Here is a 71,813-nt window from a genome sequence, read left to right on the forward strand (position 1 = left end):
GGTGCAAAGGAGCAACATAAATAAAATAAATACAGTAGGGGATGGGGTAGTTGTTTGTGCTATTTATAGACGGGCTATGTACAGGTGCAGTTGTCTGTGAGCTGCTCTGACAGCTGGTGCTTAAAGCTAGTGAGGGAGATAAGTGTCTCCAGTTTCAGAGATTTTTGTAGTTCGTTCCAGTCATTGGCAGCAGAGAACTGGAAGGAGAGGCGGCCAAAGAAGGAATTGGCTATGGGGATGACCAGTGAGATATACCTGCTGGAGCGCCTGCTACAGGTGAGTGCTGCTATGGTGACCAGCGAGCTGAAATAAGGCGGGACTTTACCTAGCAGGGTCTTGTAGATGACCTGGAGCCAGTGGGTTTGGCGACGAGTATGAAGTGAGGGCCAGCCAACGAGAGCGTACAGGTCGCAGTGGTGAGTAGTATATGGGGCTTTGGTGACAAAATGGATGGCACTGCGATAGACTGCATCCAATTTGTTGAGTAGGGTGTTGGAGGCTATTTTGTAAATGACATCGCCGAAGTCGAGGATCGGTAGGATGGTCAGTTTTACGAGGGTACGTTTGGCAGCATGAGTGTAGGATTCTTTGTTGCGAAATAGGAAGCCAATTCTAGATTTAACTTTGGATTGGAGATGTTTGATGTGTGTCTGGAAAGAGAGTTTACAGTCTAACCAGACACCTAGGTATTTGTAGTTGTCCACATATTCTAAGTCAGAACCGTCCAGAGTAGTGATGCTGGACGGGCGGGCAGGTGCAGGCAGCAATCGGTTGAAGAGCATGCATTTAGTTTTACTTGTATTTAAGAGCAGTTGGAGGCCACGGAAGGAGAGTTGTATGGCATTGAAGCTCGTCTGGAGGGTAGTTAACACAGTGTCCAAAGAAGGGCCAGAAGTATACAGAATGGTGTCATCTGCGTAGAGGTGGATCAGAGACTCACCAGCAGCAAGAGCGACATCATTGATGAATACAGAGAAGAGAGTCGGCCCAAGAATTGAACCCTGTGGCACCCCCATAGAGACTGCCAGAGGCCCGGACTACAGGAAGCCGATTTTACACACTGAACTCTATCGGAGAAGTAGTTGATGAACCAGGCGAGGCAATCATTTGAGAAACCAAGGCTGTTGAGTCTGTCGATAAGGATGTGGTGATTGACAGAGTCGAAAGCCTTGGCCAGGTCAATGAATACGGCTGCACAGTATTGTTTAGGACCTTGAGTGTGGCTGAGGTGCAACCATGACCATGATAGAGCATGACGCTTGCAACGCCAGGGTAGTGGGTTCGATTCCCGTCACCACCCATACATAAACGACAGCAGGTTTTATTGTAAGTCGCTTTGGATAAAAGCGTCTGATGAATGACATATATTATTTTTACATGTTCACTTACTTGTTATACAATGTAGAGAGAAAAAGGGTCAATTCAAGAGGGAGCTACGAAATTCATGTCCAAATGTCATTAGAAATTTTGCCTGATGTCATTAGAAATTACATAGAATGAATCATTAGCTTGTTTGTTACGTTCCCCAGTTTCTGTGTTGTAGTTTGTATTTGAGAGTGTGTTTTTCAGGAGATGGCTTCCTGAATTCTCCCCAAGCAGCTGATTGGTCGACTCCATGGCTAATTGGAGCTGGCCCCGCCCCCTCATCAAGACGCAGCTGTATCCAATTAGACTCCTGAAGCTATATAAAAGCCAGTGTTCTGTTCAGGAGAAAAAAGAGGAATGAATGCAGAGGGAGATTGATTGTGAAAAGAGATTTTTATTGAGAGAGGAGGCCAATGGCTGTGAGTAATTAACTGAGTTAGTTGTTGCTGAGGGAGCTGATTGATTATGTCTGTGTGTCAATAGGACGCACTGTTTTGATTATTGAAATTGTTTGTTATCCTGTTTCATTTGTTCCCAGGGGGGGAAGGGGAAGGCACCTAGGGAGTGCTTAGGCAAGAGGCCCGCGGGCATACATAGTAGTATATTCACTGTCTAGGCACACTAGGTAAGACCTGGGCGGACCACTCCCTGTATTTTGGTTAGCGCACCAGGTGGTGCTAAGTTAGGTACGTAGTGGGTAGGCAGGTTAGATAGGAGAGGGGGGCTTTGACATTTACTTTCTTTGCTTTGGTTCCGTCCAGCCCCTTTTCCCCATATTACCGTGTAAGGAATAAAATCCTCGTAAACCGTCAATTCTGCCTTTTGTTGTCCTTTCTCACACCTACAGTCCATACCTCTTTCACTTCACGGGGAGTTGAGTTGTAGCAGGGTGTTGCGTTCCCTCTTCACAGAGGCGTGCGTAACATTGTTCTCTACAATATTATAACATTCATATACTTGTACTTGACAGTGTTGATGAAATAATAACGATAATTTGCTGTGACCATTACTAGTTTAGACTGCACCGCACTTGGTTGTATGTGTTCCATATTTGGTGTTGTGAGGTTAAATTCTCTGAGTAAATCGTCGGTAACTTTTCAACCATATATGGTAGAGACATTGGGTTGAGACTATTGTTTTCTGACAATGTTCTATTGATTGAGCATATTTGTAAACCTTGAATTAATTCATAATTTTATGTTTTTGGTTATTTTGCCACCAGATGCTTTCCTATATCGTTGGCATAATATAAAATACAAATACCAAATATTGTGTTTTATAAAGTCACTAGCTAGATTGGAAGAATGAGACAAACAAGGTGATTTTTTGTGTGTTTAACTCCTGAAAGTATAGTCTTTGCCACAGTGGGCTATAAAGTCTTTTGGAGGACATATTGACCAAATTCAGACAAGGGGGGCCACAGCCCATGGGAAAAAAGCACTGAAGGCTCTACACTACCGGTCAAATGTTTTAGGACACCTACTCATTCAAGGGTTTTTCTTTATTTTAACTATTTTCTACATTGAAGAAAAATAATGAAGACATCAAAACGATGAAATAACGCACATGGAATCATGTAGTAACCAAAAAAAGTGTTAAACAAATCCAAATATATTTTAGATTCTTCAAAGTAGCCACCCTTTGCCTTTGACAGCTTTGCACACTCTTGGCATTCTCTCAACCAGCTTCATGAGAAAGTCACCTGGAATGCATTTCAATTAACAGGTGTGCCTTCTTAAAAGTGGAATTTCTTTCCTTTTTAATGCGTTTCACACAATCAATTGTGTTTTGACAAGGTGGGGGGTGGGGGTATACAGAAGATAGCCCTATTTGGTAAAATACCAAGTCCATGTTATGGCAAGAACAGCTCAAATAAGCAAAGAGAAACGACAGTCCATCATTACTTTATGACATGAAGGTCAGTCAATACGGAATATTTGAAGTGTAGTTGCAACAACAATCAAGCGCTATGATGAAACTGGCTCTCATGAGGACCACCCCAGCAATGGAAGACCCAGAGTTACCTCTGCTGCAGAGGATAAGTTCATTAGAGTTACCAGCCTCAGATATTGCTGCCCAAATAAATGCTTCACAGAGTTCAAGTAACTGACACATCTCAACATCAACTGTTCAGAGGAGACTGTGTGAATCAGGCCTTTATAGTTGAATTGCTGCAAAGAAACCACTATTAAAAGGACACCAATAATAAGAAGATACTTACTTGGGCCATGAAACACAATCAATTTGTCCTTTGGTCTGGAGCCCAAATTTGAGATTTTTGGTTCCAACTGCCATGTCTTTGTGAGATGCGGTGTGGGTGAACAGATGATCTCTGCATGTGTATTTCCTACCATAAAGTATGGAGGAGGTGTTATGGTGTGGGGATGCTTTGCTGTTGACACTGTCTGTGATTTATTTAGAATTCACACTTAACCAGCATGGCTACAACAGCATTCTGCAGCTATACGTCATCCCATCTGGTTTGGGCTTAGTGGGACTATCATTTGTTTTAATAAATTATTATAAAAAAATAAAAACTATTGTTTGTTACTTTTACACCTTTTTCGTGGTATCCAATTGGTAGTTACAGTCTTGTCTCATCGCTGCAACTCCCGTACGACTCGGGAGAGGCGAAGGTCGAGAGCCGCGCGTCCTCCAAAACACAAGCCAGCCAAGCCGCACTGCTTCTTGACACAATGCCTTCTTAACCCGGAAGCCAGGCGCACCAATGGGTCGGAGGAAACACCATACACCTGGCAACCCTGTCAGTGTGCATTGTGCCCAGCTCGCCACAGGAGTCGCTAGAGCTCGATGGGAAAAGAACATCCCTGCCGGCCAAACCCTTCCCTAACCCGGACGACGCTGGGCCAATTGTGTGCCGTCCCATGGGTCTCCCGGTCGCGGCCGGCTGCAACAGAGCCTGGACTCCAACCAGGATCTCTAACTGCACAGCTTGCCTTAGAACACTGCGCCACTCAGGAGAATCCATTTGTTTTTCAACAGAACAATGACCCAACACACCTCCAGGCGGTGTAAGGGCTATTTTACCAAGAAGGAGAGTGACGGAGTGCTGCATTAGATAACCTGGCCTCCACAATCCCCTGACCCCAACCAAATTGAGATGTTTTGAGATGAGTAGGACCGCAGAGTAAAGGAAAAACAGCCAACAAGTGCTCAGCATATGTGTGAACTCCTTCAAGACTGTTGGAAAAGCATTCCAGGTGAAGTTGGTTAAGAGAATGCCAAGAGTGTGCAAAGCTGTCATCAAGGCAAAGGGTGGCTATTTGAAGAATCTCAAATATATTATATGTTTTGATATGTTTCACACTTTTTTGGTTACTACATGATTCCATTTGTGTTATTTCATAGTTTTGATGTCTTCACTATTACTCAACAATGTAGAAAATAGCATTTTCTTCTATGACGCACCTTATGTCTAAACTTCTTTACAGTGAAATGATCTTGATTGGTGATCTCAACTGGTGTTGGTTAAAGCCGGTGTCTGATGATTTAAAAATGTTTTGTAATTCTATGAATCTTACCCAGTTGATTAAGTCACACACTCGCCCAAATCTTAAATGCTCAGATAAATCTACCCTGATTGATTTGATATTAACAAATGTTCCACATAAATATTCTGCGGTTGGTGTTTTTTGTAATGATTTAAGTGACCATTGTGCTGTTGTTGATGTTAGAAATACTAAGGATCCTAAGACAAACCCACGTTTTATTCGTAAGAGAAATTTGAAGTGTTTTAATGAGCAGGCTTTCTTTCATGGTTTGTTTTATTTTGAATGGAGCAAGATTGAGTTTATCCCTGATGTGGAAACTGCCTGGATATTCTTTCATGATGGTCTTTTCCAAATAGTAAACAAACATGCCCCATAACGCAGGTTCAGGGTTAAAGGGCGGGATAATCCATGGTTTTCTTCTGAGCTGTCTTGTATTATTCACGACCGTAATCTAGCCTGGGCTAAAGCAAGGAAATCATGTTCTGATGCTGATTGGCTTATTTTTAGGCAGTTACGAAACAAGTGTTCTTTTCTTCTCAGGAAGGCCAAGTCTGAATATTTTATATCTGTTACCACTGATAACCTGAATGACCCTAGAAAGTTTTGGAAGGCTATTAAGTCTATGTCTGGTAACAGTAATGTTAATGAATTACCGTCATGTGTTTTGAAGGACTCTGTATATGCTGTATATGACAAAACTGAAATGCTGAATTGTTTCAATGAGCACTTTGTATCATCTGGTAGGCTGTTTGATTCAGTGTCCTCTGTCTCTGTACAACCCTGTGTGGATGAACCAGTGAGAGCTGGTCAAACTTTTAGCTTTTTGCCATTCTCAGTGCAGGTGGTACATGAAGCTCTGAAATCCTTAGATCAGAGAAAGCCTGCAGGTCCTGATCTTTTGGATCCCTGCTTTTTAAATCTGGCAGCTGATTTCATAGCTGAACCACTTACATATCTGTTCAATCTAACCCTGGAATGTAATGAAATTCTGGAAATCAGCATTTGTACTACCACTTTAAAATAATTATAGGCCAATCTCAAAGCTGTCACCCCTGGTGAAAATACTTGAAACCCTTGTGAGGGAACAGCTAAAAGAGTTTTAATTTACTAACTCTATTTTATCAATGTACCAATCGGGCTTCAGGAAGAAGCATAGCACAATTACAGCAGCCATGAAGGTTTTAAATTATATCACTGAAGCCCTTGACAAAAAACAGCACTGTGTCTCACTTTTTATTGATCTCTCTAAGGCTTTTGATACAGTTTATCATGCTATACTAAGGCAGAGCTTGTCGAGTGTAGGTCTTTCAGAGCATGCAGTTGCATGGTTTGCTAACTATCTGTCTGATAGAACTCAGTGCACTCAATTTAATGGGCTTAAGTCTGTTAAATTGTCTGTCTTTAATGGTGTGCCCCAAGGCTCTGGACTTGGTCCTCTCTTATTCACTATTTATATAAATGATTTAGACAAAAATGTCCAAAATGCGCAACTTCATTTTTATGCTGATGATACTGTTATTTACTGTTGTGCCTCGTCTCTTACAAAAGCTTTCCAGAACTTGCAAATGGCTTTTTATACTGTTCAACATACACACAGTGTCAATTGAAGCTTATCCTCAATACTGACAAAACTAAACTAATGGTGTTTTCTAAAGCAAGAAATAGACCTCTGAACCTTTCACCTATTACTACCTTTCAGGGCAAGGAGATTGAGGTTGTAACCTCATATAAATATCTTGGAATTTTAATTGATGACGGCCTCTCTTTTAAAATTGCATATTCAACAACTTACAAAAAAAATTGAAGCTGAAATTGGGATTTTATTTTAGGAATAAGGCCTGTTTTTCTTTTGAAGCCAGAAGGAGGCTAGTATCAGCTACATTTTTGCCTTTACTAGACTATGGGGATATTTTATATATGAATGCTTCCGCTCAGTGTTTGAGATCAATTGACACCCTTTACCATGGTACTTTGAGATTTATTTTAAACTGCAAAACTCTTACGCACCACTGCACTTTGTATACCAGGGTTGGCTGGCCTTCTCTAGTCACTTGTAGGCTCAGTCACTGGTATACTTTGATTTATAAAGCCATTTTGGGTTTACTACCTTTTTATTTGGGCATTTTTATTGTTCAGAAATGTGGTGGGAACTCTTTTCGTTCGCTGGACTTTATCCTGCCAACTGTTCCAAATGTCCGAACTGAATTTGGTAAAAGAGCTTTTATGTACTCTGCGCCATCATCTTGGAACGCCTTACAAAATACTTTTAAACTGGAAGAACTTGTCCCGATTGGTATTTTTAAATCACTGATGAATGATCTTGAGACTGATTCCCTGACCTGTCAATGTTTTTAATTTGCTGTTTTTGATTTTTGTTATACTCTTGTGAATTCAATGGTTTCTACTAGATTACATGTAGTTTTTCATGTTGTTTGTCTGTAATTTTTGTAATGACTTGGTGCTGCCTATCTTGGCCAGGACGCTCTTGAAAAATAGATTTTAAATCTCAATGAGCCCCTCCTGGTTAAATAAATAAAATAAATAGTAAAAATAAAGAAAAACCCTTGAATGAGTAGGTGTTCTAATAGCAATAAGGCACCTCTGATGTTTGTGGTATATGGCCAATATACCACCCCTCCTTGGGCCTTATTGCTTAAATAACCCATATCTCTTATAACAGGATATTATCATTGACTATATGAAAGTGCATGTATGAATGAGTCTGATTTACCGTTTTCAATGGCAGGTTCACCTTCTGAAGCCAGATGAGGTTCCCAAAGCGTGCTGCGCACCCACCAAGCTCAGTTCCATCTCTGTACTCTTCTATGCTGACAACAACAACGTGATCCTAAAGAAGCATCGCAACATGGTGGTCAAGACCTGTGATGCCTGTGACACCAGTGGTAGCCCATCTATCTATTCTACTTAATTTTAATCAACTTAATTGCCATTGTTCCAAAAGATACAAACAGGGTAAAATAACTTGCAACCAGCAGTTGATAGCAATAATCTGTCAATATGCTGATAAATAGTATGTATCTAATATATTGATTTTGAGTCTGAGTTGTATATGAACACCCATTGGACCTATAACCATACTTCACTTTTGATTAACTATTCAAATCTACAGTAATTCAGATAATTACATCACCCCTTCATGTCATATATTCTGTGACCAATCAAAGCTGTAAAGTACTGTATCATAAGTATATCAATGCTAAAATTCTACCCTTTGATGACTATAATATCTTGTTGGACCATGAATTTGTCATTGTCTCTTTCAGATATACTAAACATGGTTTGCAAAACATACACGTTTTTTCTTCTTCTTTAATCATACTTTTAACCAGTACAAGTTAGTAACAATGGAAAATAGCAACAAACAAAAAACAAATTGGCCATTTTTTATGTACAGAGTAACAAATACACAGTGATGTCCTTGTCAACAGATATCTGGAGGACTGTAACGGCTATATTTGTAATAAACTATACTGAACAAAAAAACGCAACATGTAAAAGGTTGGTCCCATGTTTCATGAGCTGAAATGAAAGATCCCGGAAATGTTCTGTACTCCCCAAAAAAATTTTTTTGAGAATTTCTCCATTGCCAAGATAATCCATCCACATTGAAATGTGCACCATATCAAGAAACTGATTAAACAGCATGATCATTACACAGGTGCACCTTTTGCTGGGGACAAAAGGCCACTAAAATGTGCATATTTGTCACAACACAATGCCACAGATGTCTGAAGTTCTGAGGGATTGTGCAATTTGTATGCGGACTGCAGGAATTTCCACCAGAGCTGCTGCCAGAGAATTGAATGTTCATTTTTCTACCATAAGTTGCCTCCAACGTCATTTTAGAAAATTTGGCAGTACATCCAACCGACAATTTTCCTGTCCTTGTCACGCCCTGACCATAGAGAGCCTTTTATTCTCTATGTTGGTTAGGTCTGGGTGTGACTAGGGTGGGTTATCTAAGTTGTTGTATGTCTATGTTGGCCTGGTATGGTTCACATTTAGAGGCAGCTGTTTATCGTTGTCTCTGAATGGGGATCATATTTAGGCTGCCATTTCCCCACTGTGTTTTGTGGTATCTTGTTTCGAGTTTGTGCGTTTGCACCTCTGATGTTATGGTTTGTTGTTTGTTTCTTTTTGTTCACACCAGAGCTTCCGGCGACGGTCCCAAGTCCAGAGCTTCCGGCGACGCTCCCCAGTCCAGAGCTTCCGGCGACGGTCCCCAGTCCAGAGCTTCCGGCGACGGTTCACAGTCCAGAGCTTCCTGCGACAGTCCACAGTCCGGAACCTCCTGCGACGGTCCACAGTCCGGAACCTCCTGCGACGGTCCACAGTCCGGAACCTCCTGCGACGGTCCACAGTCCGGAACCTCCTGCGACGGTCCACAGTCCTGAACCTCCTGCGACGGTCAACGTTCCGGAGCCTCCAGCGGAGGTCAACGGTCCGGAGCTTCCAGGCACGGCGTCCAGTCCCGCTCCAAGGCCGGAGCCTTCCTCTGCGCCGATGCCCAGTCCAGGCACAGTGTCCAACTCAGCTCCAAGGCCAGAGCCTTCCCCTGCGCCGATGCCCAGTCCTAGCATGGTGTCCAGTCCAGCTCCAAGGCCAGAGTCTTCTTCTGCGCCGGTGTCTAGCCCAGGCACGGCGGCCAATCCCGCTCCATGGCAGAAGCCTTCCTCTGCGCCGGTGCCCAGTCCAGGCATGGCGTCCAGTCCCGCTCCAAGGCCGGAGCCTTCCTCGGCGCCGGTGCCCAGTCCGAGTGCGGCGTTCAACCCAGCTCCATGGCCGGGGCCCTCCTCTGCGCCGAGGCCCAGTCTGGGCACGGCGTTCTACCCAGCTCCATGGCCTGACCCGTGGTCTGGGCGGGGGCAAAGACCCGCACCAGAGCCGCCACCGTTGCTGGCGGATCTGCAAGTGTAGTGGGTACTTCGCCACGCACCGGAGCCGCCCCCGACGTTAGATGCACACCCGGACCCTCCCCTGTAGAGTCAGGTTTTGCGGCCGGAGTCCGCACCTTTGGGGGGGGGGTACTGTCACGCCCTGACCATAGAGAGCCATTTATTCTCTATGTTGGTTAGGTCGGGGTGTGACTAGGGGGGGATATCTAGGTTGTTGTATGTCTATGTTGGCCTGGTATGGTTCCCAATCAGAGGCAGCTGTTTATCATTGTCTCTGAATGGGGATCATATTTAGGCAGACATTTCCCCACTGTGTTTTGTGGGATCTTGTTTTGACTTAATGCGTGTGCACCTCTGATGTTACGGTTTGTTGTTTGTTTCTTTTTGTTTTGTAAGTTTCACATCAAGAAAGATGTGGAACTCAGAGCACGCTGCGCCTTGGTCCATCTCTACACACAGCCGTGACAGTCCTGCTAGCCATTCATAATGTAACGATTAATTTTGGGTGTCAGGGAAAATGTATGGAGTAAAAAGTACATTATTTTCCTTAGAAATGTAGTAAAGTAAAAGTTGTCAAAACTATAAATAGTAAAGTAGGGATAGAGGGCAGCATTTTCACTTTTGGATGAATAGCGTGCCCAAACTGAACTGCCTCCTACTTTGTCCCAGATGCTAATATATGCATATTATTATTAGTATTGGATAGAAAACACTCGGAGGTTTCTAAAACTGTTTGAATGATGTCTGTGAGTATAACATAACTCATATGGCAGACAAAAACCTGAGAAGAAATCCAAACAGGAAGTGAGAAATCGATTTTCAAAACAGTGCCTATTGAAGTCCCTGTTAGTTATGGATGTGCATGCACTTCCTAGGGCTTCCACTAGATGTCACCGTCTTTAGATACTGGTTTTAGGATTCTACTATAAACGAGGGGCTCATAGGAGCTCTTTTAGTGAGTGGTCTGGCAGAGAGCCTCGGTTTCATGATGCGCGGTCACGAGAGAGTATGCTCTCGTTCCAATCCTTTTCTTCAGACAATGAAATTCTCCAATTGGAACCTTATTGATGATTAATGTTAAGAACATCCTAAATATGTTTTGCATACATCATTTGACTTGTTTCTACGACCTGTAACGGAACTTTTTGAGTTTTTGTCTGGAGGAAGTGCTCGTGCCTCATGAAGATGGATTACTGGGCTGAACATGCTAACAACAAGTGGCTAAATGATGGACTTTATGGAACTTCATGTAACAAATCAGTCATTTATTGTCGAACTGGGATTCCTGGAAGTGCCTTCTGATGAAGATCATCAAAGGTAAGTGAATATTTATAGTGTTTTTTTGTAGCTTCTGTTGACGCCAAATGGCGGCTAATTCTTTGGTTGTTTTGGGTTCTGAGCGCCGTTCTCAGATTATTATTTTTCCGTAAAGTTTTTTTGAAATCTGACACAGCGGTTGCATAGAGGATAAGTCTATCTTTAATTATGTGAATAACACTTCCATCTTTTATCAATGTTTATTATGAGTATTTCTGCAAAATCACCGGATGTTTTGGAATCAAAACGTTACTGCACGTAACGCGCCAATGTAAACTGAGATCTTTGGATATTGTGTATTGTGTAACATGAAGTCCTATGAGTGTCATCTGATGAAGATCATCAAAAAGCCTTTTTGAAATCAGACACTGTGGCTGGATTTACAACAAGTGTATCTTTAAAATTGTGTAAAATACTTGTATGTTTGAGGAATTTTAACTATGGGATTTCTGTTGTTTTGATTTTGGCGCCCTGCAGTTTCACTGGCTGTTTACCAGGTAGCTAGCGTCCCACATACCCTAGTGAGGTTAAGAACTATCCACATTAAGTAACGTTAGCCTAGGCTTCTGTTTCAAATTGACTCCGCTATAATGTTTATAGGCCTATATTATTGTGATAAAAATAGACACTATTTGAGAATGACGAAGATGCGCATTACACTATACATAGCAACAACAAAAGCAATGGCATCTGGTCGAACTGTCACCTCACTATACCTTTCAGATATATTCTCATTAATTTGTATATTTTTCATTTTCCGTAGCCTGCTAGCGTCCACATAACGTTTCTTCATTGTATGGCTTCTATTCCCTGTACCCTCATAAACCGCAATTAAGTGGCAATCAATGTAGGAAAAAAATAATATGGATGGCCTTATTTTACAACAACAACCTCATATTTTGAGGCTGTGTATGAATGAAACTCCACCGCAGATGCTACTGTATTTCTACGTCTTCAGAGCACGATGGTGTAAAGGCGTTCCTCCTCCTCTTCATCCGAAGAGGAGGAGCAGGGATTGAACCAAACTGCAGCGTTGTATTTAGACATAATGAATTTATTTAAGTGTAGACGAAAAACACGAACTTCACTTGAATACTTACAAAACAACAAAACGAATGTAGACAAACCTGAACATACGAACTTACATATAACACGAATGTAGACAAACCTGAACATACGAACTTACATATAACACGAAGAACGCACGAACAGGAAAATGACTACATAAAACGATGAACAAACGAAACAGTCCCGTATGGTGCAAACAGACACAGACACGGAAGACAACCACCCACGACAAACAATGTGACAACACCTACCTTAATATGATTCTCAATCAGAGGAGATGAAAACCACCTGCCTCTAATTGAGAACCATATTAGGTACCCATTAACCTTTATAGAGTCACAAACCCGGATCCGGGATCCCCCCCATCAAAAAAGCTGACTAGCATAGCCTAGCCTAAAGCGACAGGGATATCATATAATCAAATGTTCATGAAATCACAAGTCCAAGACACCAAATGAAAGATACAGATCTTGTGAATCCAGCCATCATTTCCGATTTTTTAAATGTTTTACAGGGAAGACAAAATATGTATTTCTATTAGCTAACCACCATAGCAAAAGACACAACTTTTTTTTGTCCACCATTTTTTTCCTGCATCAGTAGCTATCACTAATTCGACTAAATAAAGATATATATAGCCACTAACCAAGAAACAACTTCATAAGATGACAGTCTGATAACATATTTATGGTATAGGATATGTTTTTTTTTTTTAAATGTGCATTTTTCAGGTATAAATCACAGTTGTACATTGCAGCTGCAATCTGAAATAGCGTTGGAAGCAGCCGGAATAATTACAGAGACCGACGTCAATTACCAAAATACTCATCCTAAAACATTTCTGAAAAATACACAGCCTACAGCAATCGAAAGACACAGATCTTGTGAATCCAGACAATATTTCATTTTCTAAGTGTTTTACAGGGAAGACACAATATGTAAATCTATTAGCTAACCACGATAGCAAAAGACACAACTTTTTTTCTCCATTTTTTTCCTGCATCAGTAGCTATCACTAATTCGACTAAATAAAGATATATATAGCCACTAACCAAGAAACAACTTCATAAGATGACAGTCTGATAACATATTTATGGTATAGGATATGTTCTTTTAGAAAAATGTGCATTTTTCAGGTATAAATCACAGTTGTACATTGCAGCTGCAATCTGAAATAGTGTTGGAAGCAGCCGGAATAATTACAGAGACCGACGTCAATTACCAAAATACTCATCCTAAAACATTTCTGAAAAATACACAGCCTACAGCAATCGAAAGACACAGATCTTGTGAATCCAGACAATATTTCAGATTTTCTAAGTGTTTTACAGCGAAAACACAATATATCGTTATATTAGCATACCACATGAGCTAACATCCCCCCCGCATTAAATCAAGGCAAAGGGGGCGATAACGTTATCGCCACCAAAATATATAAATTTTTTCACTAACCTTCTCAGAATTCTTCAGATGACAGTCCTGTAACATCATATTACACAATGCATATAGAGTTTGTTCGAAAATGTGCATATTTAGCCACAAAAATCGTGGTTATACAATGAGAAAAGTAGCTAAACTGGGCAGAAAATCGGGCGCCATCTTGGAGAGTGACTTAGTCTAATCATTAAATAATCATAAACTTGACTAAAAAATACAGCGTGGACAGCATTTGAAAGACAAATTAGTTCTTAATGCAATCGCTGAATTACATTTTTAAAATTAACCTTACTGCGCAATACAAGTTGCGCCAAAGCGAAGCTACCCCCCAAAAAATGGCAGCTTATGCGTTTAACATTTTTCAACAGAACAACGATTTATCAGCATAAATAGTTCTTACTATTAGCTGAGCTTCCATCAGAATCTTGGGCAATGTGTCCTTTCTCCGGTCTAATCGTCTTTTGGTCGAAAGATGTCCTCTTGTCCTGTCGAAATGGCCACTAACGTTCGGCATGTACAGGGAAAGTGTCCAACTCTTGAAAGTGCGTCACAAAGAAATGCCAGAAAATCGCAATAAACTGAAATAATTCGGTTCAAAATAACAAGATTATGATGTCTTTAAAGCTTATATCGAATAAAAACATGACCGGAATTATCTAAGGAGCTAAAACCAGAGCTTCCACAACGATACGCAAAGCTCCTCTTTGCGCCCGAGCGAAGATCCAAAAGAATTGCCACCGTGATTCCAATTCAATTTATAACCTTTGGGGACTACGCAGAGAGTCCATTTCAAGTCTCCCTATTCGCTGACACCCAGGGGAAGGCGTATGCAGTGCATCTCAACCAATAGAGGACAGGCAAATTAATACACAGGTCTCAGAACAGCCAGTACAATTCTGAATTCTGACATACACATAGGACAATTGCTCTAAGTCGAGTTCTGTTTCACCCACAGACATAATTCAAACGGTTTTAGAAACTAGAGAGTGTTTTCTATCCAATAGTAATAATAATATGCATAATGTACAAGCAAGAATTGAGTACGAGGCAGTTTCATTTGGAGACGAATTTGGACTATGTCGAAATGGCACCCCCCTAGTGGCAAGAAGATTTATTAACCAACATAGAAACAGAAAACATAGACTGCCCACCCAAACTCACGTCCTGACCAACTAACACATACAAAAACTAACAGAAAACAGGTCAGGAACGTGACAGATGGAGACAGCACGCACAGGAGCGTAGGCCTTGCTGTGGCTACCCGCTATAGCTCTGAGGGGAGAATTATGGGGTATAGAGGGTGATATATGCCACAATTAAGCATAGGCAACGTACCACCGTGTGGCTGTCGCCTACCATTGAATGTCTGACTGACATCAGAGCATCCTGACCGGTTGCATCACCGCAGAGGTATGGCAACTGCTCTGCATCTGACCATAAGGCGCTACAGAGGGTAGTGCGGTACTGCCCAGTACATCACTGGGGCCAAGCTTCCTGCCATCCAGGACCTATATAATAGGCGGTGTCAGAGGAAAGCCCAAAAAATGGTTAGAATCCAGTCACCCAAGTCAGACTGTTTTCTCTGCTGTCGCATGGCAAGCGGTACCGGAGCGTCAAATCTTGGACCAAAGGCCTCCTTAACAGCTTCTACCCCCAAGCCATAAAACTGCTGAACAATTAATATCAAATGGCCACCAGACTATTTACCCCTACCCATTTGTTTTGTACACTTCTGCTACATGCTGTTTATTATCTATGCATAGTCCCTTCCCCCCTACCTACATGTACAAATTTCCTCGACTAACCTGTACCCCGTACATTGACTCGGTACCGGTACCCGGTATGTAATTTTTTACTTTTGTTTATTTGGTAAATATTTTCTTAACTCTTCTTGAACTGTTTGTTAAGTGCTTGTAAGTACGTATTTCACAGTAAGGTCTACACTTGTTGTATTCGGCGCGTGTGACAAATAAAGTTTGATTCGATTTTTGATTTGACATGGCATGATACCAACGCCTTACTAACGTCTGCGTGACGCCTGCGTGTTAATGAAAGTCATAAGGTGCATAGTTTATAGGAATTAAATCTCAACCATAAATGTTAGAAACTTACCATTTTCCCTGTGCAAGCTGACATTCCAAAGTAACCACCTTAAGCTATAGTGTAGCCTACGGCTTGTGCATTTCCTGTTATCGCTAATTGCCTAGAAAATATTATGTCCAATCTATAGGTAATCTGTTGTACCCTCAACACCTCATGGCATGTTATCTTATCTCGCTGTATACAGCTCTAAATGTTGTTAGCCAATTAGACTGTGTTGTTAATGGTTCCCAGTAGCCTACATCAGAAAACCAATAAGAGTTGTGTCTATGGCTTTCAGTCAAATAGAATAGATCACAGGCTTTCCCAGAGGGTCTGTGCTATTCGGAATACTTGGGAAGTCAAATCAAATCAAATTTTATTGGTCACATACAGGTGTTTAGCAGATGTTATTGCGGGTGTAGCGAAATGCTTGTGTTTCTATTTCCGGGAGTGCAGTAATATCTAATAAGTAATATCTGACAATTTCACAACATATACCCAATACACACAAATCTAAGTAAAGGAATGGAATTAAGAATATATACATATGGATGAGCAATGCCAGAGCAGCATAGACTAAGATACAGTAGAAAAGTATAGAATACAGTATATACAGTTGAAATTGGAAGTTTACACACACCTTAGTCAAATACATTTAAACTCAGTTTTTCACAACTCCTGACATTTAATTCTCGTAAATATTCACTGTCTTAGGTCAGTTAGGATCACCACTTTATTTTATTTTGCCACAACTTTGGAAGTATGCATGGGGTCAATGTGCATTCGGAAGACCCATTTGCGACCAAGCTATAACTTCCTGACTAATGTCTTGAGATGTTGCTTCAATATATCCACATCATTTTCCTTCTCATGTTGCCATCTATTTTGTGAAGTGCACCAGTCCCTCCTGCAGCAAAGCACCCCCACAACATGATGCTGCCACCCCGTGCTTCACGGTTGGGATGGTGTTCTTCGGCTTGCAAGCTTCCCCCTTTTTCCTCCAAACATAACAATGTTTGTATTCTGCCATATTCCCAGTCACCTGCCATGGTTAAATCCACGGTTTCTGGTTAGGTTAGGGTTAAATAGTCACAGTGGGTACAACATCTCCTATACACTTCCTGATAAACTCAGTTACCGTATCAGTATATTCGTCGATATTATTCTCGGAAGCTACCCGGAACATATCCCAGTCCGTGTAATCAAAACAATCTTGAAGCGTGGATTCCGATTGGTCAGACCAGCGTTGAATAGTTCTCATCACGGGTACTTCCTGTTTGAGTTTCTACCTATAGGAAGGGAGGAGTAAAATGGTGTCATGTTCAGATTTGCCAAAGGAAGGGCAGGGGAGGCCCTTGTAGGCATCCCGGAAGTTGGAGTAGCAGTGGTCAAGTGTTTTAGCAGCATAAGAACTACAGTTGATATGTTGATAGAACTTCGGCAGCCTTTTCCTCAAATTTGCTTTGTTAAAATCCCCAGCTACAATAAATGCTGCCTCAGTATATGTGGTTTCCAGTTTGCATAAAGTCCATTGAAGTTCTTTGAGGGCTGTCGTGGTATCAGCTTGAGGGGGGATATACATGGCAGTGACTATAACCAAAGAAAATTCTCTTGGGAGATAATACGGTCGGCATTTGATTGAGAGGCATTCTATGTCGGGTGAACAAAAGGACTTGAGTTCCTGTATGTTATCACAATTACACCATGAGTTGTTAATCATGTATCGCCCTTCTTCTTCCCTGAGAGATATTTATTCCTGTCTGCGCAATGAACTGAGATCCCAACTGGATCCCAACCGACTCAGATAGTGTCACGCCCTGGCCTTAGTATTCTTTGTTTCCTTTATTATTTTAGTTAGGTCAGGGTGTGACATGGGGAATGTATGTGTTTTTGTATTGTCTAGGGTGGTTGTATGGTTTAGAGGGTTAAGTAGAGTAGATGGGTTTGTGTTTAGTGTAGGTGTCTAGCTGTGTCTATGGTTGCCTGAATGGTTCTCAATCAGAGACAGATGTCATTAATTGTCTCTGATTGGGAGCCATATTTAAGACAGCCATAGGCACTAGGTTAATGTGGGTAATTGTCTATGTTGTACGTTTGTAGCTTGTGTGTGCACTTACGTCTTTAGCTTCACGATCGTTTGTTGTTTTTGGTTTCAGTTTGTTAAAGTGTTCGTTGTGTGTTTTTCCTTTTCTCTAAAATAAAAGAGAATGTATTTTGCACGCACTGCGCCTTGGTCCACTCTCTCTCAGCAAGACGATCGTGACAGAATTACCCACCAAAGGACCAAGCAGCGTGTGAAACAGCAACAGGACCCACCTACACAGGATTCATGGACATGGGAGGAGATATTAGATGGAAAGGGACCTTGGGCACAACCGGGAGAATATCGCCTCCCTCGTGAAGAGCTGGAGGCAGCTAAAGCCGAGAGGAGGCGATATGAGGAGGCAGCACGGAAGCAAGGCTGGAAGCCCGTGAGTACAACCCAAACATTTCTTGGAGGGGGACTGAAAGGGAGTGTGGCGAAGTCAGGTAGGAGACCTGCGCATACTCCCTGTACTTACCGTGGAGAGCGAGAGTACGGGCAGACACCGTGTTACGCAGTAGAGCACATGGTGTCTCCTGTACGTGTTCATAGCCCGGTGCGGGTTATTCCACCTCCCCGCACTGGTAGGGCTAGATTGAGGATTGAGCCGGATGTCATGAAGCCGGCCCAACGCATCTGGCCACCAGTGCATCTCCTCGGGCCGGCTTACATGGCACCAGCCTTACGCATGGTGTCCCCGGTTCGCCTACATAGCCCGGTGCGGGTTATTCCACCTCCCCGCACTGGTCGGGCGGCGGGGAGCATACAACCAAGTAAGGTTGGGCAGGCTCAGTGCTCAAGGGAGCCAGTACGCCTGCACGGTCCGGTATTTCCGGCCCCACCTCCCCGCCCCAGCCCAGTTCCACCAGTGCCTACACCACGCACCAGGCTTCCAGTGCGTCTCCAGAGCCCTGTTCCTCCTCCACGCACTAGCCCTGTGGTGCGTGTCTCCAGCCCATTACCACCTGTGCCTACGCCACGCACCAAGCCTCCTGTGTGTTCCCAGAGTCCTGTGCGTCCTGTTGCTGCTCCCAGCACTAGCCCTGAGATGCGTGTCTTCAGCCCGGTACCACCAGTGCCGGCACCACGCACTAGGTCTAATGTGCGTATCCAGGGTCCAGTATGCCCTGTTCCTTCTCCCCGCACTAGCCTGAAGGTGCGTGTCCTTAGCCCGGTACCTCCAGTTCCGGTACCACGCACCAGGCCTACAGTGCGCCTCAGCCGGCCAGAGTCTGCCGTCTGCCCAGCGCCATCTGAGCTATCCATCTGCCCAGCGCCATCAGAGCCATCCGTCTGCCCAGCGCCATCAGAGCCATCTGTCTGCCCAGCGCCATCAGAGCCATCCGTCTGCCCAGCGCCATCTGAGCCATCTGTCTGCCCAGCGCCATCTGAGTCATCCGTCTGCCCAACGCCATCTGAGCCATCCGTCTGTCCCGGGCCATTAGAGCCGCCCGTCAGTCAGGAGCCGCTAGAGCCGCCTGTCAGCCAGGATCCGCCAGAGCCGCCCGTCAGCCAGGATCCGCCAGAGCCGCCCGTCAGCCAGGATCCGCCAGAGCCGCCCGTCAGCCAGGATCCGCCAGAGCCGCCAGTCAGCCAGGATCCGCCAGAGCCGGCAGTCAGCCAGGATCCGCCAGAGCCGCCAGTCAGCCAGGATCCGCCAGAGCCGGCAGTCAGCCAGGATCCGCCAGAGCCGGCAGTCAGCCAGGATCCGCCAGAGCCGGCAGTCAGCCAGGATCCGCCAGAGCCGGCAGTCAGCCAGGATCCGCCAGAGCCGGCAGTCAGCCAGGATCCGCCAGAGCCGGCAGTCAGCCAGGATCCGCCAGAGCCGGCAGCCAGCCAGGATCCGCCAGAGCCGCCAGCCAGCCAGGATCCGCCAGAGCCGGCAGCCAGCCATGAGCAGCCAGATCCGCCAGCCAGCCATGAGCAGCCAGATCCGCCAGCCAGCCATGAGCAGCCAGATCCGTCAGCCAGCCATGAGCAGCCAGATCCGTCAGCCAGCCATGAGCAGCCAGATCCGTCAGCCAGCCATGAGCAGCCAGATCCGTCAGCCAGCCATGAGCAGCCAGATCCGTCAGCCAGCCATGAGCAGCCAGATCCGTCAGCCAGCCATGAGCATCCAGATCCGTCAGCCAGCCATGAGCAGCCAGATCCGTCAGCCAGCCATGAGCAGCCAGATCCGTCAGCCAGCCATGAGCAGCCAGATCCGTCAGCTAGCCATGAGCAGCCAGATCCGTCAGCTAGCCATGAGCAGCCGTCAGCTAGCCATGAGCAGCCGTCAGCTAGCCATGAGTAGCCGTCTCTCAGTCCGGAGCTGCCGTCCCTCAGTCCGGAGCTGCCGTCCCTCAGTCCGGAGCTGCCGTCCCTCAGTCCGGAGCTGCCGTCTCTCAGTCCGGAGCTGCCGTCCCTCAGTCCGGAGCTGCCGTCCCTCAGTCCGGAGCTGCCCTCCAGTCATGAGCTGCCCTCCAGTCATGAGCTGCCCTTCAGTCATGAGCTGCCCTTCAGTCATGAGCTGCCCTTCAGTCATGAGCTGCCCTCCAGTCATGAGCTGCCCTCCAGTCCGGAGCTGCCCCTCAGTCCGGAGCTGCCCCTCAGTCCGGAGCTGCCCCTCAGTCCGGAGCTGCCCCTCAGTCCGGAGCTACCCCTCAGTCCGGAGCTACCCCTCAGTCCGGAGCTACCCCTCAGTCCGGAGCTACCCCTCAGTCCGGAGCTACCCCTCAGTCCGGAGCTACCCATCCGTCCGGTGGCGCCCTCTGGGATCGTCTTCAGTCCGGGACTTGCTACAAGGGTCGCCGCTCCAGAGGCGCCACCAAAGTGGGTATTGACAATGGTGGAGTGGGGGCCTCGTCCCGCGCCCGAGCCGCCGCCATGATGGGGGCCACCCCGGACCCTCCCCTTCTGTTTCAGGTTCTGCGGCCGGAGTCCGCACCTTTGGGGGGGTGTACTGTCACGCCCTGGCCTTAGTATTCTTTGTTTCCTTTATTATTTTAGTTAGGTCAGGGTGTGACATGGGGAATGTATGTGTTTTTGTATTGTCTAGGGTGGTTGTATGGTTTAGGGGGTCCCAGTCACCTGCCATGGTTAAATCCACGGTTTCTGGTTAGGTTAGGGTTAAATAGTCACAGTGGGTACAACATCTCCTATACACTTCCTGATAAACTCAGTTACCGTATCAGTATATTCGTCGATATTATTCTCGGAAGCTACCCGGAACATATCCCAGTCCGTGTAATCAAAACAATCTTGAAGCGTGGATTCCGATTGGTCAGACCAGCGTTGAATAGTTCTCATCACGGGTACTTCCTGTTTGAGTTTCTACCTATAGGAAGGGAGGAGTAAAATGGTGTCATGTTCAGATTTGCCAAAGGAAGGGCAGGGGAGGCCCTTGTAGGCATCCCGGAAGTTGGAGTAGCAGTGGTCAAGTGTTTTAGCAGCATAAGAACTACAGTTGATATGTTGATAGAACTTCGGCAGCCTTTTCCTCAAATTTGCTTTGTTAAAATCCCCAGCTACAATAAATGCTGCCTCAGTATATGTGGTTTCCAGTTTGCATAAAGTCCATTGAAGTTCTTTGAGGGCTGTCGTGGTATCAGCTTGAGGGGGGATATACATGGCAGTGACTATAACCAAAGAAAATTCTCTTGGGAGATAATACGGTCGGCATTTGATTGAGAGGCATTCTATGTCGGGTGAACAAAAGGACTTGAGTTCCTGTATGTTATCACAATTACACCATGAGTTGTTAATCATGTATCGCCCTTCTTCTTCCCTGGGAGATATTTATTCCTGTCTGCGCAATGAACTGAGATCCCAACTGGATCCCAACCGACTCAGATAGTGTCACGCCCTGGCCTTAGTATTCTTTGTTTCCTTTATTATTTTAGTTAGGTCAGGGTGTGACATGGGGAATGTATGTGTTTTTGTATTGTCTAGGGTGGTTGTATGGTTTAGGGGGTTAAGTAGAGTAGATGGGTTTGTGTTTAGTGTAGGTGTCTAGCTGTGTCTATGGTTGCCTGAATGGTTCTCAATCAGAGACAGATGTCATTAATTGTCTCTGATTGGGAGCCATATTTAAGACAGCCATAGGCACTAGGTTAATGTGGGTAATTGTCTATGTTGTACGTTTGTAGCTTGGGTGTGCACTTACGTCTTTAGCTTCACGATCGTTTGTTGTTTTTGGTTTCAGTTTGTTAAAGTGTTCGTTGTGTGTTTTTCCTTTTCTCTAAAATAAAAGAGAATGTATTTTGCACGCGCTGCGCCTTGGTCCACTCTCTCTCAGCAAGACGATCGTGACAGATAGTATATCCCAAGAGAGCCATGTTTTCGTGAAACAGAGTATGTTACAATCCCTGATGTCTCTCTGGAAAGAAACCCTCGCCCTGAGCTCATCAACTTTATTATCCAGAGACTGGATTTTAGCAAGTAATATACTCGGAAGCAGTGGGTGGTATGCGTGCCTCCTAAGTCGGACTAGAAGACCACTTTGAGTACCTCTCCTCTGCCGGGATTGTTTTGGGTCGGCCTCTGGAATCAGTTCAATTGCCCTGGTGGGTGCGAACAAAGGATCCGATTTGGGAAAGTCGTATTCCTGTTCGTAATGCTGGTAGTGCTGGTGAGTTACTGCCACTCTGATATCCAATAGTTCTTCCCGGCTGTATGTAATAACAACTTTCTGGGCTAATAATGTAAGTAATAATACATAAAAAAGTTAAATACTGCAAAGTTTCCTAAGAGCTAGAAGCAAAGCAGCCCTCTCTGTCAGCGCCATTTTCCCAATCTCAATCAAGTATAAATGTAAAATGGTTAAGATTAGTGTTAGTTAAGGATTATAGTTTAGGGTTTAGAGTAGGGACGTCCCAAGGAATCCGGATAGCAGTGGCCGTTCATGTGAGTGAGAGACGGGCACAGTATTTAAGAGCTCGGCGGCGACACAGACATTCATTTATTTTTATTTTTTTACAAGTAATTATTTTCAAATAAACCAAATTTGCCTTATCAACATGGTAGGCCTAAATATTTCTTAACGACATGACAACTTAAATATAGCCTATACTCTCAAATCGCATCTGCCCCAGATAGTTTCCTTAGAGACGATGACAATAACTGCCAAAATGTCCTTGATCTGATTGAGGAGTAAGTAGGCTATATTGAAGTTGTGATATCATTAGGAAATATTTAGGCCTACCGGGTTGATAAGGCAAATTTGGGTCATTTTAAAATAATTACTTTTTGTTGATAACGAGTTGATAACGTATTGTAGAAAGCACGTAGACAATATTATTTACTGTGTCGATAGGGAGTAGGCTAATGTACAATAATAACTTAATTTGGTGTGCTAGTATTATTTATTTCATGGATTAATTAAATTGTAACAGAAAATATACACAAGTGGTGCTTTAGGATATATACATATTTTACATTGTAATACACTATCCCTACATGCCATTGTGTGCTGGAGCTATGGGTTTATTTTTCCACCGTCACTAGGCCTACACATTCACACTCAAACTGAATTGAATGGGGGATGCATAACTCCTTTTCACTGAAGAAGGGAACGAGATACGACATACAACTTCGATCGAAGACCTTAACATCATGGCTGACAAGACCAATGAAATCATAACGGTATCCTAATATAGTGTGGATACAGGAGTAGCCTTTTCTACAAGAATGCAGCTGTATATGCTTGTATTATTTATCTAATTGATGATATTGGTTGACTGAAATTGTTAGTGGATGGGTACGCTACTTCATTCAATGATTACGGTATTGTACATGGTAGATACAGAAGTAGCCTATAGTCTACAATAATAATGTCATTGAATGTGCTATAGTATAATTTATTTCATTGATGAATGAAATTGTAAATGGGGAGGGGTAGGGTACTTCATTCATTGAATACTAAATGTCTCGCTATCTCTGTGCGTATGTTAATGAAGGCTTTTGAGCTGTTGGGCTATGTATGGCAAGGTCAAACTAATTTCGAAATCAATTTTTCTTTTAGTCAAAAATTGATGAGCCAGAGCAACCAATCAGCGTCACTGTAGCTATTTTACCCACCACCCACACTGCTCTCCCTTCACAAGCAACCACATCCTCTTCTCCTGCTCAATTAATTTGCCGCAACACTGAAAACGACTGTACATACAAACAACAATATACTACAGTAGTGTGTGTGTGGAGTTCCAAGAAAAGACATGAGAAGATGGTGAAGGATATAGTGATGAGAGTAAGAGCATATAAACTCGGCAAAAAAAGAAACTTCCCTTTTTCAGGACCCTGTCTTTCGAAGATAATTCGTACAAATCCAAATATCTTCATTGTAAAGGGTTCTCACTGTTTCCCATGTTTGTTCAATGAACCATAAACAATTAACAAACATTCCCCTGTGGAACGGTCATTAAGACACTAACAGCTTACAGACAGTAGGCAATTAAGGTCACAGTTATGAAAACGTAGGACACTAAAGAGGCCTTTCTACTGACTCTGAAAAACATCAAAAGAAAGCTGCCCAGTGTCCCTGCTCATCTGCGTGAACATGCCTTAGGCATGCTGCAAGAAGGCATAAAATGTCTAGTGTTGATTCAGGAGTTAAATTAACTTAACATTCAGTAATAACCAGAGTTTATTTTTTAACCAGAATTTTTACCCTGTAGAGTAACTCTAAACCATGCCCTTCATCATTTTCCCAGCATGCTCTATTGCAGGTTCATTTTCAGAATTGTTTGTTTCAATATCTGTTTTTGCATGTACCTTGATTGGCTGATTTTTAAAAGTATGCTACACAAAGATACATTTATATACACTGCTCAAAAAAATAAAGGGAACACTAACATAACACATCCTAGATCTGAATGAATGAAATATTCTTATTAAATACTTTTTTCTTTACATAGTTGAATGTGCTGACAACAAAATCACACAAAAATTATCAATGGAAATCAAATTTATCAACCCATGGAGGTCTGGATTTGGAGTCACACTCAAAATTAAAGTGGAAAACCACACTACAGGCTGATCCAACTTTGATGTAATGTCCTTAAAACAAGTCCAAATGAGGCTCAGTAGTGTGTGTGGCCTCCACGTGCCTGTATGACCTCCCTACAACGCCTGGGCATGCTCCTGATGAGGAGGCGGATGGTCTCCTGAGGGATCTCCTCCCAGACCTGGACTAAAGCATCCGCCAACTCCTGGACAGTCTGTGGTGCAATGTGGCGTTGGTGGATGGCGCGAGACATGATGTCCCAGATGTGCTCAATTGGATTCAGGTCTGGGGAACGGGCGGGCCAGTCCATAGCATCAATGCCTTCCTCTTGCAGGAACTGCTGACACACTCTAGCCACATGAGGTCTAGCATTGTCTTGCATTAGGAGGAACCCAGGGCCAACCGCACCAGCATATGGTCTCACAAGGGGTCTGAGGATCTCATCTCGGTACCTAATGGCAGTCAGGCTACCTCTGGCGAGCACATGGAGGGCTGTGCGGCCCCCCAAAGAAATGCCACCCCACACCATGACTGACCCACCACCAAACCGGTCATGCTAGAGGATGTTGCAGGCAGCAGAACGTTCTCCAGACTCTGTCACGTCTGTCACATGTGCGTGTGAACCTGCTTTCATCTGTGAAGAGCACAGGGCGCCAGTGGCGAATTTGCCAATCTTGGTGTTCTCTGGCAAATGCCAAACGTCCTGCACGGTGTTGGGCTGTAAGCACAACCCCCACCTGTGGACGTCGGGCCCTCATACCACCCTCATGGAGTCTGTTTCCGACCGTTTGAGCAGACACATGCACATTTGTGGCCTGCTGGAGGTCATTTTGCAGGGCTCTGGTAGTGCTCCTCCTGCTCCTCCTTGCACAAAGGCAGAGGTAGCGGTCCTGCTGCTGGGTTGTTGCCCTCCTACGGCCTCCTCCACGTCTCCTGATGTACTGGCCTGTCTCCTGGTAGCGTCTCCATGCTCTGGACACTACGCTGACAGACACAGCAAACCTTCTTGCCACAGCTCGCATTGATGTGCCATCCTGGATGAGCTGCACTACCTGAGCCACTTGTGTGGGTTGTAGACTCCGTCTCATGCTACCACTAGAGTGAAAGCACCGCCAGCATTCAAAAGTGACCAAAACATCAGCCAGGAAGCATAGGAACTGAGAAGTGGTCTGTGGTCACCACCTGCAGAACCACTCCTTTATTGGGGGTGTCTTGCTAATTGCCTATAATTTCCACCTTTTGTCTATTCCATTTGCACAACAGCATGTGAAATTTATTGTCAATCAGTGTTGCTTCCTAAGTGGACAGTTTGATTTCATAGAAGTGTGATTGACTTGGAGTTACATTGTGTTGTTTAAGTGTTCCCTTTATTTTTTTGAGCAGTGTATAAAAATCCAATCAGTTAGCAGTTGGACTCTGTGAATGAGATTGTTCCAGTTTAGATTTAGGTCAGGGTTCCCCAACTGTCAGCCAGCGGGTTATATTATTTTGGACATAAGACTGTAAACACCAGCCTACAAATTGTTTGTAATTAAGTAATGTCCCCCTGACCATTCTTTCCAGAAAAAAATTGGCTTGTGGATCCCCTGGTATATACAGTACCAGTCAAAAGTTTGGACACCTACTCATTCAAGATATATATATTTTTTCTATTTTCTACATTGTATAATAGTGAAGAAATCAAAACTATGAAAGAACTCATGAATCATGTAATAACCAAAAGTGTTAAACAAATAAAAATATATTTGAAATTCTTCAAATAGCCACCCTTTGCCTTCATGACAGCTTTGCACACTCCTGGCATTCTCTCAACCAGCTTCATGAGGTGGAATGCATTTCCTTTTACAGGTGTGCCTTGTTAAAAGTTAATTTGTGGAATTTCTTTAAGTCTTAATGCGTTTGAGCCAATCAGTTGTGTTGTGACAAGGTAGGGGTGTATACAGAAGATCAGCTCAAATAAGCAAAGAGAAATGACCGTCCATTACTTTAAGACACGAAGGTCAGTCAATCCGGAACATTTCAAGAACTTTGAAAGTTTCTTCAAGTGCAGTCACAAAAAAACCTCAAGCACTATGATGAAACTGGCTCTCATGAGGACCGCCACAGGAAAAGAAGACCCAGAGTTACCTCTGCTGCAACAGTAAAATTAAAGAAACCCGCGAATGAGTAGGTGTGTCCAAACTTTTGACTGGTACTGTATATACAGAAAATATTTAAAGTCAGTTCCAATACCATATTTACATGTGCAGGCCTGATGTGGCCTGTAAACCAGGAGTTTTCTAACACCACCGTGTTAGGGTTTAACTAAGCCCTCAGAAATAAAATACTTTTGACATGTAATGTATTGTCAGAGGTTAATTTTAAAGGCTTCTAGGAAAAACCCTTCAAGGATAAAGGTGTTCTTTTGTAGAACTGTTCATAGAAGGTTGTGTCCAGAACCCTTCAAAGATAAGAGTTCTTGGTAGAATCATTCATAGAGGATTCTGGGAAGAACTCTTTAAAGAGAAAAGGGTTCTAGGTAGAACCATTTACAGGGGTTTCTATGAAAAACCCAAGGAGGTTCTAATTAGAACCCTTTGCAGAGGGTTCCACCTAACACCAAAAGGGTTTCCTGTATGTTCTACTTAGCATCACTTCTTTTTTTCTCTTTTTTTCCCCTAAGTGTACCTTCAAGTGTTAATTGGGCTGACTTTGTCTAGTGCTATAGCGACATAAAGCTATGTATCATCGGCATAGCAATGAAAATGTACACATGTTTCCGAATGATAATACCAAGGGGTAACGTGTTAACCTTGAGGCACACCACATGAGCTCAGTAATTTCAGACACATTTTCACCTAGAGCAACAAAATATTATCTATTTGTCCTAACCCAGTTCAGTACTGAGCCGGACAGGCCAACCCAATTCTGGAGTCTGTTTAGGAGGATAACGTGATCTACTGTGTCGAAGTATGCATTTTTTTTTTTAGCATCGGTGTTCATTCTATGGTCATTTACCACGTTGACTAGTGCAGTCTCGGCTGTGGTGGGCCCAAAAACCAGATAGTAAAAATAGCATTTTTAGTAGTAATTGTATAATAGTAATTGTTTTTAAACTATTTCTCAAGAATTTTGCCTAGAAAAGGAGGTTTAGGAATTGGTCTAATTGTTGAACTGAAGGATCTAGTGTGATTTTCTTAAGGGGTTTCACTAAGGCAGCTGGAAAAGTGCATGTGAACTGGGAATTGACAAGTTTGTACCTCATCTACACAGTAAATGTTTTGCATATGCTATGGAAATGTGATTTACTGTACATAAAGACAGTGTGCAGTTTTTGCCTGTTCATTCAAATTCAACTAGTAAATTAAACCAATAACAGCAGTGTACACTGTCCTAAGTGTCTCTAGTCTTGTCTGCCACTTCATGCGCTTACGAATAAGCACTACAGCCCAATGTGGGCAGAGAAGTACAGCTGCAACCACCCTCAAGTTGCCAAGTTATGTCCTGCCTCTTGCAAGTGTAACAACTGATCACCTGACCTGAGACACCATGAGATAAACTCACCTGTCAACTTAATGAATTAAATCATGATCATTTCACTTCCATCAATATAGCTGTAAGCAAGGCTGTATACAAGCCTCGTCTATCCTCTCTACATAACACTTACCATTGGCAAACATCTTGTTCTGTTCTCAAATTAGACTAGAAACATTTTAGTTTGATTCTTGTGTGATTGGGTTGAAGGGTTTCTCTTGGTGAACAGTACTGTGCATCATACTGACTTGGCAAATACATACATGTTGACTCAAGCGTCAAACTAAAAGTACACTTTTTTTTTTTTTACAACTTCATTCATGAGAAGGACAAAAACATGTATCAAGGGCATTATTAGTTTGCAAGATTATGCAAAGACACATGCAGCCACTTTACAAGGACACAGCTATGTGATAAAACGACTTGCTTTGGGATAAAGCTGAGGGAGGGGGATGGAGAAATGTAACCCTTTGCAACTGACAGTCCATAAGATCAACCTGATTAACATATTTGGAGGCCATACAATGTTTGTTTACCAAGACTCAAATGATATCATAATACAACCTTTGGGGTATGATGTGATACTAAGCTCAGGACACGTTTTAAAAGTTACGTTCTCAAAGAAAACATAGGTATTCATTGAAAATACCATTGGACAGCAGTAAATATCCCAGAGTGTGCCTTTTAAAATAGAGGTGCAATGTTGTTCATTGGCCCAGAGAGGTCAATATTGTACAAGGTGAACTTGTTTGAATTTTTTTTAAAGAAGTTACAATGATTTCAAGGAAAACCAAATTGAGTCATTTAATGTGTTTATTTTTAAATGGTGTGGTTATTCCTCTATACATTGTACACTTAGTATTGTCAGCCAATCACTATGCTCATAAATGGCATAGATGGTATGAACATAAGTTTAAAGTATAGCTGTTGGGTGACTTGGTTGAGTGATTCTCCTGGGGGCCAATTCCTACTTAGGAATGTATTGCTTTCCTATGCACTTCTCAGTATTTGGTATTCAGGCTTACTTTATTGTCACATAACGTGCTCTGCAGGTGTGGCTACCTTGGGCGCTCTGAATACATTTTATTAAACCGCTGAAAACCCTCCAACTCGCTGGCCAACAGATTTTCTTGCGTAGTTTTCATTCAATAGGGTTTTCAGTACATTTATCTTAAGCCATCCCTTTAATTAAATACAGTGTACTTTTTTGTTAGAATTTTTGTCCCCAGACTAGAATATATTGAGGCAAATGTGTTCAAAATATTAGCTTTCTTTCATTGATCCCTATCTAAATACGTGCATATTTGTTTCCGTTTCAGCACCAATTGGTCTGGTCTTGTAGATTATTTCAGTTTAGGAAAGTATTTGTTGAATCATTAACAGGTTTGGAAGAGCCTTTGCGAACGAAAGGAAAAACGGTGGTTTGATGCATTCTGAAAATGAGTCTTTTTCTATATTATCAAGCGTTACTAATGATCCTCAGCAACAACCACACGTCCGTGATGGCATCTACAGAGGAAGCAAATGAAGGTATACAAAACAATGTGATTAAATGGAATGATAAGGTAGACTATACCAACTGAAGGGAACTAATATTAAATTGGCAGTTGAATATCTGCGGTTATTAGGCTTTCTGACGGTCGATACTGATAGTGGCTAATATTTAACATAATAGGAGACAGAAATCCAGGGTTACCTATAATTAAGACATACAAGATTGAAAGTTTAAACGTCGTACAATATAAATTCTGCATAATAGCACAGCATTTCATAAACTTTACTGTGGGGAATGTTGATATGCTTCAGTTTGCTGCCATATGACTGGTTTCACGTTCATCTCCAGCGATGTAAAGGTAAAACAGATCTAAAAGTCGGATTTATATTTACAATTCCCTTATCCAAACGGATTACTCCTTTACCTAGCTCTTATCAATAGCTCAAGTTGTAAATGTACAGTGCATGGAGAATACTTAATTTTTTCCCGAAATAACACCACATGCTTTTCCCACTTGGAACCATAGGTTCGCTCGACCTTATTCATGGTTTCCTCACAAGTAAAGATGGGGGAATTAAGGAATATATGGCATATCTCTAGACACGCCTTCATTTATTAGATATCCACCCCAAAAGAATAGCGGGTGAATTGCATGCTATTCAGTTCAAGGTCAGAATAGAAAGAAGTGCATATAAACTGAATTAAGTTCCATTTACGAACACTTTACGCAAGTCGGGAATTAGCCCATTGCTGAACAGTACTGTGAATCACGATGACTTGGAACTTTGACATATCTACTCGATATGTACATTCCCATAGTTTCCTTCCAAATGAAAGAAATTCCACATCAGTTTTGATAGGTTGATCTTTCAAACACCTATATACACATACCATACATCAAATCAAATGTTATTTGTCATATACACGTGTTTAGCAGATCTTATTGCGGGTGTAGCGAAATGCTTGTTTCTAGCTGTAACCGTGCAGTAATCAATTTCACGACAATACACAAATCTAAAGGAATGGAATTAAGAATAAATACATATTGGGCGAGCAATGTCAGAGCGGCATAGACTTAGATACAGTAGGGTAGAATACAGTGTATACATGTGAGATGAGTAATGCAAAATATGTAAACATTCTTAAAGTGACCAGTGTTACATTATTAAAGTGGCCAGTGATTCCAAGTCTGTGTGTATATAGGGCAGCAGCCTCTAATGTGCTAGTGATGGCTATTTAACAGTCTGATGGCCTTGGGATAGAATATGTTTTTCAATCTCTCAGTCCCAGCTTTGATGCACCTGTACTGACCTCACCTTCTGGATGATCAGTGGCTCGGGTAGTGTTGTCCTTGATGATCTTTTAGGCTTCGGGTGCTTTAGGTGTCCTGGAGGGCAGGTAGTTTGCCCCCAGTGATGTTGGGCAGACTGCACCACCCTCTGGAGACATATTGTATGTGTTATCACAATCTTTTCCACAAACCTTTCAAGGACATGTGGTGATGACGACAAGGGAATAGTGTATTCCTAGACGTGGCACAATCTTTCGTTTATCTGAAATCTGCATGTGTGGCAAATCCACCTGTCAGCGGGAGCTGAGGGGTGTATATAGCTTATTGTCCATTAATCACGGTACTCCATTCTGTTAATTTTTTGTTTCTGTTGGCCCCAGCCGCGAACTCAGGCTCTGTGTGTAGTTAACTGACCCTCTCTGCCCATTCATCGCCATTTTACCTGTTGTTGTTGTTTTAGCTGATTAGCTGTTGTTGTCTCACCCGTTGTTGTCTTAGCTAGCTCTCCCAATCAACACCTGTGATTACTTTATGCCTCGCTGTATGTCTCTCTCAAATGTCAATATGCCTTGTATACTGTTGTTTAGGTTAGTTATTATTGTTTCAGTTTACAATGGAGCCCCTAGTTCCACTCATCATACTTCCTTTGTCCCACCTCCCACACATGCGGTGACCTCACCCATCATAACCAGCATGTCCAGAGATACAACCTCTCTTATCATCACTCAGTGCCTGGGCTTATCTCCGCTGTATCCGCACCCCACCATACCCCTGTCTGCACATTATGCCCTGAATCTATTCTACCACGCCCAGAAATCTGCTCCTTTTATTCTTTGTCCCTAACACTCTAGGCGACCAGTTTTGATAGCCTTTAGCCATACCCTCATCTTACTCCTCTTCTGTTCCTCGGGTGGTGGGGTTAAACCCAGGCCCTGCATGTCCCCATGCACCCTCATTTGTTGACTTCTGTGATCGAAAAAGCCTTGGTTTCATGCATGTTAACATTAGAAGCCTTCTCCCTAAGTTTGTTTTACTCACTGCTTTAGCACACTCAGCCAACCCTGATGTCCTTGCCGTGTCTGAATCCTGGCTTAGGAAGGCCACCAAAAATTCGGAGATTTCCATACCCAACTACAACATTTTCCGTCAAGATAGAACTGCCAAAGTGGGAGGAGTTGCAATCTACTGCAGAGAGAGCCTGCAAAGTTCTGTCATACTTTCCAGGTCTATACCCAAACAGTTCGAACTTCTAATTTTTAAAATGAATCTCTCCAGAAATAAGTCTCTCTGCTATCGACCCCCCTCCGCTCCCAGCTGTGCCCTGGACACCATTTGTGAATTGATCGCCCCCCATCTAGCTTCAGAGTTCATTCTGTTAGGTGACCTAAACTGGGATATGCTTAACACCCCGGCAGTCCTACAATCTAAGCTAGATGCCCTCAATCTCACACAAATCATCAAGGAACCCACCAGGTACAACCCTAAATCCGTAAACATGGGCACCCTCATAGACATAATCCTGACCAACTTGCCCTCCAAATACACCTCTGCTGTTTTCAATCAGGATCTCAGCGATCACTGCGTCATTGCCTGTATCCGCTATGGGTCCGCGGTCAAACGACCACTCCTCATCACTGTCAAACGCTCCCTAAAACACTTCTGCAAGCAGGCCTTTCTAATCGACCTGGCCCGGGTATCCTGGAAGGATATCGACCTCATCCCGTCAGTCGAGGATGCCTGGTCATTCTTTAAAAGTAATTTCCTCACCATCTTAGATAAGCATGCCCCGTCCAAAAAATGCAGAACTAAGAACAGATATAGCCCTTGGTTCACTCCAGACCTGACTGCCCTTGACCAGCACAAAAACATCCTGTGGCCGACTGCAATAGCATCGAATAGTTCCCGTGATATGCAACTGTTCAGGGAAGTCAGGAACCAATACACGCAGTCAGTCAGGAAAGCAAAGGCTAGCTATTTCAAGCAGAAATTTGTATCCTGTAGCTTTTTGGGACACTAAAGTCCATGGAGAACAAGAGCACATCCTGCCTGCTGCCCACTGCACTGAGGCTAGGTAACACGGTCACCACCGATAAATCCATGATAATCGAAAATTTCAATAAGCATTTCTCAACGGCTGGCCATGCCTTCCTCCTGGCTACTCCAACCAACAGACAAATCAGCTGGGCTAGACAATCTGGACCCTCTCTTTCTAAAACTATCCGCCGCCATTGTTGCAACCCCTATTACCAGCCTGTTCAACCTCTCTTTCGTATCGTCCGAGACCCCTAAAGATTGGAAAGCTTCCGCGGTCATCCCCCTCTTCAAAGGGGGTGACACCCTAGACCCAAACTGTTACAGACCTATATCCATCCTGCCCTGTCTATCTAAAGTCTTCGAAAGCCAAGTTAATAAACAGATCACTGACCATTTCGAATCCCACCATACCTTCTTCGCTGTGCAATCCGGTTTCCGAGCCGGTCACGGGTGCTCCTCAGCCACGCTCAAGGTCCTGAATGATATCATAACCGCCATCGATAAAAGACAGTACCATGCAGCCGTCTTCATCGACCTGGCCAAGGCTTTCGACTCTGTCAATCACCTTATTCTTATCGGCAGACTCAATAGCCTTGGTTTTTCTAATGACTGCCTCGCCTGGTTCACCAACTACTTTGCAGACAGAGTTCAGTGTGTCAAATCAGAGGGCATGTTGTCCGGACCTCTGGCAGTTTCTATGGGGGTACCACAGGGTTCAGTTCTCGGGGCGACTCTTTTCTCTGTATATATCAATGATGTCGCTCTTGCTGCGGGCCATTCCCTGATCCTCCTCTACGCAGACGACACCATTCTGTATACTTCTGGCCCTTCCTTGGACACTGTGCTAACTAGCCTCCAAACGAGTGTCAATGCCATACAACACTCTTTCCGTGGCCTCCAACTGCTCTTAAACGCTAGTAAAACCAAATGCATGCTTTTCAACCGTTCGCTGCCCACACCCGCCCGCCCGACTAGCATCACCACCCTGGACGCTTCCGACCTAGAATATGTGGACAACTATAAATACCTAGGTGTATGGTTACACTTTAAACTCTCCTTCCAGACTCATATTAAACATCTCCAATCCAAAATCAAATCTAGAATCGGCTTTCTATTTCGCGACAAAGCCTCGTGTCACTCACGCCGCCAAACTTACCCTAGTAAAACTGACCATCCTACCGATCCTCGACTTCGGCGATGTCATCTACAAAATAGCTTCCAATACTCTACTCAGCAAACTGGATGCAGTTTATCACAGTGCCATCCGTTTTGTTACCAAATCACCTTATACCACCCACCACTGCGACCTGTATGTTCTAGTTGGCTGGCCCTCGCTACATATTCGTCGCCAGACCCACTGGCTCCAGGTCATCTATAAGTCTATGCTAGGTAAAGCTCCGCCTTATCTCAGTTCACTGGTCACGATAACAACACCCACCCGTAGCACACGCTCCAGCAGGTATATTTCACTGGTCACCCCCACAGCCAATTCCCCCTTTGGCCGCCTTTCCTTCCAGTTCTCTGACTGGAACGAATTGCAAAAATCACTGAAGCTGGAGACTCATATCTCCCTCATTAACTTTAAGCATCAGCTGTCAGAGCAGCTCACAGATCACTGCACCTGTACATAGCCCATCTGAAAATAGCCCATCCAACTACCTCATCCCCATACTGTTATTTATTTTTTTGCTCCTTTGCACCCCAGTATCTCTACTTGCACATTTATCACTCCAGTGTTTTAATTGCTAAATTGTAATTAGCTTGAGAGAAGAATTTTAGAAACTCCCCAAATAGAGGTGTGCCCAGCTTGTAGCTTCATACCCAAGAAGACACAAGGCTGTAATCCCTGCCAAAGGTGCTTCAACAAAGTACTGGGTAAAGGGTCTGAATACTTACGTAAATGTGGTATTTCAGTTTTCTATTTTTAAAACATTTTCTAACATTCCTAAACCTGTTTTTGCTTTTTCATATTAATACATTTTAGAATAAGATTGTAACGTAACAATGTGGAACAAGTCAAGGGGCATGAATACTTTCTGAATGCACTGCATGCTGTGGATGATGTATTAAACCACTCAGACACATCAAATATACAGTTGTCCTTCTGAACTGAGCTGCAGGAAGAGAAGGAAATTGCTCACGGATATCACCATAAGGCCATTGATTTTAAAACATCTACGGAGTTCAATGGCTGCAATGGGAGAACTGAGGATGGATCAACAACATTATATTGACTCCACAATAGTTACCTGAATGACAGAGTAAAAATAATACAAATATTCCAAAACATGCATCCTGTATGCAAAAAGGCACTGGGGTATTCCACCCCAGAAAAACACAGCAAATGAATATACTTTGTGGCCTAAATGCAAAGCCTTATGTTTAGAGCAAATCCAGCACAACACATTACTGAGTAACTGCCTCCTTATTTTCAAGCATGGTAGTGGCTGCATCATGGTATGCTTGACATTGGCAAAGTTTGTCAGGATAAAAAGAAACGGGATGGAGTTAAGCACAAGCAAAATCCTAGAGGAAAACCTGCTTCAGTCTGCTTTACACCAGACATTGGGAGAGTAATTCACCTTTCAGCATGACAATAACTTAAAAAACAAGGCCAAAATCTGCACTGGAGTTGCTTACTGTCACACCCTGATCTGTTTCACTGGTCTTGTGCTTGTCTCCACCCCCCGCCAGGTGTCTCCCATTTTTCGCCATTATCCCCTGTGTATTTATACCTGTGTTGCCAGTTCGTCTTGGGTTGTCAGGTCTTACCAGCGTGTTTTTGTTTTCTAGTCTTCCGGGTTCTGACATTTCTGCCTGTCCTGACCCTGAGCCTGCCTTCCGTCCTGTACCTGCCTGACTCTGACCTGGTTTACGAACTTCTGCTTGCCCTCGACCTGCCTTTTGCCTGCCCCTTTGTTATATTAAATATTCTGAGAATCAAACTATCCGCCTCCTGTGTCTGCATCTGGGTCATATCCTGAGTTGTAATACTTACTAAGAAGACAGTGAGTGTTCCTAAGTGACCAAGTCACAGTTTTCACTTAAATAATCTTAAATCTATGGCAAGATTTGAACATTTCTGTCTAGCCATGATCCCCAACACCTTGACAGAGCTTGAAGAATTTTGAGAAGAATAATGGGCAAATATTGCACAACCCAGGTGTGCAAAGCACTAAGAGACTTGTATTTATTTAATCAAGGTATGTTAGTGTTTATTTTTCATTTAAAAAATATATATATTTAAAAATGCTCAAATCTTTCTTCCAATTTGGCAATAGTGTTTTCTTGTGTAGATCATTAAGAAAAAAACAATTTAATCCCACTATATAACACAATAAAATGTGAAGAAGAAATCTTAAGAAATCCATGGGGGGTGACGATTCCCTCTGTACGGTCATCTAGTCATTTTATTCATCATTCAAGAGGCCATTATTTTTGGTTAGACTTCATCAGAGCCTCTGTCTCAGAGCAGGAAAAAAAACAGCCTAATGAGAGGAGTCCAACCAACAGCCAGCAACATGCTGAAAATGGTACAGTAGGCTTAAAGTGGCAATCAGCTGTAGAAACAATAACAAAGCAGCCTCCCCTGGAGAAATTAAATCACTCTCAAATTCATAGACAGAGGTATGGATGCAATGATTGACCATCCATGATATGACAATTATAGTTTTAACCATGTTTTGGGGCTATATGACAAGATGGTGCCGAAGAACATGACTGACGATTTACAAGTCTCGAGGTATTGCTCGCCTGAGGTAGAAATCAAATCAAATCAAGAGTACCTTATGATAAGCTGTAGACCACACTATCTACCAAGAGAGTTCTCATCTATTATTCGTAGCCGTCTATTTACCACCACAGAACGAAGCTGCCACGAAGACCATTCTCAACCAACTCTATAAGGCCATAAGTAAAGAAGAAAATGCTCACCCAGAAGTGGCGCTCCTAGTGGCCGGGGACTTTAAACTTAAATCAGTTTTACCAAATTTTTACCAGCATGTCACATGTGAAACCAAAGAAAAAAATATCCTAGACCACCTTTACTCCACACACAGAGATGCATACCAAGCTGTCCTCTTCCCTCCATTTGGCAAATCTGACCATAATTCTATCCTCCTGATTCCTGCTTACAAGCAAAAACTAAATCAGGATGTACCAGTGACTCGCTCAGTACGGAAGTGGTCAGATGGTCAGTGGTCAGACGCGGATGCTACAATACAGGACTGTTTTGCTAGCACAAACTGGAATATGTTCTGGGATTTATCCAATGGCATTGAGGAGTACACCACCTCAGTCATTGGCTTCATCAATAAGTGCATCGACGACGTCGTCTCCACAGTGACTGTATGTACATATCCCAACCAGAAGCCATGGATTACAGGCAAAATCCGCATCAAGCTAAAGGCTAGAGCTTCCCCTTTCAAGGAGCGAGAGACTAATCCGGACGCTTATAAGAAATCCCGCTATGCCCTCAGATGAACCATCAAACAAGCAAAGCGTCAATACAGGATTAAGATTGAGCTGCTCAGTGGCGCGAGCCCACCAGACGAGCTAAATGCCTTTTATGCTCGCTTCGAGGCAAGCAACACTGAAGCATGCACGAGAGCACCAGCTGTTCTGGATGACTGTGTGATAACGCTCTCGGTAACCGATGTGAGTAAGACCTTTAAACAGTTCAACATTCACAAAGCCGCTGGGCCAGACGGATTACCAGGACGTGTACTCAAAGCATGCGCGGACCAACTATCAAGTGTCTTCACTGGCATTTTCAAACTCTCCCTGACCGAGTCTGTAATACCTACATGTTTCAAGCAGACCACCATAGTCCCTGTGCCCAAGAAAGCGAAGGTAACCTGCCTAAATGATTACCGCCCTGTGGCACTCACGTCGGAAGCCATGAAGTGCTTTGAAAGGCTGGTCATGGCTCACATCAACAGCATCCTCCCGGATACCCTAGACCCACTTCAATTTCGCATACCGCCCCAACAGATCCACTGATGAAACAATTTCAATCGCACTCCACAGTGCCCTTTCTCACCTGGACAAAAGGAACATCTATGTGAGAATGCTGCTCATTGACTACAGCTTAGCGTTCAACACCATAGTGCCCACTAAGCTAAGGACTCTGGCACTAAACACCTTCCTCTGCAACTGGATCCTGGACTTCCTGATGGGCCGCCCCCAGGTGGTAAGAGTACGGAACAACACGTCTGCCACGCTGATCCTTAACACTGGTGCCCCTCAGGGGTGTGTACTTAGTCCCCTCCTGTATTCCCTGTTCACCTACGACTGCGTAGCCATACACGACTCCAACACCATCATTAAGTTTGCTGACGACACAACAGTGGTAGGCCTAATGAGACGGCCTATAGGGAGGAAGTCAGAGAACTGTCAGTGTGGTGACAGGACAACAACCTCTCTCTCGATGTGAGCAAGACAAAGGAGCTGGTCGTGTACTACAGGAAAAAGCGGTCTGAACAGGCCCCCATTAACATCAACGGGGCTGTAGTGGAGCGGGTCAAGAGTTTCAAGTTCCTTGTTGTCCACATCACCAACGAACTATCATGGTCCAAACACACCAAGACAGTCGTGAAGAGGGCACGACAAAACCTTTTCCCCCTCAGGAGACTGAAAAGATTTGGCATGGGTCCCCAGATCCTCAAAAGGTTCTACAGCTGCACCATCGAGAGCATCCTGACCGGTTGCATCACCTCCTGGTATGGCAACTGCTCAGCATCTGACCGTAACGCGCTACAGAGGGTTGTGCAAACGGCCCAGTACATCCCTGTGGCCAAGCTTCCTGTCATCCAGGACCTATACAATAGGCGGTATCAGAGGAAAGCCTTTAAAATTGTCAGACTCCAGTCACCCAAGTTATAGACTTTCTCTGCTACCGCATGGCAAGCGGTACCGGAGCGTCAAGTCTAGGACCAAAAGGCTCCTCAACAGCTTCTACCCCCAAGCCATAAGACTGCTGAACAATTAATCAAAATCACCACAGGGCAATTTACATTGACACCCCCCCACACTTTTTATTATTACTTTTTATTTTAGTCTACTTGGTAAATATTTTCTTAACTCTTCTTGAACTGCACTGTTAGGGATAGGCATCCCGCTAGCAGGACAACTTCCGGTGAAACTGGAGGGCGCGCAATTCAAATAAATAATCATAAAGATTATGGATATTAAACATTTAGGTACATATCAGTGTCTTATATTGACTGAAAGCTTAAATTCTTGTTAATCTAACTGCGTTGTCCGATTTACAGTAGCTATTACAGTGAAAACATGCCATGCGATTGTTTGAGGATGGCCCCCCACATCAAAATATTTTTCCATCCGCACAGGTTTCATACATTCATAAATAACGATTAAATATTCATATACTTTTTGAAAATCTTCCTCTGATTTGTCATCCAAAGGGTCCCAGCTATAACATGTAGTGTCATTTTGTTAGATAAAATCCTTCTTTATATCCCAAAAAGTCTGTTTAGTTGGCGCCATCGATTTGAATAATCCACTTGTTCAACATGCAGAGAAAGGAATCCAAAAATCTACCCCTAAACTTTGTTTCAACAAGTCAAAATACATTTCTTTTTACTCCTCAGATACCCTAAAATGTAATCAAACTATAATATTTCTTACGGAAAGAAGTATGTTCAATGGGAAACCGATTTTAGCAGGTGCGTACTGTCTTCATGGTGCGCACAAACACGAATTTCCAAGACGGTGTCCCTGTACTAAAATGTATATATCTTATTATTTTTTTAACATAGACTGCTGACACCCTGTGGAAGCCATAGGAATTGCATCCAGGCAGCAATTTTCAATATGACCTTTTACTTGCCTTTCTAAGAGGATGGTCTCTCTCAACAAAAATAAATTCTGGTTGGTTTTTCTTTGGATTTTCTCCTACCATATCTATTGTGTTATATTCTCCTACATTATTTTAACATTTCTACAAACTTCAAAGTGTTTTATTTCCAATGGTACCAATTATATCCATATCCTGGCTTCAGTGCCTGAGCAACAGGCAGTTTACTTTGGGCACGTCATTCAGGCGGAAATGGAGAAAAAAGGGGTCTAGTCCTAAGTTAAGGGCTTGTAAGTAAGCATTTCACGGTAAAGTCCACACTTGTATTCGGCCTGTGACAAAGTTTGATTTGATTTATATAGTTTGTTCACATTTTCTTTGTATACAAACATTGGAGTAAAAAAAGTTTATCTTGGGTTCTGATGGGGTATGACAGTGATAGCTACTGATGCAGGAAAAAAATGGTGGAGTAAAAAAAGTTGTGTCTTTTGCTAACGTGGTTAGCTAATAGATTTACATATTGTGTCTTCCCTGTAAAACATTTTAAAAATCAGAAATGATGGCTGGATTCACAAGATCTGTATCTTTCATCTGGTGTCTTGGACTTGTGATTTAATGATATTTAGATGCTTGTATTTACTTGTGACGCTATGCTAGGCTATGCTAGTCAGCTTTTTTACTGTGGGGGGTGCTCCCGGATCCGGGTTTGGTAGCAAGTAGAAGTTAAACTAAGCTCATGGGGCTTTTATGAGTTATATTCTTCAAGAAGGAATGCTTATATAAAATGTTAAAAAATATATAAAAGTTCAAAAATGGATGTAGCAACTGCTGATTGTCCCTTTAACATTACTACATTTTCATTCCACTTATATTGATGTGTATCCCTTAGCTGGTTGTATTGCATTCAATTACTTCTATATTGAACATAAATTAAAGATTCAAGTTCAAGTTTTGACTTGCAATGTGATATGTAAACTCAGCAAAAAAAGAAACGTCCTCTAACTGTCAACTGCGTTTATTTTCAGCAAACTTAACATGTGTAAATATTTGTTTGAACACAAGATTCAACAACTGAGACATAAACTGAACAAGTTCCAACAGAATTCCAACTAAATCCAATTTCTAACAGAAATAGAATAATGTGTCCCTGAACAAAGGGGGGGTCAAAATAAAAAGTAACAGTCAGTATCTGGTGTGGCCACCAGCTGCATTAAGTACTGCAGTGCATCTCCTCCTGAAGGACTGCACCAGATTTGCCAGTTCTTGCTGTGAGATGTTACCCCACTCTTCCACCAAGGCACCTGCAAGTTCCCGGACATTTCTGGGGGGAATGGCCCTAGCCCTCACCCTCCGATCCAACAGGACCCAGACGTGCTCAATGGGATTGAGATCCGGGCTCTTTGCTGGCCATGGCAAAACACTGACATTCCTGTCTTGCAGGGAATCACGCACAGAACGAGCAGTATGGCTGGTGACATTGTCATGATGGAGGGTCATGCACAGGAGCGATGTGCTTCCCTTGATGCATAATCCTCAAGTGAGGAATCTTATTGATTTACCATATGGCTCACCTAATCATGGCATCATCCTCTCCCCTTTTACTGTTTCTTCCTTTTCAACCAGCGAGCGGTTGTGGAGAGAACCTGTACATGGTCCAGCAACAAGAGCTACTGGAGCAATGTCATCCAGTCCTGGGCTGACGAGGTGAAGGACTTCCAGTATGGAGTGGGATCATGAAAGGGCGGTGTTCATCGGCCACTACACACAGGTGCATCTAAGTACTGTTTATAAACATATAGCAATGAATACCATCGATGTAGCTCTTTTCACCAAGGTCTCAATATGCTTTACAATCTGAAAGGCTAACTCACCTGTCATCCACCACTGGACCATGAGTGGTGGACAACCACCCACCATTTCAAAACATTTGCCTTTATCCTATAGATGAGTTAGCTGACAACGTCATGAAAACAATGCAAAATCTTTAATGCGGCAGAAGTCTGTGTTGTGATTCTGGATGGCCAGATAGCTAGCAACAATGTTATGAAGATGCCATGAGGGGAATCGTAGCTGGCTCGTTTCAGCTCGTTTTATCTGATTCTTGATACCATGTCTTGTTTTGACTGATGTCATGTCTATGCTAATATTGCAAAATAATTGCTAGCTAGCTAACCAACAAGTGTAATTATGTATTTGAGAGACAATAAGTGCTCATTGTGAAAATGTATTTATGTATTTAGCCTTCTCACAGTGCATCATTAACATACTATAGACACCTGTATTTAGATGTATTTACTTTTAAGTAAAGTATCCTAAACCTGTGAATGAGCCTGTGTTTAGTTTCTGTGCTCAGGTTGTGTGGTACAGGTCCAACCAGATCAGCTGTGCCGTGGCACACTGCCCTAACTCCAACTACAAGTACTTCTACGTCTGTCACAACTGTTCTCCTTAAGTCCTTCTCTACAGGATCATACAGAATAAGACGTTAATGATCAACCCAATCACATGTCAAGTCTTCCTCAGTCTCTAGTTACCTATCCCTACTATGCTGTGGAATGTTATGGCTCAGATAATTTGTTAACTGTTTAATGTATTATTCTCTGACCTATTACAGTGGAAACTACAGCTACACCTAACCCTACAAGTCAGGATGCACCTGTGGGGACTCTTCTGGTGCCTGTGATAACAAACTGTGCAGTAAGTGGCCTAAAAGCAACACAATCAGTTAGCCTAGTGGTTAGAGCGTTGGGCCAGTAACTGAAAGGTTGTTGGATTGAATCCACGAGCTGACAAGGTACAAATATTTCATTCTGCCCCTGAGCAAGGCAGTTAACCCACTGTTCCCCAGGCGCCGAAGACGTGAATGTTGATTATGGCAGCCCCCCGCACCTCTCTGATTCAGAGGTTGGGTTAAATGCGGAAGACACATTTCAGTTTAAGGCATTCAGTTGTACAACTGACTAGGTCTTTCTCTTTCCCAATCAAACAATCAAACTCACATTTGTTAATGAACTCAGTTACTTTTGCCCTTTGTCTTTATATAAATATCTCACCCCCCTTAATACCCCCTCTCAAATTCTACAAGTCATTCTTGTATGCTACCATTTATTACTCCCTTTGCAACTTTATTACATTTTTGCAATCTTTTTGACACTTTCTGTCTCACTTTCTGTCTCATCTAGTTGCTTATTTCTATTATTCTCTTCCTCTCCCAGCAAACCCATGCCCCTATGCTGATAAGTACACCAACTGTGCTGAAGTGGTCGTGCAACCGCGCTGCAGCAACAGTGATGTCACCTCCTGGTGTCCTGCTTCCTGAAATTGCACCGATCAGATTGTCTGATCATCCAGAGACACATGCTGACCAATCAGCCTGATTGGACACAACAATCTCCTACTAAAGCTGATCATGATGAAGGTGTCATCCATTCTGTCATAATGGCCCTTTGGTTAAGTTGTTAAAAACACAAGATGCAACTATGCAATGAAGAAATTTAATGAAACTGATGTGATTTAAGGAACAATACTCACTCTCTCCCTTTCAGGCCTTTGGCTGCTTCTCTCCCAGTCTTTTCCAAACTGTTTTCAGGTCAGGTAGGGTAAAGAGCCCATAGTAAATTCCCCTCTGGCACACAATGATCTTGGCAAAACAGTACCCAAAGGGACAACATGTACCTGATGACTACATCTGAGGTGTTAGGTCAGGGGGAGGGAGGAACCAACTGGTAGATGTCTGATTTTGGCAGGGTCCAAGATGGAAAAGTAAGCATTTGCAGACAATGGACCCCCCCCCCCCCCCCAAACCTGGGCCAAATGGCAGGATCGAGCAACACCCGGTGGTCACTGCCAGGCAGGTCCACCTCTGTCCCTTGGAGTGGAGGACAACCTCCCCTGGCTCTGCAACAGAGCCTTATCTCAGAAATGATGATCCCTCACCATCCACACCCTTTGGTGCATCTCATCAGTCTGGGCTCAACACAGCATGTTTGGAAGCAACTGCTTGGCTTGGGGACTTTGCATTCGCTAAATAAAACAAATAAGTCTGTGCTGCGCTCAGCAGGACACGACGTTGTGGATCATTCAGATATAAATATATTATGTAGAACAAACATGTACTGTATATCTGCTACACACAATAATTGCCTACTGAACTTGGCCCTGGCTCAGAGTCAGATGAGATCTAACAAAGTGTTTATTTATTTTATTTTTTTTATTTACCCTTTATTTAACTAGGCAAGCCAGTTAAGAACAAATTCTTATTTACAATGACGGCCAAACTCGGACGACGCTGGGCCAATTGTGCGCCGCCCTATGGGACTCCCAATCACGGCCAGTTGTGATACAGTCTGGATTCGAACCAGGTTGTCTGTAGTGACGCCTCTAGCACTGAGATGCAGTGTCTTAGACCACTGTTAACATTTCTGAAAAGTAGGTATAAATGTGTCACTGGCACTTTTAATCGTCGTCGTCATCATCAGGTTATGAATGTTTACTTTTTACCCACCTTTTTAAACTTCAACACCTTCTTAGTGAAAACAAGGCAAAGCAGTCTAAGTGACAGTAACTGAGAGAGAAGTGCCTCGGTAACAAAGGAAGCTGGGGAGAGGACGTCCTGTCCGCTGGCATTTAGCGTGATTAATATTATCATTCCGCTATATGTATTTCTTACTTTTGTTTTTCTTTTGAGTGGCAGCCCACGGGTACAACAGGATATATACACTAAATGTACAAAACATTAGGAACAGTTGCTCTTTCCATGACATACAGTAGACTTATCAGGTGAATCCAGGTGAAAGCTATAATCCCTTATTGAGGTCACTTGTTAAATCTACTTCAATCAGTGTAAATGAGAGATTGGAGTTGGTTAAATAAATATTTTCAAGCCTTTATACAATTGAGACATGTGAGACGTGAGCCATTCAGAGAGTGAATAGGACAAGACAAAAGATTTAAGAAAAACAACTTCTGATTTTTGGTGAATGGACAAGACAAGAGATTTAAGTGCCTTTGAACGGGGTATGTTAGTAGATGAGTGTGTCAAGGACCGCAATGCTGCTGGGATTTTCAGACTCAATAGTTTCCTGTCTGTATCAAGAATGGTCCACCACCCAAAGGACACCCAGCAAGCTTGACACAACTTTGGGAAGCATTGGAGTCAACATGGGCCAGCATCCCTGTGGAACTCCTTCGACACCTTGTAGTCTATGCCCCGATGAATTGAGGCTGTTCTAAGGGCCAAATGGGGGCTTGCAACAATATTAGGAAGGTGTTCGTAACGTTTTGTATACTCAGTATATATTCACCTACTCAAAAAGAGCCAAAGGTTAGTTGAATTTTCAATGTGTTAGCATTATGCTTTCAACCATCTAAAAGTACAACCAAATTCCAATGAAAAAACAACGTCTGATTTTTGGTTTAGTTGTTACCCAAATGTCTATCACTGCGCTTTTAACCCTTTAATGTGTTATCACTGTGCTTCAACTAATAGCAGAATAAAATGACCTGGATTGGAGTTGAGATTACATTAAAAGTACATGGTGCAAGTGATCAATGCCGTTCGAGATTCTTCACAGATTTTAACAGCAATTGTGAAGATCTCCACAGACCTGCAACGACCTATGCATGCTATCTTTATATGATTACATGAGAAGACATTCATAGTTACAGAAACCTCCAAATGTGGCCATGGATGTATTACTCATTTTAAGGTTAAATTAGTTTGCAAGATAACCTTAACTTTAGGCTATTTACTACTGTATTACAAAAGTAATATTGAATTGTGTTTGGTTGACAATGAAACCAAATATCAACATTTAAAGGAGATGTGTCTACTGCTTGGATAGTTCCATCTGAGTCACTGGCCTAAATTTAGATTTTGGGTTGAGTTTGGGAGGTGAAACCAACAAATAATTGAACTTGTCGACAAGTTAATAGGCAATTTATTGTATTTATCTTCTGCTTCCATCTGTGCCACAGACTTACATGCTGATTTTGTCCATCCACACCAGATGCGATCAGGACACGCAATTTGAAGTATCAAAACAAACTCCAAACCAACTATATTAATTTGGGGACAGGTCGAAACATCCATGAACATTCAGCTTGCTAGCTTTCTGTTGCTAGCTAATTTGTCCTGGGATATAAACATTGGGTTGTTATTTTACCTGAAATGCACAAGGTCCTTTTTTTCTGGAACTTTGTAAAATTTGGACCCATTTTGAGTCACACAAAATTGTGTTTTCTCTACTCCAACAATGAATCAACAGATAAAAGGGGAAACCTAGTTCGTTTCTAGTAATCTCTCCTCCTTTGGTCTTCTACTGTGGACTTTATATGGCGTTTGACAACCAACTTTACCTGGAGTGTGAACCTCAGTTCATCTGTCAATCATCACATGGGTATATGCTCCTAAAAACCAATGAGGAGATGGGAGAGGTGGTGCTTGCAGTACGTCAAGCGTCAAAAATAGAACGAAGTGCTATTTTAGCGCCTGGCTACGCAGATGCTCGTTGACACGTGCGTATGTATACATTTATTTTGCAATGCTCACGCACGCAACTCAGGCGGTGTGGTCAGCATGTTAGTCTGACTTTAATTCCACTTTGTTTACAAATGTAATTAAATAAATATTTGATATGTTCGATTCACGTCTCCATCTCAACCAAACATCTAAGTTAAAGATTAGACAAAATCAAACCCAACTTTAAATGCACTTTAAATCAAGTTTGATTTGATTTAGTCCTATTCTTTCACTTACTGTACATTTTTGGTTGAGATGGAGATGTGAATCCAACATAACAATTATTAAGTCAGTGGCGCTGTAACAGTCCTGACCTGTTTTATGTTGTTTTTATGTGTTTTTGGTCAGGGCATGTGTTTTGGGTGGGCAGTCTATGTTATTCGTTTCTATGTTGGTTTTGGTTTGCCTGGTATGGCTCTTGATTAGAGGCAGGTGGTTTGCGTTTTCCTCTAATCAAGAGTCATATTTAGGTAGGGCATTCTCACTGTTTGTTTGTGGGTGATTGTCTCCAGTGATGTCTTCGTCGTTGTCGATGTATTTTCACTTTCGGGGCTGTTTGGCTGTTCGTGTGTTTTGATGTAACGTTCCTGTCCGTAAGTTTACGTTTAGTGATGTGAGTTTATGTTCAGGTTTCGTTCTACGTCGTTTTGTTATTTTGTAAGTTTTGTAAAGTGTTTGTTTTCGTGTCATCAGTTTTCGTATTAAAAATAAAGATGGCATATTTCCCTGACTCCGCATTTTGGTCCGAAGATCCTTCTCTCCTCACCTCGTCCGAGGATGAGGAGAGCGACAGCCGTTACAGAATCACCCACCAACAAAATGTGACCAAGCGGTATGGGAATGCTCGACGGAGCAACAAGGACTTTTGGACTTGGGAGGAGATCCTGTCTGGTAGAGGACCCTGGGCGCAAACTGGAGAATATCGCTGCTCTCGTGAGAAGAGTGAGGCAGCCACAGCCCAGGAGCGGTGGTTTAAGGAGGCAGCTAGGAGACGTGGATGGAAGCCGGAGAATCAAGCTCGAAACCGGAATTATGAGGGGACACGTCTTGCACGGAAGCCCGAAAAGCCCGTGAGTAACTCCCAAAAATTTCTTGGGGGGGGGCTAAAGGGTAGTGGGCCAAGGGCAGGTAGGAGACCTGCGCCCACTTCCCAGGCTTACCGTGGAGAGCGGGAGTACGGGCAGGCGCCGTGTTACGCAGTAGAGCGCACGGTGTCTCCTGTACGAGTGCATAGCCCAGTGCGGGTTATTCCACCTCCCCGCACTGGTAGGGCTAGATTGAGTATTGAGCCAGGTGTCATGAGGCCGGCTCAACGCGTCTGGTCTCCAGTGCGTCTCCTCGGGCCGGCATACATGGCACCTGCCTTACGCATGGTTTCCCCGGTTCGCCTACATAGCCCGGTGCGGGTTATTCCACCTCCCCGCACTGGTCGGGCAACCGGGAGTATTCAACCAGGTAAGGTTGGGCAAGCTCAATGCTCAAGAGAGCCAGTACGCCTGCACGGTCCGGTATTTCCGGCGCCACCTCCCCGCCCCAGCCTAGTACCTACAGTGCCTACATTACGCACTAGGCTACCAGTGCATTTCCAGAGCCCTGTTCCTCCTCCACGCACTCTCCCTATAGTGCGTGTATCCAGTTCAGTGCCTCCAGTTCCGGCCCCACGCACTAAGCCACCTGTGCGTCTCCTAAGTCCTGTACACACTGTCACTTCTCCCCGTACTAGTCCTGAGGTGCGTGCCCTCAGCCAGGTGCCACCAGTGCCGGTACCACGCACCAGGTATAGAGTACGCTTTGAGAGTTCAGTGTGCCCTGTCCCTGCTCCACGCACTAGTAGGAAGGTGCTTATCATTAGCCCGGTGCCTCCAGTTCCGGCACCACGCACCAGGTCTACAGTGCGCCGTATCCGGCCAGAGCCATCCGTCTCCCCAGCGCCATCTGAGCCATCCGTCTCCCCAGCGCCATCTGAGCCATCCGTCTCCCCAGCGCCATCTGAGCCATCCGTCTCCCCAGCGCCATCTGAGCCATCCGTCTCCCCAGCGCCATCTGAGCCATCCGTCTGCCAGGAGCCTGCAAAGCCGCCCGTCTGCCATGAGCCTGCAAAGCCGCCCGTCTGCCATGAGCCTACAGAGCCATCCGCCAGACAGGAGCCGCTAGAGCCGTCAGCCAGACAGGAGCCGCTAGAGCCGCCCGCCAGACAGGATCTGCCAGAGCCGCCCGCCAGACAGGATCTGCCAGAGCCGCCAACCAGACAGGATCTGCCAGAGCCGCCAACCAGACAGGATCTGCCAGAGCCGCCAACTAGACAGGATCTGCCAGAGCCGCCAACCAGACAGGATCTGCCAGAGCCGCCAGCGAGCCATGAGCAGCCAGAGCCGTCAGTGAGCCATGAGCAGCCAGAGCCGTCAGTGAGCCATGAGCAGCCAGAGCCGTCAGTGAGCCATGAGCAGCCAGAGCCGTCAGTGAGCCATGAGCAGCCAGAGCCGTCAGAGCGCCATGAGCGTCGAGAGCCGTCAGCCTGCCATGAGCGTCGAGAGCCGTCAGCCTGCCATGAGCGTCGAGAGCCGTCAGCCTGCCATGAGCGTCGAGAGCCGTCAGCCTGCCATGAGCGTAGAGAGCCGTCAGTCTGCCATGAGCGTCGAGAGCCGTCAGCCTGCATGGACCTGCCAGAGCCGTCCAAACAGGACCTGCCAGAGTCCTTCAGCCGGGATCTGCCCCTTGTCCCGGTGTTGCCCCTTGTCCCGGTGCTGCCCCTTGTCCCGGTGTTGCCCCTTGTCCCGGTGCTGCCCCTTGTCCCGGTGCTGCCCCTTGTCCCGGTGCTGCCCCTTATTCCGGTGCTGGTCCTTATCCTGGTGCTGCCCCTTGTTCTGGTGCTGCCCCTTGTCCCGGTGCTACCCCTTGTCCCGGTGCTGCCCCTTGTCCCGGTGCTAGCTGTTTATTTAGGGGAAGGTAGTGTTAAGGTGGTCATTAGAAGGGGTAGACAGAAGAGGGGAGTGACTATGGTGGTATGGGGACAGCGTCCTGAGCCGGAACCACCACCGTGGTCAACTGCCCACCCGGACCCTCCCCTGGACTTTGTGCTTGTGCGCCCGGCGTGCGCATCTTGAGGGGGGGGTACTGTAACAGTCCTGACCTGTTTTATGTTGTTTTTATGTGTTTTTGGTCAGGGCATGTGTTTTGGGTGGGCAGTCTATGTTATTCGTTTCTATGTTGGTTTTGGTTTGCCTGGTATGGCTCTTGATTAGAGGCAGGTGGTTTGCGTTTTCCTCTAATCAAGAGTCATATTTAGGTAGGGCATTCTCACTGTTTGTTTGTGGGTGATTGTCTCCAGTGATGTCTTCGTCGTTGTCGATGTATTTTCACTTTCGGGGCTGTTTGGCTGTTCGTGTGTTTTGATGTAACGTTCCTGTCCGTAAGTTTACGTTTAGTGATGTGAGTTTATGTTCAGGTTTCGTTCTACGTCGTTTTGTTATTTTGTAAGTTTTGTAAAGTGTTTGTTTTCGTGTCATCAGTTTTCGTATTAAAAATAAAGATGGCATATTTCCCTGACTCCGCATTTTGGTCCGAAGATCCTTCTCTCCTCACCTCGTCCGAGGATGAGGAGAGCGACAGCCGTTACAGGCGCAGATGGAACTATCCAAGCAGAAGATAAATCTCCTTCAAATGTTGATATTTGGTTGCATTGACAACAAAACCCAATTAAGGCCCATTTAAAACCATGTTAGAAAGATACAGCTGGCTCTATGGTTTTGCTTGATTTGTGTTTGTCTAGTCTGGATCTGTTTTTTTTCTTTTTTCTTTTACAGAGCTCAATTGTATTCTGTCTGCACCCTCTTAGAAGTGTTTTCATTAAGTTCCATACTTAATTTGCCCAGTTGTCATACTAATTCAAGTGGGAATGGGCCTGAAGTAAGCTATCTGGCTCCTCTGTCATTATCTTCATCATTTATACATGGTATGCATGTGTCAAAAGCAGCCTTCTAAAATCCAACAGCAACCAACCACAGAGGCAGGCCAAAGTACAATCAAAGGTGCTTTATTATAAATTCAGTTTTGACAACAATGACAATACACACTATCACTACGGCCCTATTGGAAAAATGTAAGGGCTAGGATTTAGGAGTCAACAATTGGAGTCATACTCGCCACACTGGAAATAAGCTATTTCCTTTAGTAATTCTGTTGATAGCGTTGTGATTTGTCTCTTTTTCCCCACAGTAGGTGAACAGCGGAGAGGAGCAGCAGCAACGAGGTGGATGTCCGTTGGTCGAGAGGTCCCCGGTCCGAACGTCGTGCTAAAGACGAGTTCCAGTTCCTTCTAACTCTAGTTCTGGGGCGAGTTTAGCAAATAATTTGGGGAGGGAAGAGGTGATAGGGAATTGGTAACAGCTGTTTCAATGTCACTTTAGTACATCATACGAGCAAGCAAAATGGTCCTTGCGATTCAATTCGATTTCACGCGTGAGAATGTAAGGAACTAAGTGAAAGGCAATCGTGGTAAACAACACACAGCATATATGATTAAAAGGCACTCATAAATATGCATGATATCAAATAATAAGACATGCTGATATGTAATATAAAGAAATTTGGCCGACTATGCTGACTAATACTAATCATAAATAAACTCAAGTGCTGTTGGAGACCAAAAAGTATGACCAAAATCAGCTGAACTTTCAAAACAAATGTTAACACATTAACAAACTGAAACTTTTTGGGACTCTCTCAATCAAATTGTTTCCCAGAACACCTGAGATGGGCCAGACAGTGTTTTCAGAGCCCTTTTCCCATTAAGTAAAATAAGGAGACTGAGAAGGAGAGAAATGGGGCCCATCTGAATCTTCTGAGCAGGGGAGCTACAGAGAGGGCAATAGTCAACTGTTATTTCTTCAGCTGGGGGAAGATAAGGGGGATGAGTCTTTCCTGTGCCAGTGGGCCCAGCGATAGGAGAAGGGGAACCGGGCTTGGCCACACATGATAAGCCCAGCCATGCCATTCTGTGGGCCTTATCATGCATACCAGCACGCCTCGATAGTTAGTCCTATGCCAAAGGAGTTTTTATTATGACATCAGCGTCAGCATGTCTGCCTGCATTTTAAACTGTGTTGGTGTGTGTCAATTACGGGGGGGATCTGTATTTAAAACATTCTATTAATTTGCTTGATTTCCAGAAGACCCCTTAATGTCAACTAAACCTAATTGATATGAGGTAATAATTTGAACACCATTTGGTCATGTGTTCTGAGGGGTAAGTGTGGCTGCAATAGTATAGGAACAGCCACATAGTGTGCATTGAACTCACATGGGCTTCCCTGGCATTGACATGGAATCTGGGATGAGGGAAGTGGAAAACCTGTTGGGATCTGCTTTCCTAGTTTCTAGATGTTTCTCTTAAGATTCTCGGCAAGCGGGTAGAGTGGGCAAGATGAGGATATGCAGAAATGATGCCTCTCCCTTGAGCTTGCTTGTTAGACATTTTTAGAAGAAAAGAGAGTGAGAGAGAGAGAAAGGAGGGGCATGTGATGTGTGTGAGATATACAGTTGAACTCGGAAGATTACATACACTTAGGTTTGAGTCATTATAAAACACATTTTTCAACCACTCCACAAATTTCTTGTTAACAAACTATAGTTTTGGCAAGTCGGTTAGGACATCTACTTTGTTCATGACACAAGTAATTTTTCCAACAATTGTTTACAGACAGATTGTTTAATTTATAATTCACTGTATCACAATTCCAGTGGGTCAGACGTTTACATACACTAAGTTGACTGTGCCTTCAAATAGCTTGGAAAATTCCAGAAAATGATGTCATGGCTTTAGAAGCTTCTGATAGGCTAATTGACATAATTTGAGTCAATTGGAGGTGTACCTGTGGATGTATTTCAAGCCCTACCTTCAAACTCAGTGCCTCTTTGCTTGACATCATGGGAAAATAAAAATAAATCATCCAAGACCTCAGAAAAATAATTGTAGACCTCCACAAGTCTGGTTCATCCTTGGGAGCAATTTTCAAATGCCTGAAGGTACCACGTTCATCTGTGGGACCACGCAGCCATCATACTGCTCAGGAAGGAGACGCGTTCTGTCTCCTAGAGATAAACGTACTTTGTTGCGAAAAGTGCAAATCAATTCCAGAACAACAGCAAAGGACCTTGTGAAGATGCTGGAGGAAGCAGGTACAAAAGTATCTATATCCACAGTAAAACAAGTCCTATATTGACATAACCTGAAAGGCCGCTCAGCAAGGAAGAAGCCACTGCTCCAAAACCGCCATAAAAAAGCCAGACTACGGTTTGCAACTGCACATGGGGACAAAGATCGTACTTTTTGGAGAAATGTCCTCTGGTCTGATAAAACAAAAATACAACTGTTTGGCCCTAATGACCATCGTTATGTTTGGAGGAACAAGGGGGAGGCTTGCAAGCCGAAGAACACCATCCCAGCCATGAAGCACGGGGGTGGCAGCATCATGTTGTGGGGGTGCTTTGCTGCAGGAGGGACTGGTGCACTTCACAAAATAGATGGCATCATGAGGAAAGAAAATTATGTAGATATATTGAAGCAACAACTCAGACATCAGTCAGGAAGTTAAAGCTTGGTCGCAAATGGGCCTTCCAAATGGACAATGACCCCAAGCATACTTTCAAAGTTGTGGCAAAATGGCTTAAGGACAAAAAAGTCAAGGTATTGGAGTGGCCATCACAAAGCCCTGACCTCAATCCTATAGGAAATTTGTGGGTAGAACTGAAAAAGCGTGTGGGAGCAAAATGTGTCACAAATCGTGAAAATGTTCTCAGTAAGATTGCTCAGGTTGCTCAGATTTGCTCAGGTCACTCAGGTTCATGTCACATCTGACTCATTAGTGGTGGTCACATAACAGGAAGATCCTAGAAAACAGTTAGCATGCAGGATGCCAAAGGCGGGTTTGACCTTGATCCAATTGATCTGGTCTAACTTCAAATAAAGTGCAAAATAAAGTTATAATTTGTTACTTGTTTACTCTTGCACATGATCCAAATCACAATCAGAATAGATCCCTTTACAAACACTCATTCCATAGGTTTTCCTTCCATAATGGAGCCCCAGTCAGTTTCCAACGGAAGCATAAAGTGGCGCCAGTGCCGCTTGCTTCCTTTCATTCATTGGTCTGAGATAGCATAACAAAAACTGCTAACAGATACCCTTTCTGGGCTCTCAAGCTCTCATCGCACGTCGAGGTATCCATCAGGCCTCACGCAAACTAGGCCCCTCAAATAACAGTCACTTGCCAATGTCCTACACCTTATGTCAGGGAGTGGTATATCACTCTGAACGATAGAGGAAGGAGAGGTGGAAACACGGGGAGCACTTTCTCCAATCTGGAGGGGTGTGGGGTCACAGACAGTGGTGTCCTATGTCACCACTACGTTTCCCTGCATTGTAATGTCTGGGGTACCTCAAACCCTTGGGCCTGTACAGTATATCTGGGCCCCCTGTTTCATTGTGTTTGACCTGCACTTCCCAAGAGTGGAAGTGGGAGCCATTCTTTGGCCATTGTTCTCTGAGAGAGATTGATGGATATGAGCTCAACCTTCGGCCCCGAGATGGAAGAAATAGGAGGAGGAAGAGTGTTCAGCAACGAGAGTTCTGGATTTCACCTACGATTTCAGTTAATATTGATGTTAAGGGTGTTGGTATATCAATCAAGTCTAAAAGTCACCAGGGGCTCACGTAAAAACAATGTTTCCATTTCCTTACGAGAGAGACCCTTTAAAAAGACTGCCCATACCCAATCACGCCCCTTGACAATATGCACATTCGACAAACACACATTTAGATAGTGTTCCAAATCCTACAACAGAGGAAATGGTATAAGAGGGAGTGAATCTAAACACGATGCTTTGCAAGGCGTTCCCCCCCTATCCCTGAGTGTAATCAAGTCAAGCAACAATTAGCATCTCTCGCAGAGTGAACAATCTTAGCTTCACCAGAATTTCAAGAATGCATTGTCAGTGTTGGGATGAGACTTAACCTGTTTAAAATGTTAACTACTATGTATGTATGTCACTCTGAACAAGTCACGTGTCAACACATTGTCAAGTTCTTTATCTTTATGATCTGAATCATTTCATTGGCTTCATTACTCAACCATACATTAAAAGCCTAGACCTTCTCGTGATGTTGTCGGAGACCTGTTTCTCTCCTTACATGTGAGGAATAGGCCTACCGATGGCCCAAGTGTAAAGGCACATTTCTCGACAACACTCGTTTCTCATGCAAAACACAACATTCAGATTCTGTGAGTGAGTGCAAATTGTTATGTCCACAAAAACGTCTGGAATGTGCATGAAGGGGCAAATTCGCAAACATGTCAGGCCCGATATGTGGACACATGAGAGATGCCTAATGTCATTCCAGATATCTCGCGTGAGAGCATGTTATTTTCTTTCGCTGCAGCGCTCTGACCCCCCCCCCCCACCCTCAATAATGAATAAGCCCCACTGAGTCTTTACATCGTCTTATCTGAGGCTCTCTGGGTAATCTGACACAGTCGCTCACCAGGCCTGACAGTCATATGGAAAAAATTAGGGGGGGGGAGGGGGGCAGCATTCCTTTTTTCATTACTATAAATCTGTTTGCCATTACACTGTTTCTTTCTGTCCTAGGAACTAAATCCATACACTTCACTCAGGAATGGCTTGGTCAAGCACAGGTCAATCACTCATGCTGTCGTATCTCGGTGGCATGGCAAGCACTGCATTCTGGGAACCGTGGTCTTTGATGTGGGAGAGCGTATGCAGGGTGGCCCCTCTCTGGAAGAGCATACGATCAGCTCAAGGATTATCACACTCTGGACGTTAGAGCAGAAATTGATAGCATGGTCCCAACTCCTGACAATGACCATTGGAGTTGGCAAGACAACACAGACCGATCTCTATAAATTGACACACACTGTGGTAGACAATAAACATGTATTTAAACGTTTACTCTATCATTTCCAGAATAGATTTGAAACTACATAACACTTTGAGTTTTGCATTGTGGGAAAATGATTTCACTCCTCCCTGCATCATAGTCTACTGAACTTTGTAAACATGTTTTTTTTTGGGGGGGGGGAAACAATTACATTGTTCTAATTGATGGTTCTGTAACCAGATATACATTATGGAATGTGGAAGGTCTTCCCATTGTTTTTCAGTAAAGCTACCTTACATTCTTTTCATAGCAAACACAGGCTAACTGCCATTTAATTTTCATAGCATCCTTCGCATGCAGTAAGAATAACCACTTAATAAACTGAACTATTTAGTCTGAATTTGAGGTTTGTATTGAATGGCAACACCTCTGGCTCCTCCTTGTCCCCCAGACAGTTTTTTTAACAAATCCTATTCAACTGCTGATGAAAACCAATACAATGCATACAAAATACAATATTCATATTATTTCTACTGTAATTACGTTTCATTAGATGAGGGTATATGTGTAAATATAATAATGAGAGAACAACGCTTCCCAACTTTCTCTTGACTTTGAGTTGGAAATGTCCATGAATTTCCCATGTTCAGACTGATGCTACGATTTTTCTCAGCAGCTTAGTATGCAAGGCTAGAGCCATTTTGACAGTTGTGAGATTTTGGTGAGAAGATTTGAAGCAAAGCAGAGAGCATTATGGGCCTCCATCCTTATCCAGGAGATCACAGAGGGCCCATATGTATACTGTACATCCGAGTGCTGCCTCATTTAGCAATTAGCATACCGCCTAACCACTTACATCTGGAAAAACATTCACAGAAATGATTTATGTCTGACAATCTATACAAAATGGTATGTTTTCTGCAATTTCTGCACTCAGCAGGGAATTAACCTACTTTATTCACAGGCCAACCCAAACTCCAAAGTGTAAGACAACATTGTTGTACTGTACATACTTTCGTTGGAGGTTTAACACGGCCCATTAATTATGACATTGACACAAACATTTTCTCCCTTAAATATGGTGATTACCATACTGCGCCACTACCGACATGCTACTCCGACAAATCTCTCTACATCCTGTGCATTAAAAGCCCACTCCGCATGTCATTCAACTCAGGATGTTTTTTCCCCTTGTTTTTTCTCATCCTGGCTTTCTGATTTCGATGGGAATTCCTGGATTGCGTTTATAGTTTTTTATTAAGATGTGCCGATAAGGCAGCAAGGCCGCAGATTGATTGCTGCATGGAGCCGCATGAGGAAAGGGTGGGGTGGGGACCCTCAATTAGGCCTCATTTAAAGAAGCCTGCGTTAGTTAAAGCAACTAGAGCATCGCTGCAGGGAGGCCTCTGTTTAAGAGGCGTCTCGGCATCAGGATCCACAACAGAGGAAGCTGTTGTGAAAGCCACTATGATCTTTGATCCAAGAATAATATCCCACTGGGCACAGAAGTTAATTCAACGTCTATTGCACATCGGTTCAACGTCATTTCAACAACTTTTATTCAACCAGTGTGTGCCCAGTGGGATGACGTTTATTTCTGTTTGATGGAGTGAATTTTGTATCTCACAGTCAAATGTTAGAATAAAGAGCAAGCGACGTTTAACGAGGTGGATGTATAAGAGAGAATTCTCAGCTGAAATAAAAAGCGATAAAGCAAGGATGAACCTCAACTCAAACACACACTACCCACTGGGCACAAACTGGTTGAATCGACATGGTTCCCAAGTCATTTCAACCAAGTAAAGTATATGTGATGACGTTAAATCAACGTGGAAAACTGATTTGGATTTCTAAAAGTCATCAACGTAAGGGCATTTAGTCTTTTTTTCACCCAGCATTTAAACCTAAATCCAATTACATGGTAACATGAACATGGTAATCTTGGATTTCAAATTGGATTTACGTCAGTTGACACCTCAGCCAAATGTAAATCAAAACTATACGTTAAACTGACGTCGGTGCCCAGTAGGTAGTCTTAGAATGTGCTACGCAAAGAGCTGAAAACAAATACTGTCGTTTACTACTGTTCAAGTGCACATTTCAAAGTAACAAGAAGAATGGGAGCTTATCGCTCACATGTCATTTCCGCAACGAACTAAGATTTAGATTGTGCTTTTGTTATCTTTGTAATTGAGGAAACTAGAAAGTAAGGCAAAAGATGCTTTAATCTCATGGTGTGGGAAAATAGAAGAGATCCCTCAACGCTATGTAGTTTATCTGAACTAAGTCCCCTCCTCCACCTCAGGGAGAGAGACTGGCATCCATTGCTAGTGTACCCATGAGTTTAGCAGTCAAATTGCAAGGGTAAGAGGCTGCAAAACTCTTCTATCGATCATATGTCTATAGCCACAACGCAACAAGCTGTAGCCTATATTTGACACGCATGCTCCCCAAACCACAGCCTTCCCAACTGTAGGCATACCGGTAACTACCAAAATAAAGGAAACACTTGAGTTAACAAGGGATACAAAGTGTATTATGGTGTGGGGTGCATTTTCCTGCCATGGTTTAGGTCCACTTGTAGAATCTATGCCAAGGCCAACTGTAATGTATGGTGGAGGGAGCATCATGGTTTTGGGTTGCTTTGTTGCCAAAGGGCCTTGACAGATTGTTATCATCGCCGGAAAAGGAATTCCCAAGTTTATGAAGACATTTTGCAGGAGAATGTAAGGTTATCTGTCCGCCAATTGAAGCTCAATAGAAGTTAGGTGATGCAACAGGACAACAACCCAAAAGACAGAAGTAAATCAACAACAGAATGGCTTGAACAGAAGAAAATACGCCTTCTGGAATGGCCCAGTCAGTCCTGACCTCATCCCGGTTTGAGATGATGTGGCATGACCTCAAGAGAGCAGTTCACACCAGACATCCCAAGAATATTGCTTAACTGAAACAGTTTTGTAAAGAGGAATGGCTCAAAATTCCTCCTGACCGTTGTGCAGGTCTGATCCACAACTACAGAAAACATTTGGTTGAGGTTATTGTTGCCAAAGGAGGGTCATCCTGTTATTAAATCCAAGGGTTCACATACTTTTTCTTCCCACTGTGTATATATATAGACTACATGTATAATATATACACTATATATTTCCTTAATAATTGTATTTGTATTTTTTACTGCCTCTTGGTCTCACCACGTGCCTGGGCCCAGGGGCTTCAGTCCTGGTAAGCCCCTGCATTAATCTGGCCCTGGATATACTGGTACTGTATTACCATGTAAGAACTGCCATTGCTGGAATATTGTCTTGGGATAATGGTTTAATATTGTACGTGACTTGGTTCAGAAGGGCTCGAATTCCCTCCAGCTGCCTGGGGTATTCTTGCCGACGAAGTGCTGGGGAGTCACATTCTATTGTGCACTATAGGATGTTATATAGTAGCAAATTGTATGTATACCTCACTTAAATAGCATGTATGTCCCCTGCTATATAAACAAGACGCTGGCTTACGATTGTTCTTGATTACCAACATCAAACATGTTGATTGCCCGCCTGCATAGGCCGTCCTCCTAGTCCCCTTATCAGGTTCTCTACTGCTCCCCTCCAGCCTGGGCCACAGGAAACTAGAGCTAGGGTCACCTTTAACGGGGGTGAGGTCGTGTGTGTGTGTGGACAGTGAGTGGACGGCAGGCGGAATCTTTATGCTCAGAGGCACCCAGTATGTCCTCCGCATCACTCCCGCCGTGCACGCCACTCTCTTGTTCCATCACAGGCATTCTGAGGAAAGCGTGCTGGGCCCGAGCTATTACTATCCTCCACAGGTTATGCGTGACTCCTTGTAGTCTTTCTAGGAAAAGACAGGGCCCCTCAAGAAATGCAAGGAATTTTCTGGGGTTTAGGTGTTCACTGAAGAGACAAGATGGTCATGTTCAAATGATATAACCTATTTTCCCCTCGAAATACCACACATTTATACCTGTATGCTTTACAATCACTCTTTTGAACAAAATGTACGTACTCCATGCATCTGTGGGGTACAGCCTTCACCACTATCAAACTATGGACAGCATCCCACAATTATACATTATACAGCACATCATTGCAAAGTGGCCTAATTTCTACAGAAGGAAACCAAGTGAAACAGAAAGGCATCGACATACCTTCAAGCCCACATATAAGCCTACCATACGCATTCATTTTTGGGCGTAGTCATATAGTTGTAGTCCTTGCTCATATCTCAGCTGAAAGGGTTTAGCACTGGGCCTGTTGATGGTAAGGTAACTCTGTGAAGCATCAGCATGCCGAGCGTGCAAGAGAAGGCCTGGTTTGTGATGGATAGACTTGGGGTTGCTCTCAGGGAATGGGTCGAAGCCGTTCCCCTTATAGACCTGCTTCAGATACAGTGCAGCGCAGAGCTCAAAGTTATATATTTGTCATATGCCGAGGAAATGTCATATGCCTATGGCCTCTCGATAGACTCACACTACATACAAGTATGTGTGGCCATAAGAGACATTGCAAGAGGTAACTAATTGGTAGCAAAATAATCTTGATGTCTCTCTCCCTCCGTCTCTAATAGATACAAAGGGATAAGGGTGAACAATTAACCCAGGTCATTGTAAATGTTAACTTAACATTAACGTATATCGTTGATAATGTGGAACGTCAAGCATATATTCTGTTTTAAATTCCCAGCCTCTGAAGTTTCTAAACCATAAAAGCCTTTCTATCTGTCCATTGTCTTCTCAGCCCTATGGCAGCTGCAATGGGCCATCTTCATGACATGCTCCTTCTTCTTTCACACTGCAAGCTTTGGTAGCCCCAGCCACTAGGCCTTAACTCCAACATGAAGCTACATAAGACTATTATTTAAAAATGTGCAGTGTGCTTGTTAAGGGGGCTGCACAGTTCTCCACTCCACTCTTCAGTCAAATGCTAATAACAGTTATATCCACAGTATGGTACATGTATATAGTGGTAATAGTATTGGGAGTACTTGTAAGGGTCTTTAGGTCATGTAGTAATTCTATGGTGGTAGAATCAACAATTATATGAGAAGCAGCAGAAGTAGTAGACATGCTCTTAATTCAACGACAATATAAAAGTAGCACCAGTAGTTGTGATATTTTGCTGATGCACAACATAGACCCCTGCAGCTCCACTCCAATGCTAATCTAGATGGACCTTTTTTGCAATTTCCCTACAGGACTCCAGACTAATGTTTTCCCCTGGTGGCATGGTGCCACTAACTTTTTCAGTTGGTGGTGCCAGCCAATGATTTGGTGGCATCCGAAAATGTTATATGTGCAGCGCCACACAATATAATACATTTGAGTCATCATCTTACAAAGACATTATAAAGTCATTCACAATGCTTTCTTAAGAAGTGTAATATAATACTGAGATGGTATTCAATACATACGTTGTTACATCTAACATGTCTAAGCAGGAATGCATGATTCAAAATATTTTTATTTGCAACCTAATCCAGTGATTGTGATGATTTTGGGTTGACAATGAGGCTATTTTTTAATTTTCCTGTCAAAATAGGGCTCCAGATTTGTTTTTTTATACACATTAATTTGCTTTCATCTTTGTGCAGTAATATTATATACAGTATACTGTATGGTGCTGCTGGTGATTCTCTGATCCACCTCTACGCAGATGACACTATTCTGTATACTTCTGGCCCTTCTTTTGACACTGTGTTAACAACCCTCCAGGCGAGCTTCAATGCCATACATCTCTCCTTCCGTGGCCTCCAATTGCTCTTAAATACAAGTAAAACTAAATGCATGCTCTTCAACCGATCGCTGCCTGCACCTGCCCGCCTGTCCAACATCACTACTCTGGACGGCTCTGACCTAGAATATGTGGACAACTACAAATACCTAGGTGTCTGGTTAGACTGTAAACTCTCCTTCCAGACTCACATCAAACATCTCCAATCCAAAGTTAAATCTAGAATTGGCTTCCTATTCCGCAACAAAGCATCCTTCACTCATGCTGCCAAACATACCCTTGTAAAACTGACCATCCTACCAATCCTCGACTTCGGTGATGTCATTTACAAAATAGCCTCCAAAACCCTACTCAATAAATTGGATGCAGTCTATCACAGTGCCATCCGTTTTGTCACCAAAGCCCCATATACTACCCACCACTGCGACCTGTACACTCTCGTTGGCTGGCCCTCGCTTCATACTCGTCGCCAAACCCACTGGTTCCAGGTCATCTACAAGACCCTGCTAGGTAAAGTCCCCCCTTATCTCAGCTCGCTGGTCACCATAGCAACACCTACCTGTAGCACGCGCTCCAGCAGGTTTATCTCTCTGGTCACCCCCAAAACCAATTCTTCCTTTGGCCGCCTCTCCTTCCAGTTCTCTGCTGCCAATGACTGGAACGAACTACAAAAATCTCTGAAACTGGAAACACTTATCTCCCTCACTAGCTTTAAGCACCAGCTGTCAGAGCAGCTCATAGATTACTGCACCTGTACATAGCCCATCTATAATTTAGCCCAAACAACTACCTCTTTACCTACTGTATTTATTTATTTATTTTGCTCCTTTGCACCCCATTATTTCTGTCTCTACTTTGCGCTTTCTTCCACTGCAAACCAACCATTCCAGTGTTTTTAGTTTTATTTTACTTGCTGTGTTGTATTTACTTCGCCACCATGGCCTTTTTATATTTTTATTTATTTATACATATATTTGTTTGCCTTCACCTCCCTTATCTCACCTCACTTGCTCACATTGTATATAGACTTATTTTTTTTGTCACTGTATCATTGACTATATGTTTGTTTTACTCCATGTGTAACTATGTGTTGTTGTATGTGTCGAACTGCTTTGCTTTATCTTGGCCAGGTCGCAATTGTAAATGAGAACGTGTTCTCAATTTGCCTACCTGGTTAAATAAAGGTTAAATAAAAAAAATATTAAAAAAATACAGTGCCTTGCGAAAGTATTCATCCCCCTTGGCGTTTTTCCTATTTTGTTGCATTACAACCTGTAATTTAAATAGATTTTTATTTGGACATACACAAAATAGTGCAAATTGGTGAAGTGAAATGAAAAAAATAACTTGTTTCAAAAAATTCCAAAAAACACAAAACGGAAAAGTGGTGTATTCACCCCCTTTGCTATGAAGCCCCTAAATATGATCTGGTGCAACCAATTACCCTCAGAAGTCACATAATTAGTTAAATAAAGTCCACCTGTGAGCAATCTAAGTGTCACATGATCTGTCACATGATCTCAGTATATATACACCTGTTCTGAAAGGCCCCAGAGTCTGCAACACCACTAAGCAAGGGGCACCACCAAGCAAGCGACACCATGAAGACCAAGGAGCTCTCCAAACAGGTCAGCGACAAAGTTGTGGAGAAGTAAAGATGAGGATCGGGTTATAAAAAAATATCTGAAACTTTGAACATCCCACTTAGCATCATTAAATCCATTATTCAAAAATGGAAAGAATATGGCTCCACAACAAACCTGCCAAGAGAGGGTCGCCCACCAAAAATCCCCGACCAGGCAAGGAGGGCATTAATCAGAGGCAACAAAGAGACCAAAGATAAAGCTCCGCTGCAAAGCTCCACAGCGGAGATTGGAGTATCTGTCCATAGGACCACTTTAAGCTGTACACTCCACAGAGCTGGTCTTTACGGAAAAGTGGCCGGTAAAAAGCCAATTCTTAAAGAAAAAAATAAGCAAACAAGTTTGGTGTTCGCCAAAAGGCATGTGGGAGACTCCTCAAACATATGGAAGAAGGTACTGGTCAGATGAGCCTAAAATGTAGCTTTTTGGCCATCAAGGAAAACGCTATGTCTGGCGCAAACCCAACACCTCTCATCCCCCCGAGAACACCAACCCCACAACGAAGCATGGTAGTGGCAGCATAATGCTGTAGGGATGTTTTTCATCGGCAGGGACTGGGAAACTGGTCAGAATTGAAGGAATGATGGATGGCGCTAAATACATGGAGATTCTTGAGGGAAACCTGTTTCACTCTTCCAGAGATTTGAGACTGGGACGGAGGTTCACCTTCCAGCAGGACAATGACCCTAAGCATACTGCTAAAGCAACACTTGAGTGGTTTAAGGGGAAACATTTAAATGTCTTGGAATGGCCTAGTCAAAGCCCAGACCTCAATCCAATTGAGAATCTGTGGTATGACTTAAAGATTGCTGTACACCAACAGAACTCATTCAACTTGAAGGAGCTGGAGCAGTTTTGCCTTGAATAATGGGTAAAAATCCCAGTGGCTAGATGAGCCAAGCTTATAGAGACATACCCCAAGAGACTTGCAGCTATAATTGTTGCAAAAGGTGGCTCTACAAAGTATTGACTTTGGGGGGTAAATAGTTATGCACGCTCAAGTTTTCTGAGTCTTATTTCTTGTTTGTTTCACAATAAATATTTTGCATCTTCAAAGTGGTAGGCATGTTGTGTAAATCAAATGATACAAACCCCCCCCAAAAAATATATTTTAATTCCAGGTTGTAAGGCAACAAAATAGGAAAAATGCCAAGGGGGGTGAATACTTTCACAAGCCACTGTATGACTAGTTCAATTGGTGCTAATTCATCACCTGAGGAAGTGGAAACTCAAAACACATTAGTTTGATTGCTAACTCTAAATATAACACTTACTGCTAGTAGCCATGTATTAATCTAACGGCAAATGTAATGTCCTAAAAAAAAAACGTTGGCCCCGCCCTGTTCACGTCCCTCGCCAATGCTTACATCGCCCAATGGTCCCTTGTCCACTTTGCTCATCTTCCATTGGAATTGAATGGCTTTCCATAGTTTTATCGCCCATCTTCAGTTAAGATGCACTCTTAGAGGCTAGCTCATTACAGAAGTCGGCCCCAGCGAAACAGGCAGGCACAGTGGCAGGGCAGACACTTTTATTACAGGAATCATGAGGATAATGCACTTTACTGTTGAACAAATTCACGGTTTTATCGGCCCAACAAATAAGATGTTTTGTTTGAGGTGACTAGGTATAATTGTGCAGCCAGTGCGACCAATTAAACATTTAACTCGTCGTCTGGTGCCCTACCTTATGTCCTTAGTCTCCCAACACACCATTAGAGTCTATAGAATGTCCACTAGCTAAAGCACAATGCTTTAGGGTGGGGTGTGCAACTTGTGAATCACTCCTCCTGTCCATTCTCACTCCACCAAACATGCGGTTTATGAATCACACAGGATTACTCAAAAACAGACATAGGGGTTATGCTCTCTGGGGGGAGCTAAGATAAACAATGTCAGGCAGAGGTTTCTGTGGGAAGGAGTGTGGGCTGTAGACCGTTATAGGAGAGAGCGCCATAACCTCCCGCCCTCCTAAAGAAGGCATCGGTGGGATGCGTCACAGTCTTGAGTAAAGAGGGGCAAGATGGCCTGGTCTTTTTCCATCACTGCAACGGGATCTCTTGTTTCTACTCAGGGCCTCAGGCACCACCACGCAACGCTCAGCACAAGAATCCCCCAGAAAAAAAACACTGATTACTCAAAAACAGTAAAATGGTGAAGGGTCACAAAAGCTGTGTACCCACTGTCCAGAACACTCCGGGAATCCTGTTCAAGATTATTGAAAAACAATAGAATGTTGTGGGTGATCATCGGACATTCCACACAGAGGCATGTGGTACTTTAAGAGTGCGTGCCAGGGGTGAAAACTGAAAACACTACCCAACTTTTCGTGGGGGAGATAAGAAGTTGGTGCTTCAAGTGTCAAGTAATATAATTAATCAATCATGCAGACCCTTGCATGAGTTAGGGAGGCAGCTGCAAACACAGACACTAAGGGGGTATTCAGTAAACAGGGGTGTGATATCCTTGTCTCAGTATGTAAAAATGTAATAAAATGTATGCACTCTACTGTAAGTCGCTCTGGATAAGAGCGTCTGCTAAATGACTAAAAATGTAAATGTAAATGTAAACTTGTTTGACAAAATATGAAGAGTTGGTTAAAGAGACTGAGAGCATTGGTCTTTACAATTCTAGATTATGTTGCTAACAGACAGTGCTAGTATTTAGATCTGACTACGTACCCAACTTAAATATTGTTTATTAAAGAGTGCAGACGGCTACCCATTTATTCTGCAACACAACCAAACCATGTCAGCTCCAAACCCTTTTATTGGGAAAAATAATGCTTTGAGATGATAACACTCTCCAAACTTAGAAAACACAATTACGACCACAATCCTCTATGCATTACTGGTTCTGAGGCTCACCATTACGGTTCAAGATAGCCCCAGTTTACCTGCCTCCAAGCATCTCAGTGCACTGCACATATTCAGTCACATAACTAATTAATTTGGGACAACTGCAAATCTACAGCTGTGGACAATACAGTGCCTTCAGAAAGTATTCACACCCCGTGACAATTTCAACATGTTTTTGTGTTTGCTTTCCAACAGACACTGGGAGACAAATTCACCTTTCAGCAGGACAATTACCGAAAACACATGGCCAAATATACATTGGAGTTGCTTACAGTTAATGTTCCTAAGTGGTCTAGTTAGTTTCCTCTTAAATCGGCTTGAAAATCTATGGCAAGACTTGAAAATGGCTGTCTAGCAATGATCAACAACCAACTTGACAGAGTTTGAAGAATTTGTGCAAATATTGTAAAATCCAGGTGTGCAAAGCCCTTAGAGACTTACCCAGAAAGACTCACAGCTGTAATCGCTGCCAAAGGTGAGTCTAACATGTATTGACTCAGGGGTGTGAATACTTATGTAAAATTAGATATTTCAGAATGTTGTTTTCAAAGCATTTGCAAAAATGTCTAAAAATATGTTTTCACTTTGTCATTATGGGGTGTTGTGTGTAGATGGGTGAGAAAATAAATACATTTAATCAATTCTTGAAATCAGGCTGTAACGCAACAAAATATGGAATAAGTCAAGGGGTATAAATACTTTCTGAAGGTACTGTAGATAACAGTTGGTAGTAAATAGTTTGTAGTAAACAAACACATTGTAGATCTGTAGATTTCTGTGTAAAGCCATTGATTTTGGAACTGTAAAACTTACAAAGATCCCAGGTTAACCTCTTTCACTGAGAGCCCATCACAGCTGTAAAGGTATGTCTGTCATGACCCTGAAGAAAATAGTCCATTAGGCTAATCCTCCATCATCCTCCCTCCTTTCTTTGATCCATTCCCCCTATCATCTCCCCTCAAACCACCTCACATTTTCACTTTCACTCTCCTAGGCCAAGCTATCTCTCCTAGAAAGATATACCGTACTGAGTAAACTAGGTATATCAACTAAACGTCAGGCTTCAATGTGAAAATCATTGTCTGTGCATTGTAACTTGCGTAATGTCACGGCACGTGGGCCCCTAAATGAAGCGCCTTTTGGGCTAATGACTTGTTTATTTTCCACAAATCTGCGTTTTACGGTGGCTTGTCAGTGAACACATAAATTACTTAATGGCTTCCCTGGAATGTGTTCATAGAGTTCACAGAGAGGCTAGATTCAGATAAAAAATATCTGCCTGTTGTTTTTTGTGGCCTTTTTCTCCCAACCAAAGCAATAGACATCGGCTAAGCTGTTTCCATAATAGATAGTACATACTACAGAGGTTTTTAAAAACTACTCTTATACTGTGTACTACTACTATTTAGTGGAGTCAGTGTTCATGGCAATACAATACACTTAGCAGGGTTGGGTAGTAGTGGATTACATGTAACAGGGAGCACGTAACCAGAAAATAAGTATTTTGTATTTTATTAGGATCCCCATTAGCTCCAAACAGAAATGAAATATTGCATCATACAAAAACATACACAAAAACATACACATTTACATGGCTACATCTACATTGCTACATTATTACACTAGATTTTTACAATACTACATTACATTTATAAGAATAATGTGTGTGTAGAGTGTATGTGTGGTTTTACTATCCTTCTGGGATCCTCACAAGGATAGTAAAACAAGGAACATTCGAACAAGTGGGGACATTTCGCCAGTCCCCACGAGGATAAAGGCTATTTTAGGCTTAGGGGTTAAGTTTAGGGTTACAATTAGGGTTAGGTTTAGAATAAGGGTTAGGGGTTAGGATTTAGGGTTAGGTTTAGGTTTAGGGGTTTGGGGTTAGGTTTAGGGAAAATAAGATTTTGAATGGGAATCAATTGTTTGGTCCCCACAAGGATAGTAGATAGGATAGTAGGATAGTGTTTTTGTGCTCGTCTCTTCACAGTCCGCGTTGTGCCGTGAGGGGTTCTTTCAATCAGATTGTATTGCTAGCTTGAGTTACCTGAGGTGGGAGAGAGTTCCATGTAGTCATGGCTCTATACAGTACTGTTCGTTTCTTAGCCTCTGTTCTGGACTTGGGGACTGTGAAGAGACCCCTGGTAGCATGTCTTGCGGGGAATGTGTAACACCTGACGACTAGGGTTACCTAAAATTTCTCAACTACCAGACTATGCCAGTTCCTGTTTAATGAGGGGGGATATCTTAACCAGTACATAAGACACACAGGTTTGTGACAGGCCACCTTTGAGTTGGGTCATGAGCAATACAAATGGACCAGACAACACTTTATCATTTAAAAAAAAATGATTACAAAGAGGTTAAAACCAACTGGCAATCTTCTTTCTTCAAGCCAGTATCACGCTACACAGAAAAATAAATACCTAGGACAGTGATGGGCAACTCCAGACTCCGGGGGCCTGATTGGTAACACACTTTTCTCCTGGCCGCAGCTAACACAGGGCGAACTATGTTAAGGACAGATGCCACTACGAGCTAGCTCCAACTAGAGCTCCACAGCTCAAACCTTTGTAGTTTGGACCGACAACTTGCATCTTGTACTCCAGCGCCACGGACGTGCTCCTGCTCCCCGCATTGCCATAACAGAGGTGCTCGATCCCGAAGACAGGTGCACCACAGGTTATAAAGTAGGCAGAGGGCACAAACTGCAATGAAAGAGACAGTAGTTTAGGGGATGCTCCAATCACAGAGTAGGGTGGTTAAAAAGTTCAGACAATTAAAACTTCTTCGGGATCGGTGTCCCTTCCACGGGACGGATGAGCTAACGTAGGCTAATTCAATTAGCATGAGGTTGCAAGTAACAAGAACATTTCCCAGGACATAGACATATCTGATATTGGCAGAAAGCTTAAATTCTTGTTAATCTAACTGCACTGTCCAATTTACAGTAGCTATTACAGTGAAATAATACCTTGCTATTGTTTGAGGAGAGTGCACAATTTTGAACATGAAAAGTTATTAATAAACAAATTAGGCACATTTGGGCAGACTTGACGCAACATTTTCAACAGAAATGCAGTGGTTCATTGGATCAGTCTAAAACTTTGCACATACACTGCTTCTATCTAGTGGCCAAAATCTAAATTGCACCTGAGCTGGAATAATACATTATGGCCTTTCTCTTGCATTTCAAAGATGATGGTGCAAAAAAAATAAAAAATAATGGTTGGTTTTTTCATTGTATTATCTTTTACCAGATCTATTGTGTTATATTCTCCTCCATTCCTTTCACATTTCCACAAACTTCAAAGTGTTTCCTTTCAAATGGTACCAATATGCATATCCTTGCTTCAGGGCCTGAGCTACAGGCAGTTAGATTTTCGGTATGTCATTTTAGGTGAAAATTGAAAAAAAGGGTTTGATCCTCAAGGTCCCTGTCATTTCTCTTTGCTTATTTGAGCTGTTCTTGCCATAATATGGACTTGATCTTTTACCAAATAGGGCTATCTTCTGTATACCACCCCTACCTTGTCACAATACAACTGATTGTCTCAAATGCATTAAGAAGGAAAGAAATTCCACAAATTAACTTTTTCATTAACACCTGTTAATTGAAATGCATCCCGGGTGACTACCTCATGAAGCTGGTTGAGAGAATGCCAAGCGTGTGCAAAGCTGTCATCACGGCAAAGGGTGGCTACTTTGAGGAATCTCTTTAGCACTTTTTTGGTACATGATTCCATATGTGTTATTTCATAGTTTTGATGTCTTCACTATTATTCTATGTAGAAAATAGCAATAATAAAGAAAAACCCTTGAATGAGTAGGTGTGTCCAAACTTTTGACTGGTACTGTACATAAATGCCTGGTATCATATGACGCTGTACTTACTATAAAGTCAGACAGCTTTAGTCATTCATAACACATACATAAAGGCTTAACAGCTGAAACAAATAAACATTAAAAGCATGTTTAAACCATACAATTACTTTTATTTGTACATTTTTAAAACAATACAAAAACATTAAGTTTAATACATTTCAGCAATGCAATTACATTGAACATTACACAGGGCTGTGAATAGGTGTAGCTTGTCCCTGAGCTGGCGGGAGAATGGTTTTTGCCTCTCTTCCTGCCAGAGGTACTGCATGTTGGTTCCAACCTTAAAAGTAACAACAAAGAAAGTTAGCAGGTCTGTTAGAAAATGTCTTTGTCACACCATCTGGACAAGGGCATTTCTGTGCCAGAAACTCTAAATGGAAAGATGTATTTAGCTGGACCTGCTAGCTAGCTACATTTCGGCTAGCTAGCAATTGCTGTGAAGTCACCGAAATTGTTTGAAATAATGAATGAGGTAGCTACAGTATGTAATTTAACTCAACACTTAACTACTACAAACTAATTGAAATTACAATAAATAAAGGTTAACTTACTTGTTTTTCGCTGTCCAGTGGCAACACGAGTGGGGCATTTGATTTGTGAACATATCACATAATCAGCGTCTTGTCAGCAACACTAAAAAAGTACTTCTGGGTCTGGTCACGGAATTTAGAATATTTTCAAAATAAAAGTCCCACAAACTATCAATAACCATTCATGATATATGAAAAATAATTGTCTAAATATGAACAATGATTCATATACATATATATATGGAAAACAGATTGACTTAGAGCAAGAACTATTCTGGGTGCCGCAGTAAAGTATTGTAGGTCATAGTCAGTAGGGTCTGTAGAATGTATATATGGTGAAATCTCATGGGGCCCTGAATAATACGGCGTGTTTCTGGCCTTTTACTCCACCCATTCCATTGGCGGCCAAATCACATCACATGTGTGCTTAATGCACTACAGAAAACCTGCTAACCAAACAACAGTGCAGGGCATGCTCACGGAATTAAAGGGCAACTACACTGAAAAATAAAAGTTTCTTACATTTTTCCCAGACCTCAAAAGTCCTCCCCTGATGTGCATAAGCATTGTTGTGAACAAAGAAAATCCAATTGAGTTGTTTTTCTATTAAGAAAGTGTGAAAGAAATCTGTGGTTAACCAAAATTTGGGTGGGGAAATCTGAAACCTGGAAAAACAAAACCAAGAAATTGGAATTTGGGGAAAAACTGAAGTAGGCAAAAAATAAATACATATTTTTAAAGGCCCTACCCTTTATTAAGCGGTGCTTATGCCACCCTTTATAAAGCACAGGTTTATGGCATATTTGACATAATTGGTTTATAAGGGCACAGGGCGAGACCCAGCTGCAGACAAGGGAGGCAGATGGTTCAAGTCTCTCATATTTATTAGTATCCAAGGGGGTAGGCAAGAGAATGGTTGTGGACAGGCAAAATAACATAACAAGGTCAGAGTCCAGGAGGCACAGAGTGGCAGGCAGGCTCGAGGTCAGGGCATGCAGTATGGTCAAGCAGGCGGGTTCAGAGTCAAGGCATGCAAGGGTCAAAACCGGGAGGACTAGCAAAAAACAAAAAGAGGAAAAAGCAGGAGCACGGAGTAACACGCTGGTTGACTTGACAAAACAAGGCAAACTGGCACAGACAGACAGAAAACAGAGGTATAAATACCCAGGGGATAATGGGGAAGATGGGTGACACCTGCAGGCGGTGGAGACAAGCATAAGCACAGGTGAAACAGATCAGGGTGTGACAGGGTTATGTCACATTTGACATTGGTGGTTATGACACATTTATGAGCCCTTTATAAAGCATGACACATGGTTATAGATGGTTTGTAACAGATTTATGTAGTGTTTAGGAAGGCTTTATGAAGGCTTTATAAGCTGCATGTCGTTTAAAGCGGGACCCTCCCATTGAAAAAGCATTGGCTCCATTCAACATTTTCAGACACAAAATCACAAAAGTGATTGATCAATATAATGAATGCATATGGTAATATTTCATTGTCACTAATTACATTTTCCTCTTTAAATGTTTGTCCCTTTATGCTGTAGCACCCATTTCTAAACATTACAATTTAGAGCCTCTCTTTTACCAATGTGGCACATTACTCTGACAAACAGGTGGAAACCAAGATGGCTGCTCCCTCTTGCTGTTCTCCAACCATAGAAGAACTTGACAGAGGAGGGGGTAATAATATCCCTCAACATGTGGAAGCGATTTCCAACAGGTCTGGGAACAGGTCCACTGGGTTGAGCTCCAAGAACAACAGAAACGCGTAGCTGGCAGAGTTTGAATACATATACCACTCATTCATAAGACTCTTTAGGCCT

At 43.1% G+C, this 71,813-nt stretch overlaps 2 long non-coding RNA genes across 2 annotated transcripts in view; both read left to right on the forward strand.

The window, feature by feature from the left end:
* The window catches only part of LOC139582372 (uncharacterized), an 11,184-nt gene extending 3,249 nt beyond the window's left edge, over window positions 1-7,935 (forward strand). Inside the window, exon 3 of the long non-coding RNA XR_011676333.1 lies at window positions 7,624-7,935. This is a non-coding gene — a long non-coding RNA (uncharacterized lncRNA). The remainder of the gene's footprint in view (window positions 1-7,623) is intronic.
* A 21,730-nt stretch (window positions 7,936-29,665) lies between these two features.
* LOC139583164 (uncharacterized) lies at window positions 29,666-43,974 on the forward strand. Its single transcript, XR_011676498.1, has 4 exons — window positions 29,666-29,805; window positions 41,536-41,680; window positions 42,527-42,609; window positions 43,128-43,974. It is a non-coding gene; the product is annotated as an uncharacterized lncRNA (long non-coding RNA).
* Window positions 43,975-71,813: the final 27,839 nt, after the last annotated feature.

Source organism: Salvelinus alpinus, chromosome 8 (genome assembly GCF_045679555.1).
Source record: "Salvelinus alpinus chromosome 8, SLU_Salpinus.1, whole genome shotgun sequence".
In the NCBI taxonomy this organism is placed as follows: Eukaryota; Metazoa; Chordata; class Actinopteri; order Salmoniformes; family Salmonidae; genus Salvelinus; species Salvelinus alpinus.